The sequence below is a fragment of the Athene noctua genome, chromosome 2 (assembly GCF_965140245.1).
Source record: "Athene noctua chromosome 2, bAthNoc1.hap1.1, whole genome shotgun sequence".
NCBI lineage: Eukaryota > Metazoa > Chordata > Aves > Strigiformes > Strigidae > Athene > Athene noctua.
Window position 1 is genome coordinate 32,762,250 of NC_134038.1, and position 72,089 is coordinate 32,834,338.

At 42.1% G+C, this 72,089-nt stretch overlaps 1 protein-coding gene across 1 annotated transcript; it reads right to left on the reverse strand.

Moving 5' to 3' along the window:
- Positions 1 to 11,420: 11,420 nt before the first annotated feature.
- STMN2 (stathmin 2) lies at positions 11,421 to 53,694 on the reverse strand. Its single transcript, XM_074897669.1, has 5 exons — positions 53,472 to 53,694; positions 28,320 to 28,415; positions 27,513 to 27,685; positions 15,627 to 15,818; positions 11,421 to 12,843 (listed from the first exon to the last, which is right to left on the reverse strand). The coding sequence occupies exons 1-5, from the start codon at positions 53,488 to 53,490 to the stop codon at positions 12,784 to 12,786; spliced, it is 540 nt and encodes a 179-aa protein (XP_074753770.1). The 5' UTR covers positions 53,491 to 53,694; the 3' UTR covers positions 11,421 to 12,783.
- Between the last annotated feature and the right edge of the window lie 18,395 nt (positions 53,695 to 72,089).

The window sequence follows — 72,089 nt, forward strand, 5'->3', positions numbered from 1 at the left end:
TTAAAACAGACCGATCCTCAAGAGTTACACTTAAACTGGGGAGAAATACAATAATATGGGAATATATAGATTAGAAATCTGTACTTTTGAGGGATGACTCTGCTTTCATGATGATGTGAGTAGGGGATGGGTGAGTAGGGTTCAGAGACTTGGTGAGCTGCTGGTCTGGAGAAACAGAAGAACTTTGTTCATGAAATTTTCCTTCTTTGCCAACAAATTCAAAGTTTCTTGCCTGTCTCTTTTTTTGAAAGAACTGATGAGCTGCTTGAAGATGTAGCAGATAGCAGACACCACAATCAGGTGAAATCAAACACCTGTGGGGCTCACAGTCATGGGCTGTTATGGATAGCAGAAGTTTGCTTTGGCCTCAAAAATTGATTAGACATATTAATAAAAGAAACTATCCATCAGGGATGTTAACTGTATTAAGTAATTCTTGCTCAGGCAGCTTCAGGAGTGCCTACTGTTGGAGGCTGGAGAAGCATTGCCATGACCCTGTACTGTTCTTAGACTTTTCTCCGAGCATCTGCTATTGCCCACCAGCAGGTGCTGAATACTGGACCAAACAGGTACTTGGTCTCACCCAGTGCAGCTACTCTTGTAAGTGAGGTTTCAAAAGACAGAATTAATCAAACCTGCAAGACATCATTCTTGAAGTTTGGTACTTGTTTAAATCAGAAGGAAACAATAGGAGGAGTCTGGAAAAGCTTGCAAAAATTGGTTGGTGCGCTGGGGAGCCCTGCTCAGAGCTATAGGACAATCCCTCAAGTCCTGCCTGCAGTGTTCCCTTCCCTATATGCCTTTGGTGGAGGTCCCAATGAAGGGGTGAGGTGGTCGAGTAGCTTTGGGAGTCAGCCTCAGCATCACAGCAGACAATTGGAATTACCCGATGCCTCCTGGAGTAGAGAGGGAATCAAATCTGCTTCAATACTCATAAAAAGCCCCAAGTACTAACTGGGCTTTAGTAGAAAAATACAGGAGCATCCACCTTGACTGCAGGAAGAGTAGGGACCCATGACAAAGGAAGTCCTGAACAGAGAAATCTGCTGCACTGGGAGTGAAACAGCCAGAGTTTGGTGGAGGACAAAGTGCCAACTCTGCCTTCACTCCCGGGTCTGCAGAGGCCTGTACAGCTGCGCTGGCTCTGCCTGCCCTCCACATCGGCTGAGCCCAGCTACCAGTGAGCTGGAGCCCATGTAGCTGTCCTGCGGCGGCCAGGCGCTTGCACTGGCGGGTCCTGGGACTCCCATCATGGAGTTGCTTGGCTGGAGAGATCCTGTTTTCAAGCTGGCTCAGCTCAGCCAGCCTGAGCCCAGGCCAGAGAGCTCAGGGCTGTTTGGATGCATCCTTGCACCTGTGCTGCAAGAGCCAGCAGATGCCTGGGGCTATGCAAAGGACTTTGTATAGCCAAGACTGCTTGCTACATCTATAAGCATTGAAGGTGCCTCAGCATGGAGGCCAAACCGTGCAAACAGCTCATGTCTCAGTAAACAACCACAGTGTAAAAGCAGTGCAGCTACATTCAGGCTGCCTGGTAGGAACATGGGAGTCCCCAACCCTACCTGGGATTTGCTAGGCACAGGAGTGGCTTGTACTGGCCAGAAGTGTGCATGGCCACACAGTAAACTCTGCATGTTCCAGAGCTCTGGAAGATGATGTCCAAGTTATCAACTTCTTGGTAAAATGATTAGGTAGGGAAGAATGATAATAGGTGTCTTTTTAATTTTTAACTGTCTCCTCCTAGTCCTTCACAACTATGTAGCTTTGACAGAAGAAAAAAATCTGTCTTCAGCCTTGATGTGGAGAGTCTGGCCACCTTGGCTAACCATAAAAATGATGGGAAATAATGAGGAAGAATCTCTCTAATTTCAGTGTTGTAAATTCCATCTTGGCTTGCTGATAAGCTGTATCAAAGCTACAGAGGTAGCCTCATGGGAGAACAGAGATGCCTGCCTGCCTTCAAAAGTCATTACGAATCCTTTCATATGAAAATACTAACTTTTTTAAAACTAGCCCAAGTATTTTATTATTGCATTAAGCAGGAGGATAAAAATGCACTGAAAACTAAAAAAGTAGTATAATTTCTACAGGTGACCAGGACGTGCAGATAATGCTCAAGGTTGATCATAGAAGCATAGAATACCATGTTGTAAGGGACCTCAAGTATTATCTGGTTCAAACTTTCTTGGCAAAAGTACAGTCTAGGCAAAATGGCCCAGCACCCTGGCCAGCTGAATCTTGAAAGTGTCCAATGTTGGAGAATCCACCACTTCTCTGGGGAGATTATTCCAATGGCTGGTTGTTTTCATTGTGAAAATTTTTCCACTTGTGTCCAATCGAAATCTCCCCAGGAGTAATTTGTACCCATTACCCATTGTCTTTTCTATGTGACTTGTAAAAAGGGAGTCTCCACCTTTTTTGTAGCCACCCTTTAACGACTGGAACATGGTGACAAGGTCTCCCCTAAGCCTTCTCTTCTCAAGGCTGAACAAACCCAGTTCCCTCAGCCTTTCCTCATATGTCAGGCTTCCCAGTCCCTTGATCATCTCTGTGGCCCTCCTCTGGACCCTCTCCAGCCTGTCTACATCTTTTTTTGCATAGTGGGGACCAGAACTGAACACAGTATTCCAGGTGTGGCCTGACAAGCGATGAGCAGAGTGGGATAATGACTTTTTTATCTCTGCTGCTGATGCCCTTGTTGATGCAACACAGCATCCTGTTGGCTTTCTTTGCCACTGCAGCATGCTTTTCACTCATATTGAACTTGTTCACCAGGACCCCTGGTCCTTTTCCACAGAGCTGCTCCCCTCCTGGATTATGTTTTCCCAGGTGCAAGACCTTATACTTGTCCTTGTTGAACTTCACAAGGTTCTTGTTAGTCCACTTTTCCAGCTATCCAGGTCTTCCTGCAGGGTGACTTTTCTTTCCAAAGTGTCCACTTCCCCACGCAGTTTGGTATCATTGGCCAACTTCATAAGGGTACACTTGATCCCATCATCCAGATCACTTATGAAGATTAAATAGTGTTGGGCCCAATATCAATCCCTGGGAGACCCCACTTGTGACAGGGGTGACCTGCCTGATGACCTGCTGTGAGCTAGGGAACACAGGGTCAGCACCCACGTGTTGGTGTCAGTGCTGGAGAGCATCTTGCAATGGCTCCAGAGTGCAGCTCCCAGGATGACCTGTGACCCTGTTCACAGATCACCTTCCCACAGCACGCTTCCAGAGGTCCCAGGGATGTTTGGGATCTCAAAGCAGAAGCGGCACCATCGACTACTTTGCTCTTATCTTCCCCAATCTTGGGTGCTGCTACCACATTTTCTGCTGTCTCCCAGTGGCAACTGGCAGCATCCTCCTTCACTGCAGCACCTGGGGGATGTCTTCTTCTTCTGCTTGAGCTCTGCTGCAGGCTGTGGCTAGGTGTGCAAGGACCTGAGCTGACACACCAGGCTGGGCCAACTCAGGTTCCCTCCAGCATTGGTAGGCTCCCTCCTAGCACTGTCGTAGGAGAATAGCACTAGGAAAACTGAGCTGGCCCTTCATGGGGACATCTAAAGGTCTAACAGAAACTTAATTCAGGTGCAGGCTGTGTTTTGGAGTGAGGAGCTGTGTTGCTCCCAAACCTGTCCCTGGAGGCAGAAGACGTGTATTTATCCAGTGCTGTTCCTGAGCTAATATCTATGTCAGGGATAATCTGCAATCAGCGTAACCAGATCTTGGCTCATTGAGAGCTGTTCATATGCCACAGGGATCCACCAGTTTTTTCATAATTTGCAAACGTGTAAGTGTAAAACACAGTGCATGAAGGGATGGCCCAGCTGTTGAATCTGGTTGCTTCTGCTGTGAGCATCACCCTTTCCTAGTCTGCTCAAAATCCAGCTGAAAAGCAGGGAAGTTTTCCTGCTTCCATCCTGCACTCAGGAGGGCTGGTTCAGGTTCCCGGGAGGATAGGAACTGGCTCCTAAACTCCAGAATAACAGAAGAGTGATTTTTAAACTGTTTATTCATATGGTTACCTTACCCTTTAGCTTACATAATGCCTGTCCAGTGCTGTATTCTTATGGAAATCTAGCCAAAGTAATGAATTTTACCTAAAGAAAAAGTACTATTTTTTACGTTGCATACAAACCCGAATTCAGATTTTAGGGTAAATATAGAACATCGATCTCCACGATGCTCTAAAGTAGGATTTCAGCATAGAGCACAGCTTGACAGGTTTTTCCAAGTAAAATTTACCATCTGTAGTTGCCTGTTAAATAATCAGAGCTTGCCCTCTTCTGGTCATAAGAGGTTGTACGTGGGGATTTTTTTTGGAAATTATTATCTAAAAGACTCATTAGTAAATGGTATATTTTAAGAGTTCATGTTTTTAAAATGTATTTTATTATGCTGTACTTATTTTCCAAAGTTTCACAGAATCACAGAATCATCTAGGTTGGAAAAGACCTTGAAGATCATCCAGTTCAACCATTAACCTAACACTGACAGTTCCCAACTACACCATACCCCTCAGCGCTATGTCGACCCGACTCTTAAACACCTCCAGGGATGGGGACTCCACCACCTCCCTGGGCAGCCCATTCCAACGCCTGACAACCCATTCTGTAAAGAAATGCTTCCTAATATCCAGTCTAAGCCTTCCCTGGTGCAACTTGAGGCCATTACCTCTTGTCCTATCGCTTGTTACTTGGTTAAAGAGACTCATCCCCAGCTCTCTGCACCCTCCTTTCAGGGAGCTGTAGAGGGCGATGAGGTCTCCCCTCAGCCTCCTCTTCTCCAGACTAAACACCCCCAGTTCCCTCAGCCGCTCCTCGTACGACCTGTGCTCCAGACCCTGCACCAGCTTCGTTGCCCTTCTCTGGACACGCTCGAGTCATTCAATATCCTTTTTGTAGTGAGGGGCCCAAAACTGAACACAGGAATCGAGGGGCGGCCTCACCAGTGCCGAGTACAGGGGCAAGATCCCTTCCCTGTCCCTGCTGGCCACGCTATTGCTGACACAAGCCAGGATGCCATTGGCCTTCTTGGCCACCTGGGCACACTGCTGGCTCCTGTTCAGCCGGCTGTCAATCACCCCCCCAGGTCCCTCTCTGACTGGCAGCTCTCCAGCTACTCCCCCCCAAGCCTGTAGCGCTGCTGGGGGTTGTTGTGGCCCAAGGGCAGCCCCCGGCATTTGGCCTTATGGAAACTCCTCCAGTTGGCCTCAGCCCATGGCTCCAGCCTGTCCAGGTCTCTCTGCAGAGCCTCCCTACCCTCGAGCAGATCAACACTCCCACCCAACTTGGTGTCATCTGCAAACTGACTGAGGGTGCACTCGATCCCCTCGTCTAGATCATCAGTAAAGATGTTAAACAGGAGTGGCCCCAAAACTGAGCGCTGGGGGACAAAATTTGTGACCGGCTGCCAACTGGATTTAACTCCATTCACCACAACTCTTTGGGCCCGGCCATCCAAATGTTTTTTTACCCAGCGAAGCGTGTGCCCATCCAAGCCATGAGCAGCCAGTTTCACCAGGAGAATACTTTGGGAAACGGTGTCAAAGGCCTTACTAAAGTCAAGGTAAACAACATCCATAGCCTTTCCCTCATCCAATAACCAGGTCACTCTGTCATAGAAGGAGATCAGGTTTGTCAGGCAGGACCTGCCTTTCATAAACCCATGCTGACTGGGCCTGATCCCCTGGTTGTCCTGCACGTGTTGTATGACGTTACTCAGGATGAGCTGCTCTATCAGCTTCCCAGGCACTGAAGTCAAGCTGACAGGCCTGTAATTTTCCAGATCATCCTTCTGACCCTTCTTATAGATGGGCCATCTATATACATCTTATATACAATTTCCAATCTGTTGGGGCCTCCCCAGTCAGCCAGGACTGCTGGTAAATGATGGAAAGCGGCTTGGTGAGCACCCCAGCCAGCTCCTTCAGCATCCTCAGGTGTATCCCATCTGGTCCCATAGACTGTGTGTGTCTGTGTGATGCAGCAGGTCACTGACTGTCTCCTCTTGGACTGCGGGGGGATCATTCTCCCAGTCTCTGTCTTCTGGCTGAGGATCCTGGATTCCCTCAGTACAACTAGTCTTGTTATTAAGGACTGAGGCAAAGAAGGCATTAAGCACCTCATCCTTTTCCTCATCACTTGTTGCCATGTTTCCTCCTGCATCTAGCCGGGGATGGAGACTCTCCTTGGTATTTCTTTTGCTGTTGACATACTTACAGAAATATTTCTTTTTGTCCTTGACTGCTGAAGCCAGATTAATCTCCAGCTGGGCTTTAGCCCCACAGCATCTTTGTAACCACTGTGAATGGCTAGCCCCTTCTTCCAAAGGCCATAAACTCTCCTTTTCTCCCTGAGTTGCAGCCAAAGCTCCCTGTTCAGCCAGGGTGATCTCCTCTGTCACCGGCTTCTCTTACAGCACCTGAGGACTGCCTGCTCCTGAGCCATTAAGGAAGTTTCTTAAAGAGTGCCCAGCCTTCCTGGACCGCTATACCATTCAGGACCATCTTCCAAGGGATCTTGTCAAGCAGGTTCCTAAACAAGACAAAGTCAGCCCTTTGGAAGTACATGATGGCAGTTCTGCTTAGCCCTCTCCTGGCCTCTCTAAGAATAGAGAACTCTATTAATGATCGCTGTGCCCTAGTCGTCCTCTAACCACCACATCATCCACCAGTCCTTCTCTGTTCACAAAGAGGAGATCCAGCAGGGAACCTTCTCTGGTCGGTTCACTAACCTGCTGCATCAGGAAGTTGTCTCCCACACGTTCCAGGAATCTCTGGGACTGGTCCCGCTCTGCTGTGTTTTATTTCCAGCAGATGTCTGGGAAGTTAAAGTCTCCCCAAGGACAAGGGCAAGTGATCGTGAGATTTCTCCTACGTGCCTATAGAATATTTCATCCACCTCTGTCCTGGTTGAGTGTCCTATAGGAGACTCCTACTACAACATCTGCCCTGTTGGCCTTCACCCTGATTTTAGTGCAAAGACACTCCATCCTGTTTTTACTACACTTGTACTCAAAGTAATCATAACAGTCCCTAACATAGAGTGCCACTCTACCACCTCTCCTTCCTTGTCTATCCCTCCTAAAGTGCTTGTAGCCATCAACTGGCACACTCCGGTCATGGGAGACATCCCACCATGTTTCTGTTATAGCCACGACATCATAATTTTCCTGTTTCATCATGGCTTCAAGCTCCTTCTGTTTGTTACCCATGCTGTGTGCATTGGTATACATGCACTTCAGACAGGCTGATGTTTTTTCCCCTTCCCCCTTCAAATCTTTAAAGCTCTGTCTATGAGCCCAGCTAACTCCTGCCCCAAAATCCCTTTCCCCCTCTGGGACAGGTGCATTCCATCCGATGTCAAAAGGTCTGTCATTCTGTACACTAACCCGTGATTGAAAAATCTGAAGCCCTGACAGTAGCACCAATCTTGGAGACACAAGTTATCTGTTGAGTTCTCCTGTATTCTTCTCCATCCATCCCTGCAACTGAAGGGATGGAAGGTTTGTTTAAAAGACTGTTGCAACTAAAATAGCTAAAAGAAATTTAAGCTGAAGTTCGACTGTTTTCTTACATCACTTGCTTGGTCTGCATCTTGGATAATGCCTTTCATGTCCTCCATCTTCAGGAGCTGGCCAGGTTATTCCTTTTCTGGAACACATTTGACCAAAGACAACGTGTTACAGTAGGAAGACATTTTCCTGCAACCATTTACTGCTACCCAAAAGAAAAGCAAGCTGTCATCACATTGTAAACTTGAAGAAGGAGAATGTTTCTCTAAATAATCAATTATATGCATTCCTACTGTCTTTGTGGACATTTGAATAGAAAAAAAACCCTCAATTAATTTCTCCAGAGCAAGAGTTAAAGCTCAGATACTATCAGAGCATCAGCAAAACAGTGAAGTTAGGAATGGCTGAAGCACAGGCATTTTCTTGTACATTGGAGAACCCTCTAATCTGTGGGGAGTCCATAGCAGGCTCTTGTTTCTGCTGCTCACAGAGCTATAGTTTACACTTACATATATACTGCAGGCTGGATTATAGGCTGCTCTGTCTTGTGCCCTAGTTCCAAGTATTGGGGTGGAGAAAGAGTTCATTTTTTTCCAAGTATGACAGCTTCAGGAGTGACCATTCTCTCTCCTCTGCTGGAAGATGAAGCCTACTTTTCAAACATGAAACACAGCTCCCCATATTTCTGACGTTGTTTTCATCACCTCCTCAGTCTCTCCTCTGAGCAGGTTACTGTGTATTATCTGTTGCTTTTTAGACATGTTTGGAGTTTCAGTCATGCTGATATTCTCACAGTTCTGAGAGTTTCTGATGGTGGTGTTGCAGTAGTTGTGATTCTGGCTACTCCTTGTTCCACATGAAAATATCAGCTCTTTTTGGTTTTACAGCTACCTGTGGTCGTGCCACCCATTGTTACGGTGCAGTTAAATCTGAAGATGTGTGGGCTCAGTCTTCAGATTTCAGAGCCACCAGCTATGTTATGTAAAGACCTAGTGTAAGATGTGCAGCAGGCTAGATGAATATACTCCAGAGGAAATCCCTGGTGTATTTGGAGATGATCCCCATTATTAAGACTGACCACTGCATGGCACTATTGCACCAGCATCATTTGTGCCAGCTATGGCACTTATGCACCAGCATGACTTGCACCAGCCCTCAGGCATGGGAAATACTATCTAAAATTTTCCCATTACCTCCATCGTAATACCCCTTCTTCTGAGTGAATGGCTGTCTCTTTCCACTGCTGAAATATGCTCAGACCAAGGCATGTGCTGTGAGATGGCAGTAGTCTCCCTCTTCCTGTGCAATTCTCTCTTCTCTCCAACAAAAACCTGATGAGAGTTTGATTTGACATGGTGGGATCTGGGAGTATTTGGATGAGAGGGAAGATGTTCATGCTGCCTAAATGTAGATTTTAGACCATGTCCCTCTACTTCTGGGAGATGAGATAGAAGTACTTCTCTGTATGGTTTAAGGTTTTGGGAGTAAAACTCTTTCCTACACTGAACACAGAGCCTGTCCCTCTGACAGGACTGCTGAAAGGCAGACAGGTAGACAACTCTGTGTGTGCGTGCATAGGATGTTGCTGTTTGGGGATCCTGGAGTGAAGGAACAGACAGACATTGCCATTTGGCTGTAGAAGGGTTAGGATTTTGTTCTAGTCATTAAAAAAAACCCCCTCCATGTGACAAGAAATGTAATAACAAAGGGAAAAAAAAGGCGTTGTTTCAAAGTTCTGGATCAGTGATGGGTTTAAATCCTGGATCCAAGCCTCCTGACTTTGGAAAAGTTTGACTTGGTTTGAGCGTAAATTTTGTGGCTTCAGTGGGACCATGTGAACTATGACACTTTTGAATTGTTCCTGTTTGACTACTTGGGCAGTGTCTTTGTGTCAACCTTGACATAAATGATGTGTTAGCTAATAGAAAATGGAGCCCTACCCACCCTCAGAGGGACAGTCCTGGGACCTGTGGAGGCCACAGGTCAGAAGCGCCTTTCTTGGTGTGCTGCACAGCTCTGCCCTGCTGCTGAGCTGCTATAAATCTCAGTAAGAGGAGGGAGCATCTGCATAGCGCAACACCAATGCTTCAGGCTCTTTCCTGTCCTGCAGGAGGTTTTCAGGCAGCCTATGGAAAATGCTCTGCATTTCAGCATCAGCTGTTCACAGCTCACAGCATGTAGTTGGGCACCTACAGTTAATCAAAGAAGTGGCCTAATTTTTTTTATCTGACAGTCCTGAAAGTTCTGCTTGCTGTTGAACTAAAAAATAGATATTTCAAGTAGCCAGAATGGTAATACTTTAAAAATGGATGTTTTAAATATTTTATTACTTTTCAAGGAGATCCTTAATCTAGAACTCCACATGAGAGACCCATGGCACCAATATGCTTTTGCTAGCACAAGCAGGAAGGAGCTAGGAAGGCAGTACCAAAGCAAAATATGAGGAAATAATATAGGAAACAGGAACAATATAAGGAAATGGCCATGCTGCAGCTCTCCAGATACTTCTTTTTGCTATTACAGGTTAAATATGAAGTGTATTTGCAAACAGGTTTTCAAAATATAAGTTATACCTTAATAAAATGAACTCCAGACCCACAACTGTTAAAAGACCCAGGTGAACAGGAGCAGAACATGGCTACAGAGTTCACACTGTCTTGTTCTTCACTCATTTCCTTTGTGCAGTCTTGGTACTTGTTGAGAAGCATTTCCCAGTCAATGCCCAGATCTGTGCTAGGGTGAGCATGTGCTGGGGATCATCCCAACAGGCACTTTAGATTTAGACGCCCTTGTTTGTGGAAAAAAGTTTAGCCCCATGGAGGCAAGGCTGCCCTGCTTGATCTCAGCACCAGAGATTTGTCCTTGGCCTGTTTTCTGGGCAAGAGTAGCCAGCAGGACAAACAGGAAAAGCGCTCGAAGCATGACCAGAGCTTGTTGAGGCAGTGGACAGGGAAAACGGTAAATGACTTGCCATTGGGAAATGAAACAAAAATTCAGGAGTCCTCAAACCAATATCCTGGACCTTAAATTGAAATATAAGCTTGTCTGAATGACCTTTCCTACTGGGGCTTAAAGCAATATACAAACTTTGAAGGCTTGGCAATGCTGAAGCTCATGACACCCAGATTCAAAGGTTGCTATTTGTCTTCTCCATGAGGTTTACTTCCATTAATTTTGCCAGAAAGACAAGGACTTCGATGAAGGAAACTAAGCTGCCATAACAAGTTGGCGTACTCCTCTCATTCTGTGGTACAAAGTTCATTGCACACAGAGCTGAGCTTGCAGCCTTGCACCTAGATCAACTTCTGCTGTTTTTTGACTGCGGGCCAAGTCTTCCAGCCACTTGGCTCTGAAATAAAATAGGCTACAGGGGTCTGAAACTGGCTATTGCAGATCAGAAGCTTTTGAACCATCTCTCTGAAAGAGCAAGTAAATGATGCCACTTTCATGACTGTAAATCAGAAAACTAATCCTAGAGGTGATGCTTAATCACCTGTCCAGTTCTAAGTGGGATTCAATCCACTTTTATATCTCATCTCTGCTGCTCAGCAGCTTCCCTAGCAATTTTGTGTTTTTCAATAAATTCTGTGAATTACCCCGAAAATCAGTGTGTTAACAGGCAGAATCCTGCTGCAGCTATTCATGTATGTTCCCAGAGTTACATTATTCACTTTTCTTTCCCCAAATAGTTTTTTTTTTCCCCAATATTGAGTCAAGATTAAGGGGTGCATGTGCATGTGAGTGTAGCTAGTTCTCTTTTTTAATAAACTCAGTGCTAGAGGTCCCATTTATAGGCTCTGTTTATATGGTAATCTTTAAAAACAACCAGCCTAAGCACTGGAAAACACATAGCAGGGGTTAGTCCTGTATTAGCAGACTTGGTTTATTAATAGGTCTTATTTAAGTCTCATTTCCATGCTTTTATGACTACATTAGGTTTTCAGAGAAGTAATGGAGCGAGAGAAGAGACAAGCCCTTTTTCAGTTCACAGAACCCCAATTCTTTATTAATCACAGCTTGCTCACAATGACATACAGGAAAATAGCACTAATGAAGAGTAGAATATGCAGGCAGCAACCTCCAGGGGGGTAGGGACAACTTCAAAACTGTAGCTATTTTGGGGATGATGTGTTAGGTTTGGTGATACTGTACTTGGCACAAGCACCCTGTCTAGTCATTCCTCCTGCTTCAGCCCTCTTAGTCCTAGATGTCTGTCACTAGGTAGGGTTGGCTAACACTGGAGGGTAAAGGTCATGACAAATGGAAGTCAGCAGTGTCAAAAAAAAGGTAACAACTGGCTCATGGGTTCCAGATGAAATATTCAGTAGCCTCTTGTACTATTACACATGTAATGTGGTAGCATCAGATAAGTATCAATAGATCATGGTACCTACAGATAAAGCCACTTGATGCTATCTATTAGTTGCTTCATCAATAAATTTTCAAGTGGTGAATTAAGCTCACTTTACAATTAGCGTTTGTATGGCTGATTGGCATCATCCAGAATTTGTCACAGCTTGATGGTTACAATGTACCTCTTAAATTTGCCTCAAACTGATCCCACTTGTTTTCATTCTGTTGCATAGCTGTATTTGTTGCCTCTCACCTCAAAAAGCAGAAGCAACAAGTACTGCAGGTGGCTATTTAACCTCAATTATATAACACACTACAGAGTCCTGTAGTGTAAGTTGCATTTGAAGAAACTACATTTTAAGAGCCTTTTGTCTTGGACAGCTGAATGTGAAGTCACGATACCTGTGATCTAGTCACTGTTTCAACAAAGCTTATTGATGGTAAAGCAGTCTAGGTTATTAGGCAATGACTGGTCTCTAGCACCATAGAACTACTACTGACCTCGTGGTAGGTTGGAATGAAAGTCGCAGGGAATGGAAGTAGACGTGAGGTGCTTCAAATGAACAGACCCAGCAAATTCAACCGAGTGGAAATAGACAACATCAGAAGCCTGTTACAGGACATGTAAGATTATGAAATAACTTGCATAATGCAATACTTGTATTTTTTAACAAAAATGTAAGTATTTACAAAATAAGATCCAAGTTTTTTAAACATCAAGCAAATCATTCTGCAAAGAGACCGCATTGTTTTTGTTTTTATTTTTGTTTCTTTTTTGAAGTTTTTTATTGAGTTCTTGATTTTTATTTTTTTTTTAAACCATGTCATACATTTCCCATACTGATATCGCATGATCCATAATAATATAGGCAGGGGGAGTTTACTAATGGTGGGGATGGGTCACATCCACCATTGCTGTTTTCAGCCAGACAGTTCCACCTGGAGCTCCTTGTTTCTACGGACCTCTGCAGCATGCCTCTCCTGGAAAACATCAAAAAGGGAAAAATCAAACCTCTTTCTCATTCTGCTTGCTCAGGGAGGCTCCTGATAACAACCCCTTTAGGCTGTGCATTTGATGCTTGTGCAAAACTTGTTTCACAGCACAACCATTTTTAAGTGATGCAACTCAGGAGCCTCCACCAAACCAGCCTGAAGCTTGTTTGATGCTTACATTCTACTTACACTCTGGAGCTCAGTCTTGTATCTGATACAGTTTTATAATCCTCAGCACCTCAGAGAGTTTCATTTTAAAGGCCCACATAGAGAGGTGCTGCTTGCAGTATAAAATGTGCCATGTGCTCACATTTGTTCTTTGAATTCCTAGATGTTAAACTAAATATAGGGAAGGATGACTGGGCTTGAGTTAATTGCTTGCACACTGTATGCAAGAAGAAGTGTTAATTACTGTGTTATCTGTAACATTTTTGAACCATAAATAAAGGTCCAAGAATTTAGTTCCACCAAGATGGGTCAATCTGAACATCTCAAACATCCCCTCAGGTCGACCAATGAAACTAACTGTCCTCTCCATTCTTTCTGTGGCTGTGATGGAGAAGGGACATGTTTACCAAAAAACAGTGCTGTCCACTTTCAGCCATGCTGTCTTCACTTTTACAAAAGCAGTCATAATTCATTTAGACTTACTTGAGCCACTGTATATTCAGATACTTCTGTGGAAATGGGCCTGTGGTCAGGAATAACAGCTGTCAAATGGATTTAGGAATGTTGTACTTGGGGTATTTGTAAAACTATTATTTTTGGCACCTTCAGGGTTTTAGGGTTTTTGGTTTATGCCTTTTTCCTTTCAACAGTCCAACTATCAGATTTTTACCTCTTGTGTCTGTTCACTGAAAAAAACCCCAGACAATCAAATGACAAACATAAGGTCACTTCAGTTTAAGGTACTCCCTATGTATTTCCATACATTAGATGGTCTTCTATGGTAAAAAATTCACAGAAGCCAACAGTTATCTTTTTATTGTCTGAGTTGGACTATGGATCACAGGCCAAGAAAGTTTATTTCAACAACTGAAACTGTAAACCACAGTTCTTATAAGATCCATAATTCTGAATGCTAGATTTTATAAGGGATTTGTTCCTCAGGGCTACTATTAACTGCAGTATATAGAAGTTATCTTTGATTGCTGGAACTCCTGACACCAATACCTTGGGGAGTCTACAGTTCTGTGTAAGTTTTGAAGATTTGGACCCAGGTATTTCACTACTTCTTTTCCTGAAAATTCAGGGTTTGCTTTCATGTTGGGAAAACTATAGTCATGCAATTTTTAATTACTGGTATGTACAAATGTTCCCAAATGAGTTATGGTCATCTTTGTTCAGAAGCCTTCTTTGGATTTCATGCACATATGCCATCATATTGCTGTGGAAATGGGGTTAACAGACTGCTAACATTAACCTAGGACAGAGAGATGTTTCAGCTGTCCTTCCCATTTCCTTTTGGACGTCAAGGATGGCTAATTGGCTTGTCCCGTTGTTTTTATAAACTTTGGGATATGTGCTTGCAAAGTAATCTAATGCAAAAATGCCAAGTAAAAATCAAGTTCTTAAGCTCAAGAATTAACCCATTTGCATACTCACTTGTAACATTATCCTTCGGTTTCTGTTGTTTCTTTTCTACTCTCTGAGACACTTGTCTCCATCAAAGAAGCAAAGGTGTGTATGAAGAAGATCTCATTTAAAACCACTGAGAGTTATTTTCTTTCTGTTAGTCAATTTACTAACATATTCAAAAGTTTATCACTGAGAGAAACAAGTGATCACTCAGGAGAACTAATTATTTTTTTCTTAACAGTTTGGAATCTTTATTTGCATCTTTCCCTCTCTTGTGCGGAAGGGTTGTTTTGGAGAAGGGCACATTTTGTCCTGCATGGTGGAGTTTGTGATCTACCTGTTTCTTCTGATTGTACCAAAGATCTCCAAAGAAAATTTACTCTTCTAGTTGCAAGACTTATGGAAGACCAGACCTTTCTGATATATAGGAAAGATTTTTTCCCCATATTTTTTCATCTTTGAGAAACCAAGAACTACAGACATAGGACAACTGTTTATCAATAACTTTTCTTGAAAGATGAAATCTAAACACAAGTGACCTTTCACAGCACTTCTTAAAGCTAGAAAATCGATCTTTCTCTGGAGACAGTCCAGTGAAGGGCCATGAAGATTAAGGATCTAGAGCATCTCTCAGTCTCTCCTGTGAGGAAAGGCTGAGAGAATTGGGACTGTTCAGCCTGGAGAGAAGGCTCCAGGGGATCTCATCAGTGTGTGTAAATACCTGAATGGAGAGTGTACAGAGCCAGCCTCTTTGCAGTGGTGCCCAGTGTCAGGACCAGAGGCAATGGGCACAAACTGAAACACAGGAGGTTCCCTCTGAACATCAGGAAACACTTTTTCACTGTGAGGGTGACCAAGCACTGGAACAGGTTGTCCAGAGAGGTGGTGGAATCTCCATCCTTGGAGATATTCAAAAGCCATCTGGACATGGTCCTGGGCAACTGGCTCTAGACGGCCCTGTTTGAGCAAGGAGGGTTGGACCAGATGACCTCCAGAGATCCCTTCCTACCTCAACCATGACTGTGTGATTATAGATGTTCAGTCTTTCAAAAGTGACTGGTGGTTTGGATAAGCATCAGGGGCTCTGACTTAAAAATTGCTCAAGCTGAAATAAGAGCTACCCACAAGACCTCTTCAAAATTTGGATTAGATTTTCCTTTCTAGTCTAAGGTGAGGAGTGATGGTGTAGTTACCTTCTCTTGGAGACGTTCAATAAGAGCAGCTAAATTAGCTTCACGGTTTTCTTTGATCTGTTCCATTTTCAGTATCAGCTTTTCCTCTGCCATTTTGCTGAAGTTATTGTTCTCCTCCAAAGCTTTTTGAAGCACTTCTCGCTCATGTTCTCTCTTCTCTGCCAGATGTTTCAGCACCTGGGCCTCCTGGGACTGGAAACACAGACACGCGTGGCTGCAATGAAATACTCATGTGGAGCAAAGTAACCCCCATAGGGCAACAGTTCACTGAGTTTGGAAACTGCATAATGTCTGTTGCTTTGTTGTTACATGCACTGTTTGGAAAGATCACTTCTGTGTATAAACCAGATTAGCTTAAATAACAGGGGCTTAGAGGCACTGGCTAAATGTGGGGTACACGCCTGAGGCAGCAGCAGAGAAGCGTCCAAAGCACTTCTGTTAACAAGAAATGCTGTCATGTATTACTGACCTGGCTTGGGTTACTGCAGTGGTTGCTCAACATCTGACGGCTGCAGTCTTTTAGCTATGAGACTTTTATTTGCAGAAATAGGGGATTGGGGGCTGAAGGTATGTACAGTGTTAGAAGGGAGGTTGTGGACATGAGAGAGGTGTGTATTTCCACTCGGTTAGACTATTCTTTAATGTGCTTGAATAGTTAATAACAGACTTTGAAATTTACTGTTGTGAAAGACAGACAATCAATTCAGACAATGTTTTTTTTTCCCAATGATTTTTATATTTGACTTCATCTCACTGATTAGGAAGGGGAAAAGGGTTTTTATTCTATAGAAAACAAAAAAGCTAGTTTTAGTTAAAAATTAAAATTTTGCAAGGAAGATGAAAACTGCAGGTGTCCATTAAACGGATGCAGCTTATCCACAGTACTGTGTTATTCTTCTTTGTAAACTTATTGCTCAGAAGCATAAGGTTTGTTATTTGTTTTAAATCAAATTACTAACATGAAACCACTAATCCTAGGAGAGAAGCCAAAGAACTTGCAGCATTGGGCCCACCCTCCAGGCAAGTCTAATCGAAACAACAATCTGTTTCAGAGGGCTTGTTTGGAAATGATAAACAACATTGTGCCCTTTTGATAAAATAAATTAGAGGGAGCATGAGAAGCAAACAAAAACCAGGAAATGAAATATGGCTCTGGAAAGCTAAGTGCATATTTCAGTGCAGATCACAACGCACTGTTGTCATTGTTACCCATGAAAATGAATTAGTTTAAGGCCTAAATTAAGGACTTCAACCAATAATTACAATTAGAGGTAATGAAACCTATTAAATTCTATCATGTGGCTTTAAATAGAGTGAAAAAAGCTGCAATTCTTTTACATGAGTGAGATCCAACTAGGAGGAGAAAACAAACATTTTAACAAAGGTAAGATACACATAAAGCCAAATGCACTGAAGAGGCAAATTAAGCATGTTCTAGAAAAGGCTGCAAAAGCCAGGCAGAACACTTTGCAGCAAGACACTGGAGTAAAACATGTCTGGCTTTGAAAGGCTGTAATGGTTTGCCTGAGATCAGAGGAAAGAGCTACTTAATATATTTGCTTTCACCTCTGGTCTGGTTGCAGTTAAGGGTTCATTTCTCAAACTGTGATCCCTGGAGCACTTACTGATGGGAATGGTCTACTCAAATGCTTGGTACCTTACAAAGGTGCTTCCTGGCTCTTACCTCCATTATAGCATGTGTTGAATAGAGAGTAATAGAGCAAGCATTTTTCAGATCTTTGACTGACAGAAAATAACTGTCATGCAGGTCAAAAGATGCTGCAAATGGGAACAAAAAGTCCCCAGACAGTTGCAGCCAAAGGCAGAGGGAGTTTCACTAGTAGAGAATGGGAGGAGGATGAGCCAAACAGAAAAAGAGCTGGGCAAAGAAGGAATTTTGTAGACTAATTGAAAAATCATAAAAGCCCCATGTTTAACAAAAAACATCAATAATTTTAATAATCATATAATAAAAATAGGTTCTTTTGAAGCAAAATATTTGATTTCAGATACTTTGCATTTAACATTTGGTACAATGAAAAACTGAAATAATTGAACATCTTCATCTTGCTTTACCATTTTTGGACCAACTTCAGTGGCTCAGTTTGACCAGTGTTTGTGAAGTTTTTCCACATTTTTGGTTTAATTTAGTATTCAATGGCAAACTTTCACCTTTATGGAAAAGTTATGATGATGAAATTTTGGTTGCTGATATGAATTTTGTGAACCCTTTGCTTAAGTGATCTAAAAGTAACTTTGATATTCTAAGAATCTATTTTCCTTCCTGTTGGGAATTTGACTAGAAAAGGTACTATGATACTAAATGTAATGTCCTTACCCATGAAACATTTAAGAAGTGACTTGTTCATTTGAAAGGCTAACATTTCATCATGTTTAAATACATATATATAAGATGTTATAAAACCAAACCTTTTCAGATTTGGAAAACTGACATTTCCAAGGATATATCCAGGGTCTGTGGAAATGTTATAAAAAAAGGTAAGATTTGAACTGCGCCTATAAGCAGCATTTTTGAAAAGAGCATTGGATTTCAATGGAAGGTAGCAAAATGCCTTTGAGACTTTGGGGCACTTGCCCATTTTTTGCAGATTTGTTTTCTTCCATTCAGACCCTTTGCCATCTGGAACTACTCCTCATTATCATAAATCCAGGAGAATAGTGAAAAATTAAGAGTTCCACATCAAAGTACACACAGTTCTGGAGGCAACACTTGCAGACAACACACTCAAAAGTAATTTAGAATCATAGAATCATCTAGGTTGGAAAAGACCTTGAAGATCATCCAGTTCAACCATTAACCTAACACTGACAGTTCCCAACTACACCATACCCCTCAGCGCTATGTCGACCCGACTCTTAAACACCTCCAGGGATGGGGACTCCACCACCTCCCTGGGCAGCCCATTCCAACGCCTGACAACCCATTCTGTAAAGAAATGCTTCCTAATATCCAGTCTAAGCCTTCCCTGGTGCAACTTGAGGCCATTACCTCTTGTCCTATCGCTTATTACTTGGTTAAAGAGACTCATCCCCAGCTCTCTGCACCCTCCTTTCAGGGAGCTGTAGAGGGCGATGAGGTCTCCCCTCAGCCTCCTCTTCTCCAGACTAAACACCCCCAGTTCCCTCAGCCGCTCCCCGTACGACCTGTGCTCCAGAGCCTGCACCAGCTTCGTTGCCCTTCTCTGGACACGCTCGAGTCATTCAATGTCCTTTTTGTAGTGAGGGGCCCAAAACTGAACACAGGAATCGAGGTGCGGCCTCACCAGTGCCGAGTACAGGGGCAAGATCCCTTCCCTGTCCCTGCTGGCCACGCTATTGCTGACACAAGCCAGGATGCCATTGGCCTTCTTGGCCACCTGGGCACACTGCTGGCTCCTGTTCAGCCGGCTGTCAGTCACCCCCCCAGGTCCCTCTCTGACTGGCAGCTCTCCAGCCACTCCTCCCCAAGCCTGTAGCGCTGCTGGGGGTTGTTGTGGCCCAAGGGCAGCCCCCGGCATTTGCCCTTATTGAAACTCCTCCAGTTGGCCTCAGCCCATGGCTCCAGCCTGTCCAGGTCTCTCTGCAGAGCCTCCCTACCCTCGAGCAGATCAACACTCCCACCCAACTGGGTGTCATCTGCAAACTGACTGAGGGTGCACTCGATCCCCTCGTCTAGATCATCAGTAAAGATGTTAAACAGGAGTGGCCCCAAAACTGAGCGCTGGGGGACAAAATTTGTGACCGGCTGCCAACTGGATTTAACTCCATTCACCACAACTCTTTGGGCCCGGCCATCCAGCCAGTTTTTTACCCAGCGAAGCGTGTGCCCATCCAAGCCACGAGCAGCCCGTTTCACCAGGAGAATGCTTTGGGAAACGGTGTCAAAGGCCTTACTAAAGTCAGGGTAAACAATATTCACAGCCTTTCTCTCATCCAATAATCAGGTCACCCTGTCATAGAAGGAGATCAGGTTTGTCAAGCAGGACCTGCCTTTCATAAACCCATGCTGACTGGGCCTGATCCCCTGGCTGTCCCGCACGTGTTGTATGACGTTACTCAGGATGAGCTGCTCTATCAGCTTCCCAGGCACTGAAGTCAAGCTGACAGGCCTGTAATTTCCTGGATCATCCTTCTGATCCTTCTTATAGATGGGCGTCACATTGGCCAATTTCCAATCTGTCGGGACCTCCCCTATCAGCCAGGACTGCTGGTAAATGATGGAAAGCGGCTTGGTGAGCACCCCAGCCAGCTCCTTCAGCACCCTCGGGTGTATCCCATCTGGTCCCATAGACTGTGTGTGTCTGTGTGATGCAGCAGGTCACTGACTGGCTCCTCTTGGACTGCGGGGGGATCATTCTCCCAGTTTCTGTCTTCTGGCTGAGGAGGCTGGATTCCCTCAGTACAACTAGTCTTGTTATTAAAGACTGAGGCAAAGAAGGCATTAAGCACCTCAGCCTTTTCCTCATCACTTGTTACCATGTTTCCTCCTGCATCTAGCCGGGGATGGAGACTCTCCTTGGTATTTCTTTTGCTGTTGACATACTTATAGAAACATTTCTTGTTGTCCTTGATTGCTGAAGCCAGATTAATTTCCAGCTGGGCGTTAGACCTCCTGATTTCCACCCTGCATAGCCTCACAGCCTCTCTGTAATCAATGTGTAATCAATTTGTCCATTAATGCATAATAATGAAGAAAATCCTTATACTCTAATTTAGTATTTACTGGATGCAATTTGCATTTGCACCAGTAAGTATTGGAATGAAAGATAAACCAGGCCTAGGAACTGAGTGCACAATCCTCATGCAATTTTCCTCTATGATACGTCTTCAATGGCATTCCTTTTCCTCACTCAAAATGTTCAACATACCCAGACTGGTTCAAAACAAAGGATTCCTCCTCTCTGCCATAAAACATCCACAGGGTGGATTCTCATTTAGACTGATGTCCCTCTTCTAATGCTGCCGTACCCCAGCTGTGAGTCTGCCTGTTTCCCTGGTGTTCAGAACATTTTTTAAATCCCCTTATGATAATTTTGGAAGGCTGTTGCTATGTTTTTGTAGTGGATTGTCAAACAATTTTCTGTTTCCAACACATTTGGCAAAAGAACTTGGCCATCCTGTCTGTTCAAAGTCTACTACACATCCAGAAATGACAGAAATGGGTAAATGAATGACCCCAGATACCTAGTGTGGCTGGGATTAACAGACTCCCTTTGTTGTTTGTGTTGGGTTTTAACTGCCGTGTTTGGACTCCCATGGTCTTGATACAAGATTCCAACACACATAGGAAGTTTTTATTTCAAGTTTACTTTCAGCTTTGTATTGATTGAAGTGCTGGAAAGGGTATTTTCAAAACCTTGATAGTCCATGTTCTAACACACTTGTAAATAGCTTATGATAAGTGCTTCTTGTACATCTATCGTGAGAAAATGAGTAAAAAAAAAGCTGGACATTGAATGAAAGATAAAGAAGATTAATAAGGAGAGAAAAGTAGGAAATGGCAGAGAAAGAAAAAAGCAGTACTCAAGGAGAAGTATCCAGAAGCTGCCTTAAATATAGCAAGGCATTATCAGTGTGGCTACGGCTGCAGCATCTAATGCTAGATGTGGAGGAATAAAACTGTTGCAAAACATTCCTGGTACAGATACCTTCACTCCTAGAAATGTACTGCTGTGCTAAAAAGTCAGCTAATGCAGGCAAACTCCTACAATATTCATGTCATATTTCTAAAGGATCATGTGCATCCCCAGTTTTCAGAGATGAGTGCTTCAGTAGGAAATCCACATCTCATACATAGCTGGCCAGAGACAGATGCAGACAACTAAACACTCACTTCATAAGTAAAATTATTTATGGCAACTGGCTTTGGAGATACATATATTTTAAAATTATTACAGGAATAATATGCCTCAGTAACAGGTGCTTTATTTTCCCACATTAATCTATTGTTCTTTGACATATACATCCAAATATTGAAGTAATTTATGCAGAGATAAAATTAAATGATTACTTTTAGGCAAGAAATGGACTCAGACAACTGCTTTTAAACTAAGATTTTCAGCTTGAATGCATCCACCTTAGTTACTAGGATCTTTAGTTACTAGGATATATGAGACACATTACCAGTCACAAAAGCTCCACTTTTGTAACACATTCATTCACTGGCTGGATTTTAAAAATTCAATTGTTCAGCAGAAGCTGCATTAACCTTGATATTCTTCAGTGCATTTTCTATTTAAGAGATACTACTAATGGAGCAGAATGCAAAAAACAGGCTCCTACTGCAATGTAAATGCAAAGGTGAAGCCTAGGTATTAATCAGAAAGAAAAGGTGACTTGAAGTATTGATGGTTTCAGGGAAAGTAATTGAGGTTGGGATTTTTCCATGTAAAAGCAAGGGAATGGACTCAATTTAGAACTCATTCATCGCACTGGCTCCTTCAGATTTCTGCATGGTTACATCCTGTTCCTCAGTGGGAATATTATTATTTGTATTACATTAGCATCTGTTCTAGCTGTTGTGAGGACTCGCTGTCCCAGGCAGTGTTCAAATACATAGGGTGAGGCACCTCCTCTCCCAGAGCAATGACAGTCTAAAGAAGAGGGCTCCTGTTTCTGCTCCATGGGATCCCAGAGCAGAGAAATGGAATGGCCATATGGCAGAAGAGACATCTGAGCTGTAACCATAGGTGAAGTCCTGCTTCATGTAGGTGAAGTCCTGCTTCCACTCAAACTAGATGGTGCAAAATTTTGCTTGAATTTAGATGAGGATCTCTTTTTTTTGCCTGGTCTGCCAAGAGATCTGTGGGTCTGGGTTACTAAGAACGTGAAGCAGAGTAAAAGAACATAAAGAGCCCATCCATAATGTGATTCAAAAAAATTCACTTTCTCTTCCTCAACTGACACAAAATTGCTGCTCTCAAGATTGTGACCCATGGAGGTGAACAAGGCATGTTGGAGGCTTGCGAGATGTGCCACCTGAGCCCTCCTCTACCCGCTCATGAGGCATTTTGTGATCTTTTGACAGGCTGAGGCCCTGCATTTTAAAATTAATGAAGATCAATGTCAGTTTGTCTTATGATTGATTGTTCATTAGCAGCAAAACCCATGTCAGACTGCAGGGAGAAGCTTTGCCAGCACTGTTATGTCTGCTGTCTCTGCTTGTGCCTCCATGTGCTCCCAGACAGACCATATTGCCTAACACCAAACCCTCTCCTACCTGGTAGAAAGTATCTTCCTGCAGGCACACATTCCACAGGCTTACGCTTTTTGCATGAGGAACTGTGAAGTGGCTTGCAGTTTTGGCTACCTTTTGCGAACATTAGGGGTGAAGCACCATCTGTAGAAACACTACAGTGTAAATCAAAATGTGGCAGAAACATCCAGTACCGGTACTGATTCCACAAGTATTACTGGGACCCTTACATCGAAAAACACTTCATGCTGTATTCCCTTTCCACACAAGCACAGCTGAGAGCCAGCAGTATAAAAAGGGAGATCAGTGGATGGGCAAGACAGGAGGCAGATGTCTCAGGGCGTGCCTGTCTTCCCTCCCAGCCTGCTGGCTTACAAATTTGGTGGGAAACCAAGGAGGGAAGCAGGAATGAGTTGGAAGAAAGCAACCTCCGCTTTTGCCAGAGAAGGTGCTGGTCCCTTCTACCCCTCTCCTCTTGCCTGTAGTAGCAGTTTTGCATGTCCCATGCAATGTCTAGGAGGGAGCATTTGTCCCCCAGCTCCACCGTCTTCCCTGCCTTGGTGAAGCCTTTTTCCCTAGCAGCCTGCTGTACCATAAGGTAGAGCACACGTGGCTTCTTCAATGCCAAAGGAGAGATGGTTCAAGAGTGTTAAGAAGTGCCTCTGGGCAGGCTGTGGGGCTGGCTCAAAGGGGCAGCGAGTTGGGTGCTGAAGCCCGAGGCAAAGTGTGGCCACAATGCTGACGGGGCTGCCCCAGGCTGACTGCTTGCTGTGGGGAGCACAGGGAGCTTTGCACAGGCTAGGCTGCACAGGGGCTTATCTTAGAGCATTTCATAGTAATGGTATTAAAAACTCATGTAACTGTAAGTCTATATCCAACAGTATGAAAGTTAAAAAATAAGACTGTTCTCCTGCATTCTTTGTAGTGCTAAGCACTAAGGACGAGCCTGATTCAATTTCATCCCAATACAAAGCCATTTAATTACACACTATTTCTCTCCCATAATCCAAAGTCTAGTAGAAATGCATATCCTTTTAGTGGTTCATTTTTATGCTAGTAAGTTGAACATAGTAAAAATATATAATTCAACATATGGCTCTTGAAGTCTGTAAATCAAGGGTAGTAACAGCTGAACATTCAAGGCCAATGGGTAAAAAATGATAAATGTTAAAGATTCTGTAAGAAGTAAACTTCTGTTGCATACAGTGTCACTGTGCTCTAGTTTCTCAAATGGGAAGGATGAAAAGGTCTGATTATCCACTAAGGTGGGAAAATATAGCACACATATGCCAAAAAAATAATGGGATAATAATGACATGCTGTGAGGAGGATTCTATAAGCGGAAAGGACAAATCTGTAACTAGCCCAAATGGGGTTTGCTGTGTGGTGCAAAAGGAAAAAATGCCTCAGGTGAAACTCTCAGTTTGGTCTGAGAGTATGAGATCATCACTATCAAGTGAGGTAGAGAAAAGGAGGAGAAAATGAAAGAGTCCTGTAAACGCTTATAAGGGAATAAACAAGAATGATAAACAGGAAACAGCATAAGCAGGAGACTGTTGAAGTGCATGTATTGCTGTAGATGTTCTTATGAGTTTGAAAATTTGTTAATGAACACTGCCTAATTAACAGAGCAGAAGCTAATTCCTAAACAGTGTGAAATCAATTAGTATTTTTTCCGAAAAGGCAATTCTCATCCATTAGTAATACTTGATTTTAATTAGAACTGTGCTGGAAGGACACAATCTAGAACGGTCATGCCTGACAGCTGTTATACATAGATAGAAAAGTATGATAGCAGCTGCCATGCTGAATGTCAGAAAAAGCCTGACTGGTTTGTCTAGCAGCAGAAAGTGGAAGATGCTTAGGGAAAGTGTAGATAAAGTTGGGCAAATCTGCCTAGTCCTTTCCTTGAGATGTCTCTCTCTCTCTCTCTCCCCCCACCCCACTCCCTCTCTTCCTAGCTTTCAGCAGTCACCAGGTTAGATATTTTCTGAGCCAGAGGTTGTATTCATATAAGCATTTCCTATAAGGCAGTGCTCTATCAATTTGCTATTATATTTTTGAAATAAATATTTTAATAATCTCTAAATAGTCTGTGATAACAAATATAGCTTTATTAAACAATACACGAAGAGGCGATTCCCTCTCTCTGTTTTGAAATTGCTGTCTGATGATTTCATTGAGTGTTTCTTCCCCTTTGGATTGTGTGAAACATAATATAATTGTTCCTATTCATCTTCTCATTACCATTCATGACTTTGTAGACTTCTATCTTATCTTTCATCGGTTGTCTCCTTCCAAGCTGAAAAGTGGACTATTTAATTTATTTTCTTATGGCAGATTTTCTATTCCTCTGACTGCTTTTTTATCCTTCTCTGCACTATACTCTTTTTCCAAGGCCAAACATGAAGGCAGTAGTTGAGATGTGAGAGCACCAGGGATTTTAACAGTGATGCAATAAAGTTTTTTTCCCTGTTCTCTGTTCCTTTCCCAGCAATTTCTGCTGCAATGCTAATGTGGAAGATCTTGTCTATTAAAATAACTCAGTTATATGTTAATTCAAAATGAATATAGTACCAAGGGGGAAGAAATGGCAGGTGTCTGTACTGCTACCACTGATTATCAGTTTATTGCATAATGAGTTTTTCTTTAGGAAGAAATGAACAGTAATGAAATCAATGAAATGAAATCTCTGGGACATTCAATTTATATTTCCCATGAAGTATATGCATAATATCAGTCTTCTTAATTGCTGCCATTTCATTCTGTGTCCATACTTGAGTATATGTTCTTGGTACAGAGGCACCTCACAGACTGAGTCTTTGGGGCATATCATCATGTGCTTGTGTGAAAGCTCATACTTCTGGGCAGGTGCTAATGCAAATGCATATTCCTTTCACATACAGTCATGTCCTTTTACTGAAATTAATACTCTAACATAAATATTTCTCTGAAAGAAGCACTAGAGCTACTGTGTGTGCATTAGAAGCATGGAGTCTTGTGTTAGCAGTAATGGCAAATGTGGCAACACTTCAGTGTTCATCTAATTCCTCTAAATGAGTTGTTCAAATTAGTGAGGTCCAGAATAGTCAGGTTTCACTGCAAATCATAACTGTGGGCCAGATTTTAAGGACCTGTCAGTCATCCAGATCTACTGATTTCAATGAACTCACATCTCACCATACAGCAGTGTAATCACTCCATTGGGTTTTTTTGGAAGTGTCCCTGATCTGGTCTGACAGGAGTGAAAGGAGAATGAAGCTGCTTTTTTGGAGGAGCTGCAACTTGTGCTATATGTGGCATATCTGCTGTTCCTGGACTTCACTATGCCTTTTTGTCCCTATCTGGAAAAGATTCTGCAAATGTCAGTTTTAGTAACAAATCATATTGTTTAAGAGATAAATGAAAAGCTTGGAGATGTCTAAGCTTGTTTCATTTTCAGATACCCTCTACCAGGGACTCCATGGGCAGGTGGAAGGGGTTTCTAACTCCAATTTAAGTGATGCAAGCAGATTTGCCACAAAATAACATTGATCACCTGGTTGCAGGGCACAGAAAGTCCTTCTATGGCTCCTGAGGTTTCTCAGGCTTCTGTGGCTCTTTTTATACCATAGCAAAAGGAAACATGGATTAACCAGGACAATATACTGCCACATCTTGAGTTTTCTGTGGCCATAGCAGCCAGCCATGACCTTCCTGAAATGGCGCAACACATCATAAACACTGGGCCCATAGAGAAAACTGCTCATTTTCAGACTCATATTTCAGGCTGGCTGTGGTGAGTGTCTCATTGGCTTTGCCTGTGATTCTCTAACTTATCTGATCTGGAATTTAGCCTTTTATCTTCTGAAAAGAAAAAGCAATCTGAGCTACCTCTGACTTACAGCAAATAAAGACCTCTTAAACCTCTAAAAGACCTCTAAAGTCAAAATGAAAGCCAAATAAACAGTTAATGTGGACTTCTGGCTGCATGCACCCTGCATTTGTGCTAACCATTGTGAAGGTGTAACAACCCTTCTAAACCCTGTGTGACAAACTTACTGATTATGAAACAGGGGTTTGCTGTTATGGGCAAGGTCATAAAGAAGGGAAGACTTATTCTGTAGATAACCCTACAAGGCCAACTTGCAGCACTATTGAGACTGTCTGCTATAAATGCCTCTCTTAGTAGCTGCGCTACACTAGCATCTTTATTCAAGGGCGTGGTGAGTGATCCAGAACAGTCTATTCAGGGCTAATATGTTTCCATACTGCATAAGTAAGACATTTCAGCTGCCTCAGGCAGGCCTTGTGAGTAATTTCCATGGGCACTACAAAGACTGAAGATATGGTAGCCCATACAGTAGCTGTTTGAATTGCACAACCATTTCTTAAACTTGGACACCAGAAGAATTGCACTGGTCTTCTGCAACTATTACAGATGCTCTGAATGAAACACACACACTCACACAGTAAGCATGCGTATTTGAACCCACTTGGTCCTCCTGTCTGAAGCTATCTGTATTTTGTGACACATACTTCCCAAGCATCAAAACCAGTGAGGTTTGTTTGCAGCAGTTTGTTCAGTAATTTTTGTCCATGCAGGCCACTATGAGTGGCAATGGAAAACATACAAATGGATAGGAAACTCAGCTGTTATTCTGTACAATAAAGTCAGGTCTAATTGCTAGCATTTTTTTAAGGAAAGATACCTTTCTCCTCTCCTCTGCAGCCTCCAGCTTTTTCTGGATCTCCTCAAGAGAGAGTTCTTTCTTCTTTGGAGAAGCTAAAGTTCGTGGTGCTTCTGAGACCGGAGATGGAGGCTTTAGGATCAGTTCAAAAGCCTGGCCTGAGGCACGTTTGTTGATTTGTTTCACTTCCATGTCTGCACAATAAAGTGAAAAATGGTAAGACCTTCAACACCTCAGTGATATCAAGGAGAGAAGCAGCACAGACATTAGTGTAGGATCAGAAGTACAGACAAAAGATTTAGCATCTTAGCCTTGGGCATTTCAAATGCAATGGCAGATTATAGGCTGAAAACTGTTCTCAGGAGAAGTACATTCCATTTTATCTATAATAGCTTAATTATACCTTAATCTCATAAAGATAAAAATTTACAGCAGTTTTGGAAGTTTATTTGGGTTCTGTGTCACTTCAGATCCCCTGCAAGCAGTGCTCAAGCCGATTAATTTTTTAAGTATGCTTTCATCTTTTCTTGGTTTCCTTGGGAATCATGTCAGCTGTAAAGAGCCATAATTCTCAAATGGGTAGTAGGAAAAGTACAGCTCAGTATGAGAGGGCTAGATTTAAGAGTTAGTTGCTATTAGAAATCATATCCAGCATCATGGGCAACACACAATCAGTAGAAAGTAATAAACAAACCCAGCAAATAGATTGTTAAATCAGCAAGATACCCACTGAGTAACGCTATATGGACGGGGATGTTGAACTGAGTCATTTCCCAGCACTAGCACATTATCTGGCCTGCCAGATGAGTTCCAGTGAAAGTCACTCACCATCGTATTTATAGATGTTCATGTTGCGAGGTTCTGGGTAAAAACAGGAGCAGATCAGAGACAGCATGGACAGCTCCTTCATCTTTTCCTTGTAAGCTGAAATGAGAGATCTTGTTAACATGTTTCACTTTCTCAGCTTCTCCTTAGTGAATCTCTAGCTGAGGTGACTGGCTGGGGACCAGCAAATCTGCTCTATCACCCACCTGGCAGATTTCTCTAGAATATTTGCTTTCAAGTATTTCTTCTGAACATTAAGCCTTTATCAAATCAGACATGTGATGCTCAGTACTGCAGAGACTGCTTCTGATGTCCTACATGACTTCAGCCTTAGCTGTAACGCAGATAGTTCTCTCTGGTTTATAGAAAGTGAATCTGGCTACCAGGAAATGTATTTAGCATTGGAAGAATGCCATGACTCCACTCTCTCCTGGCAGGTGGAGAGCCATGAAGCTCTTACAAATTCTCTGACGTATCCAAATGCAATTGAGAACAGCTCTGAAATGCTGCCCATGTGTTGCCATAGGCAGTTGCTAAAGACATTATCTGTTACAAATGAAAATGTCATCCAGATAATTAAAAATAAAACAAAAAATGAGGATACATGTATCAAATCCTTTGCCTAATGTCCTTAATATGCATAACTACTGGAAACAAAGCTTTTCCTTCCTCGCTTACTGGCCAAAATATGGTGCTTCCATACTCAAGATCTAGTGTATATCAGCTGATGCAATAAATACCCTTTTAATTTACCTTTATGATGCTACCTTTACTGACTTTGTAATGCCTACAGGCCCCAGCCATGGACTGAGGAGGAGCTGGTCTAGAAATGGTAATACCAATACCTAGCATTATACAATGTTCTGCATTCACCCTTTTTAATTGCTATCATCCCAGCTTGTAAGTAGGAAAATAGTCTTGTGTCTGGCAAGTCAATGACTGAGCCCAGCCTAGAGGCAGCTCTCCTGGGGCAATACCCTAGCCACTGCCCACACTGCATACAGTATCTATATTGAGGGGAGGGTTTCTTCAAAATTCATCTTGGCACACACAGATCTCTGCTACTATCAAAATCATATCTACAGAGGTAGACACTCATTTGCTGCCAGCATGTGGAAAGCATGTCTTAAAATACAACTGTGGCTGAAAGTATTGTACGTAACAGAGTAGACCAAACTAATCCTTACATTACTAAAGGAAAATAGGACAGCCCTTTGATCTTCAAATTGTGGATACATATGAAATTGTCATTCAGTTTTTCCCATGGATGCTCTTGTGCTTTTTGAATTTGATTTTCCTACTCAGAAAGCCCTCTGAGGTTGATGAGGGCTTGAGAGCCTTTGGGTGCTGCTCAGTATGGTGGTATTTGAATGATCCATCAGTTCAGGAATTGATTCATAGCTGCCAGTGGATGATTAATTAACTTAATTAAGCTTTGCATAGGGGCCTCTAATCATGGACACTAAATAACCCACCTAAAGGACATACAACTTTTCAGAAACCATTGGTGAAAGCCAGCATCTTGGGTCAAGGGCATACTGAAGATTTTGCCTTCTGTGAACTGAGAAAACTGTCAAACAAGTTTGGATTTGACCAGTTATTTGGTTTGAAACATAACTACCAACTAGCAAGGAACAACTCAAAAATCCTCTGAAGAGATTCAGAGTCCAACTGATGTCTGTTAATAGTCAAAACACAATGATATGTTCATTCAGGCCTCCATCCAACAAAGCATTTAACTGCATGCATAATTCTAAGCACACAGGTGCGGTTGTCCAGCCTGTCCTTTGAGAAGGGCTTGCCCAGGCGGCTGCCCACACTACCAAAATTGCATCCTTTTTAGCAGGGAGGTTGTGGAGTGGGTACACATGAGACCTCATGTGCTGCCTGGAAGGCTGCTAAACATACAGAAAATGGACGCTGGGTTGCGTGTTAAAGACATGGCCACTGGTGACACAAGCTGAAAGCTAAACCTTCTTGTAAAAGGTCGCTGAATCACTGCTATAACATACACCTTGAAACATCTTTGTAGAAAGAGGCATGCAAAGTAGTGTCCTAGGAACCCTGCCTCTTTGGGGCCTTCTTACTATTTTACATTTTGCTTGACATTGAATATGTCTTGTTTTCTAACAGCATTTAACACAATTAGAAGAAGATGTTTGCTCTCCCAGCTTGCCATCTCAAAGCATGGCTGGAGAAAGATAAGAACGTGCTCAGCTCTCTTTCCTTTCAGTACAATAGCTGCACTGAAAGTACGCTGGCGAAATCATTGTCCTATTTCATTCTGGACGCTGACAGAATCAGGATGAATTTCCATGCTTTACAAGCATCACATTTTCTTTTCTCCTGGTATTGATTTAGTCTCCATTTGCCCTAGAAAGTCCTTCAAGCATAGTTGAAACTTGGTTTGAATACTCACAGAAAGTTCTGGAGGCTGCCACAACCCTGGGAACCAAACAACATGCTGTGTTGACAAGTACTGTTTTACCTGTTGGAGACTTAAGGGCTGAGGGCCTCAAAGGAACTGAAAGGCTACACACCTCCCCAGGCGTCCAGCATCAGCATTGTGATAACTTGTCCCCCTTGACCAGACACAAAGCCAGTTTATTTGGCAGCATGGAGTAGCAGGAGCTCTGCTTTGCTCAGCTATCCATTCCTTAAACTGCCATACATTAGGAAAAAAAAATAAATCAGTAATGTCTGCCCAGTTAGTGGTCTGATTAGAGTGGCTGGCCCATGTCACACAGCTTGAGCAGGGAGATAACCATGCTTTTCCAAACCCCAAGGAGTTAGTGGTTTAGTCATGGAAGCCCATTCTCTCTCAAAAAAAAATGGTTTTTTTTCTATTAAAAAAGCAGCACACTTAGGCCAGAAAGCCAACAGCACAGCATTTACGCAATCTGCACAGGACCTCTTGTGTTAACTGAAATAGTCATGAAAATTATCTGTCTTACCGTGGAGCTTTTAAAAACCCTTGAATACAAGCAGTGATTGCAACAAAGTTTATTTTCCAAATGTGTTTCAACTGACTTGCTAATTATATAGCTCCTTGTGCAGTCATGTAGGGTACATATCATTCCATTAACTGTGCAAGTTAAATGAAGGAAAGTAAATGATGGTAATCGTAATACTACAAAAGCTCTGAGATGGAAATTGCTAGGAAAGAACAGTTAACAAAAGATGGCAACAATCTTCTTAGTTATATACAGCAAGATTTAAATGTTTATATGCGTTAAAAGCTTCAAAGGTGGGCAAGAGCAGAACTCTGATTTTTGCTAAAACCAGAAAGGATTTCAGTATTAGCAATTCTTGCAGTTTTGCTGTGAATAATCTAGTATTCACAGGTCTTCTTAAATTCTAAAGCTGTGTGATTATTTCAGAATCTCATCTATTTTTTAAAAAATAAATTCCTCATATTCAGTGTTGCGGAGAAAGCCTTGGAAATATTATCTAATGCCCCTAAAAGCTTTGACAGCTTCAGAGATGTAAAAACTCATAGCTTTGAAATTCAAGAATGCATTATTTTTTTCTGAATGAGTCCCAAATGCACCTTACCATATTGCTTTAAGCCAATGTCATCATTTTCTCAAACTTCAGGCATTATTTTTAACAGCTATGTTTAGAAACTGTGAAACCACTCTGTGTGTTGGGTGAGCATTTCCATGCTCTTTCTTTGTGGGCTCTTTATTTGCTGGTCCAGGTAAGATCTCCTGGAGGCTTTCAATGGTTCCAGTGCTATGTCTGCATGAGCAAGCAGAGAAGCACAGCAGGACTGAGTGCCCAGAGGGGAACAATTCTAAGGACTTCATGCCCATGCTGTATGTATTTTTGGGGGTCTTTTCTTTAGACTAGTTCAAACACATGAACAATCATTAGTGCCTGGACCATAGTAGATATACTACTAATGCACATCTTCCAGTTTCATTACCTATCAAGTAAACCAGTTTGTGCATTCTTGAAACTGCTCTGCAATGTGAACCAAAACATGGTCAACTGGAGTGTTTTGATGATTCGCTTTGAAAGTACTCTCCTTATCTCATATAATATGCTTATTCAGATACGTCCCATATTCCTCCACTAACGACAGAAAATTAGTCTACTGCCAGTCCTGAAGCTCGCTTGCCCACTGAGTGAAGCTAATAAGGAAGAGTGCTGTGGCTGCCATTAGAAGTCAGCAACCACTTATTTGTTGCTGGAAGAAATAGGAAGATTAGGCAAAACAGTGGTAAAACCACCCTGTCTGTTCATAGCTATAAGGAATTTTTAACACTTTACAGTGTAAAATGAAAATCTGTCCTGACTGACAGGCCATGGGCAATTTGGGTCACATTTTGTTCCTTGGCAAAGCATAGTTAGGACAGATTGCTGTGTCACAGCAGAGACCATTATTCATAAGCAAGACTATTTTTAACATATGAAAGCAGAGAGATAAGTATAAATGTTACTTATAATTAACATCTGATGAAGGCAAATCTGTTGATTCCTTTTGCTTTACTGAATCCAGTCCACATATAATAAAGTGTTACTAATTTTTGACACTTCAAGTCCCACTAGCCAACTAGTTCTTTAATTTCTGCACACCTGGAAAGAAACAGAAACTGGCACATTGCCCATGGTCAAAAAATGCAACCCATAACACGGCTCAGCTCCGTGTTCCCTTACCAGGCACTTGTGAGACAATCAGCTTTCTGAGACTGAACTGAAATCCTGCTTTTTTTTTTTTCTGCTTCGGAAGAGACTGCAGGAGTAAGGAAGATTGGGTGAATCATGAAACACAAGGTAGAAAAGGCCTACCACATCCATCCTTCACATCGATGTCTCACAGATGTCATTGACAAAGCAGTTTGTTACAAATTTCACTTTGATAATGCTCCCTTTGAGGTGCTAGAGTTTTTGGTTTGTCAAGACGATGCTTTAAGTCATGAAGAGCCATGTCATTTTGTAAACAAGACTCTCTTGGACAGTTTTCTAATAATCCATTTTAGTAATGTGCTGCATCCTTTTCTGTCAAATGAAATGGTGTTATATGATCATGACTGCAATTGTTTTCCCAGAGCTGGTGGGGTATTTGAAGAAAGCTGTATGATGAGTGCTGGCAAAGTGGTGAACATGGGACTAGGAGAAGCAAAACTCAAGATGGGGCATGAGTGATAGGAATTCTACAGATCATTTAATTTTTGGCACTCATCTGAGATGTATGAGGCTGAGATTCACTGTAATTAATGCTGGCCATCTAATATTTAAGACAAGCTGGTTTGCAGCAGTCATGAATGCTTTCATTTTAGTCAATGGAGAGAGAAGCACCACCAGAGACCGATTGGTCCCACTCCAGGAGAGATGTCTAAGATAAATGAATTAGGTTGTCTTAAAGCCAATGAATGTCTCTCCATTGTCAGAAAACCTAAGGATGTTTGTTTGTAGGCTTATGGCATCACCAGTGATGGAGGGAATGAAAGCAAAAGCCCCTGCTGTGAATACATCTTATTCATCCCTTATGCTCAGTCATTAGTGACATGTCATTTTGGTCGTTCAGATAGGTCTTGTTTTGTTATTGTCTGAATGCAAACCATTGCTCAAGGGAGTATTTGGTGTGAGTCCATCTTACAACCTTATGTATATGTGTGCTTTTCCAGTTTCCCCAAGAAAAAGAAGGTTGCTTTAAATTGTACTAACAGCTCATGGGGTCTTTAATGCCTTACAGTGCTCACCTTTTTCACTGGTGGGAAAGGTGGCACAAGATCCTCACTCACCTGGGGCCATTCTTTGGTGGCTAAGTCTTTAAAATTGCACTCTTCATATACTGCAATGCAGTTCAATACAGAGATGAGCATAGGGTTTTGGTCATCTCCCCTGCCCCTGAATTTTTTGATATTTCTGTATCTAGGCCATAGAGTAAGAAGGTACTACAAAATGGAAACAAGAAACAGAAACTGAGGAAAAGAAATTGTGAATTACTGCGTTTCCTCTGTTAACAGTGACTAGCCTTTCCTACCATATGTCCAGAAAATGAGAAAGAAAGAACCTGGACAGATCTATTCTGGTTTTGTGGCGAGATTTTTAAGAAGTAGTTTTAGGCATTCATTTCTGCAACCCTCATGACTGTTCTGAGGCCACTGAAGCTAACTAGGTTTTGACAGAAGTATTAGCAATTTTATTCTCTCCAACAAGAGATCCTTTTAACAAACAGCTTTAAAATGGTTTGGGATAGAATCAGGCATTAAGTGTCATTCAAAAAAGAGATGATGGCAGTGAAATCAGGAAGCACTGTAGCATCAGATCTTCAAAACATAAAAAAGATGTGACAGATGTGACCCTTTAGATTTGTTAAGACTGTCAATTTTTATAAATGAACCCTGTCTTCAAGTGCAAGCCCTTGTATCCCACTTCTACAGCATAGTTCAGGTGACAGCACAGGATCTGGCTGGAAAACCCATCCCAAGGAATACACAAGCAGCTGTTTGCTTATGCAAAGACTGCCCAGTAATGATTTTCTTGCGTCTATGGTGTGTAGGTGCAAAAATGCAGTTTGGAGGGTGGCACAAATCTGACTGAAAATTGCCCCTGGATTTACAGCTTAATCACTGATGATGACTATGAATTTTTGGACTAAAATGTCCAGATGCCAAACACTGTGATTTTTACTTAATGTGTGTGGCTGGATTCAAATGTCTTTGTTCACCTTATTTTCTGATGTCAGAATGCTGATGTTAAGATGTAAAGTCATTATTTTGTATTATTTCAATTTATGTAATTTTCACTGGTGAAGAAATGAGAAAACCCATTTGCTAAATCCTGGCTGTTACAGTCACCTGTGATATGAGTTAATGGGACTATTTTCTTGGGCAAATACAACCACATTGACAAAATGAGATTTTAATGGAATGGTTTTTTTGAATTTGGGAAAAAAAAAGTCTTGTCATGATTACTCAAACAGTGATTCAGATGCTTTGCCATAGTCACTATTAGAGAGTCTTGGGCCATACTGTACTATCCATTTACAGAAATTTCAGTGTGGAAGTATAGACATGTGCTTGTCCAGAGCCTGTTGGTGCACTCAGGACCCTGATAGCCTCACTGCGCTGCATGCTCGTGGAAACATGCGGAAGAACAGACAAGAAAGCTATGGGTAAGCTTCTCCTCCTTCTCCAGCTCTGCAGAAACTGGTCTGTAGTAGTGGCAGAGCCAGATGCTGCACTCCCTTCTGAGCCACCCCTTTGGAGAGCCAGTGCACCCCATCAGCATGAGGAAGCCCTCGGCAGTTCCATAGCAACCATCCTCTGGGACTGAGGGGAAGTCAACAGAGCCCAGTGCTAATACAGAGGTCTGTGGCCCTCCTAAAATCCATTTGAACTTCAGGGAACTTCAGCCAGGGTGAAAAAAAACCCTTTTTTTACAAGGGGAAAAGAGGTTCTCCTTTAAGGTGTGCTTTGCCTTTGTAATTTTTTCAAGGCACAACCCCCCCATATTTCCCTCCTTACCTCCACACCCCACCTCCCTTCCTCCAATTTTCTTCCCATAGAGCTTTTTATGTAAGAAAGGATGTGAGCTACCAAAACAGACTTTGAAAACAATGGAGAGGATGAACAGTAAGGAATGAACTCGAAGGTTACAGGACTCCTAAGACAGCTTTATTGCCTGCTGGTTAGCTGAAAACAGCTGTTTAGTCTTCTTGCAGTGAGAAGTTCAACCCCTGTTCTTCAGATTCTCTGGCAGGATGCTAATGTTTAAGAGGTTGAATGGAGGTCTACCTTCATAAGAGGCCTCCACAGTGACAGACAGTTCCTGATACACTATTATCACCTAAGTGTGAAAGTCATGTAAGCATCAATAGTTTGCAAATCTTGAAGGCAGCCCCATCCCGTAACCATTCTGATACCTGCTGTCCCTGTATTCTGTGGAAGCACAAAAGACTGTGGAAATTCAGCTATGAGTTGATGCGAACAAAAGAGACTTTCCTGAATGTGAACTGTGTGGAAAAAGGGAATAGTCTGTAGCAGCTGCACGAGGAGGAAATGACCCTCCTTACCTGGCTTACCTTAACTGCTTGAGAACTGTTGTTCGTCTTGTTATATACATGCACATAGGACAAACAGTCTTTTTTACCTGATATTGTAGCAACCTTGGCTCTGTCATGTCTTACAGAAAAATTCTCAGTTTTACTTTTAGTTTAGGACTATTGATAGAGTAGTAGTAAAAATTCTGCACGTATCATTCTGGGTCTGGTCCTATCATTAATTTTCTTGTTCTCAAGAAAAACCCCTATGCCCTGAGCTATCACTCAGAGTCTTATATGAATGATTTAAGAATCAAAACCTTAAGCCCTGGATTTTTGAATGGGCAGATTTGCTTTCCGTGATTTAATGCTCACTGTGTGTAACATATTTCCTTCGCATCGTATGCCTGAAGGGTTGTGACATAACCTTTTGCCAGCGCACAAAGCCATTAAACTCTCTTACTTCTTAGACAGATTACACATAAAGTGGCTTAAAAAGCCAGATATTTCACTCCAAAATTTCCACTAACATGACTTTGAAGATCCCCCCTAGTAAGCAGCACTGAACCAGAATCTCAGTCTCCATGCAGGCTAAAAGCAGCATTTTCAAGAATGCTAATGTTCTTGTGTGAAGGCCAGAGAAGCAGAAGGCTTCTCAGAGACTCTTCTCAACACACCTACCGCAGCCCTGCTGTACACAGATTATCTTGTTTTAGCCTTTCTGAGATTGGGGCTACCATCTGTACTAGCCTGCCAGAACAGCAGCCTAGTAGAGTTTGCTTCAGGACTTTCCTGCAGCAGGACAACCCCCAGATTTACAATCCTTCCCTCAGAAGTGGCTGTGTAGTGCTTAGGAGCCCTCTCCCCAAGCCATGCTGTTTCCTGGGTGCAAAACTGTGGTGCCTGGCTTCATCCTGAGGCTACGCTGGCAGCTGGAGCACTGGGGAAGGATTTGCAAAGGACCTGGTACTTCTTCAGTGCCTTTGTAAGCGTGATGTGGACTGAATTACAGCTTGGAAGTTGCAGAGCCTGCAGACAGCCTGCTATCCCTGGGCAGCCCTGGCATGCAGGTATCAGTCACCACAACGGGGCATGCCTACAGCTTGCTGCTAATCCACGCACTGGGTGGGAAGTGCCATTTTGAGTCTTTGTGTTGAGCACACTGGTTTCCCCTGGAGCACTCGGCAGCCAGGGACTAGGCTATCAGAGATTGATGCTGTCTCCCAGTACACTCTTAAGGTTGTTTTGTTATTGTATTGCAGGTGGATGTGGAGGCTCAGCTGAGATCTGCACTAATTTCTGTACAAATATATTTGATGTGAACACTCTATGTCAAGGAGCTTATGGTGTAAGTGAGAAAGACAGGCAAGGGGTGCTCGGGGAGAAATGACCCAGGGGTGAAAAGAACTGCTACAGGTCACAGACCCGCTCTGTAGAAAAGCTTTATGGAGAACAGGAACACAAGTCTCCTGATTTTGGGATGACTGACACCTCTGCTGGCAGACCCCATCTCTTCGAGAGTGCTGCAGGCAATATGGGTGCTGGCTGGTGAAATAGCCCCTAGAGTGAGGATGCAAATCAAGTATGATGAAACAGAATGGCAAAGGTTTAGTTATGTAGTCTACTATGATCAAACAGCATCTTCCCAAGGTGTGAATCGTGCTTCAGGTTCTGCTTTAGCACAGTAAAACTGGATTACTACAGCAGGGTGTGACAGAGCTGGCTGCCAGTACTTCTTTTATTTTTCTGAATCTCATCCTCAGCCACGTGTGTTTGGAATGGTGGCATTTATTCAGTTTTTCCTAATGATGTCTTCAGAGGCTTCCACTGGCTTAATTCTGCATCACCCTGATCCCTTTATGTAAGCTCAACAAACTCTTTCTGGTCTTGCATCACCCAGCCATGCATCACCCACTGACGTTATATGTAATTTTATTCCATTGTGGCTGTGTATTATCATGCCTAGAGAGTAATGACATAATTCTGGCATATTGTCAGTCTTTGTAATTGAAAAAAACCCAACCTGTTTCTTTACATCTGGACACAGTAGATCTTTCTGGTTTTGTACTGATACTATTTCAATTATGTTATGAAATCCCTACCCCCATCTTTGGTCTGAGATTACAGTCAAATTGGTCTAAGAGCCATACCGAGCTTCTCAGGAGAGCAAATTTTTAGCAGAATTACCCATGTTCTGAAAGCAAGCCATTGAAACAGCACCAAGCAAAGGAATGGCCCAAAATGCTTCAGCAAAGCAGGCAATTAAGAAAGAAGGGGTAAAGAATCCAACTTTTTCTGTTTTCATCATTCAGGGAGTCTCAGCTGTTGTCGAGTGCCTCAGTCAATGGAACAGCGATGCACTGTTACAGTGCCAGTTTCTGTTAACAGATAGGCTGGTTCTTGCCATTTGACAGGGACCAGATAAACATGTGACTTTAATAGGACTGTAAGTCAGATACAAAGTGTGACTTTTTTTTTATAACTCATATAGGGGTTGTAACCACAACCATCATTAATACACAACCTGTGCCATTCCAAAGTGCAGACATCTTTGATGTCTTCCAGTACTTTAAAAATTGTGCTTTGAACTGATGAAGGCCAAAATATTAGCTAGTCGTAACTTAAAGCTTGGGAAACAATAAGAAAATTCAATTGCAAGGTACAATTTTTTTTTTTTTCTTGCCTGGGGCAAAGAAAATACTGAGGGCAATCAGCTAAGTAGCAATTTGTGTATATATTGTATGGGATAAATGCAATTATAATTTGTAGTACGATTGGACTCTTGATCTTTACATTCCAGTAATCAAATGCTTTCCTTGCTTCCTGAGTCATATTTCAGAGTGCAGAACCTACTGCAAGTATTTTCACACTATCATTACCAGGAGAATCCATTTTAGAGACAATATGCTGCTGTGAGGGCTGTGGAGGGTACCCCTCAAACTAATAATTTCATAGAGGGTAGAAACCCCATTTTATAGTGTCTGAATAGCAAACACATAGAAGCATTCATTATTTAGTTTTTATATATATATATATGTATACATAAAAATGTGTATGTATAAAGCTTTTTTTTACACAAGTTTATTGGTTGATTTTGAGCAATCTGCATGTATTTAATGTACTTAACCCAAAGCCAAATATGTGTAACTGTGTCTTTATGCTACACGTTCACTCTTACTGACTGTCATGACTACGGACTGAATGTCAAAATGCAAAAGAAAATGAGAGGATACAGTTTGAAAAATCTAATTTTCTTCTGGGTTTTGAATGGAATTTTAATTTTGTGGTATATTTTAAAATAAGAATGTCTCATCAGTTTGAATAAAGGCATTAGTTTGCTTTCTGTACACAACTGCAAATGACATAAGTAAGAGGATTACTTAAAAATGAATTTGCAATAATACAGACAATGGCATACACATTATAATTGTATTAATTAACAATAATATTTTAAATGTAAATTACTTTAGGTTTCTCTGTAAAACTGCTTGATATTAGATTTTGCCTGTCAACGTAACTCGTATTTGTGGAGGATTTTACTTTAAACCCAAGGAGGTGTGATAATGGAAACTGTGTTACAGATGCCCTGATACTCTGGTGCTTTATAATATATGGCTTAATTTCCCTTTTTCATAACAAAGGCTATAGAAATTAAAATGCTCTTCTAAAAATTTAAGAGTCTACTCAACTGCGTATATGTGGGAGCAAGGGGCTGTATTTATTTAATTACAGGATATTCCAAAGGACTGAATTTCTGGGTTTAGAGACATTTAGACCGTAACTTAAGAAAGTTTCCCTAATGTAAAAAGCCTATCAAGGGTGTGTCTATCCTCACAGAAATCCTTTGGTTCAAAAATAGTATCTTTAAGCTTTGAAGGACTTTGAAAGCACTGCACAGCATAAGCAAAAATGACAGCAAATTCCTGATTGAACATGTTGATACAAAGTAGATTCTGTAAAACTCACCTTTTCATTTGGCATTATCTCCTAACAAGTGGGCAGCAAAATGATTAGGAAAAATATCTTTTGGCAGGTTCCCAAATCTAGAAACCAGGGATATGTCTAGACATTTCATTGTTCAACATGTTCACTGTGAAAATCTATTTTCACAACATTTAAAGACATAAGATATTTTTCTGCTAGTATTCTACACAATCCTAAAGAGAGTACAAATGCCCAAGTGAGATTTCAGATGATGTTTCAGGGAGTGGCTACATAAACCCGTAATTGTCAATGCTGAAAGATAAAGTCTAAGCACCAAAATAAGAATGGATACTGGGGCACTGACTTTTTAAAAAATAAATTTACAGAAATAAATTTGGCATATGTAGGTTGGCTCTGTAAGTCTCACAAGGAATAGGTTTTTTGCTGTTTCTTCCACCTTTTCTTTAAAGGTCAGACTAGGAAAATGCAGAGAGGAAGCAGGCCAGAAGCATCATTATGTGTGAATCAACAGAAGAGGAGGTCGTGTTCACCAGTGGTTGAAGGTATTTGGTGCTGTGGAGCTGCACCTGAGGTATTGCATCCAGTTTTGGGCCCCCTAGTTTAAGAGGGACATGGAAGAATGGGTGAAGGAGGGCTACCAGGAAGGTGAGGGACCTGAGGCATGTGGCCTGTGAAGGGTGGTGGAGGGAGACAGGTTTGTTTAGTTGGGCAAAGAGGTGGCTAAGGGACGATATACTAGCTGCTTACAACTATTTGAAGGAAAGATCAATGCAATGACAGACCCAGACTCTGCCAGGTAACACAAGAAGGAACAACAGCCACAGGATGGTCTCACAGCTTGTGAGATCATCCATTCAGAAGCTGGCTAGATGAAGTTGTGATGGTCCATCTTCAAACAGGGCAGGCTAGATAACATTACAACCCCAGCTCCACTTCTCTTTGTTATTCACATCTTTTTGTGCTTGCTACCACAACAAAAACTCATCTCATCTCACTGGACCTCTGCACTACTGCTACCATTCAGGATTTGTGCTTTAGCTGCAGACTCTTGGTGAGTTCATCTCCAGCACATTACAGAACCAGATTGCTCGGGCTCCTTTCCTGGCTCTTCCCCCAACCACTCACTCACTGCCCTCCATCCCACCTCCCTTCTTGCTGAAGAACCTCATGGTTTCCTTTTGTCACATTCCAAGAGATCTTGTTGTGGTAGCACCAGGAAGAGACCCCAGCTGTTCAGCTGCTGGACTTCAGATGAGACAATCACCATCAGCCGCTTCCCCAGTCATCCCACCTCTTTTCTGAAATGCGGTCTTCCAAGTACCCTTTCAGATCTGGTAAAAATGCTCCAGCATTTAAGCTTGCTTGCAAAGCAAGCAATAAGCCATTCAGAATAGACATAGGCAATAAAAAAGATACATAAAAGCAAATAAAAAGAATTATTGTCATTATTCTTTTAAATTTTGACTTTGCCTCACTGAGAAGATTTTGTACAGCTCGCAGTCTAAATGATCATTTCATTCTTGGAACCGTTGCAAATAAAATAGCAGTCTGGTCATCAGTGAGTATTAACTTACGTAGCAAAACAAATCTGGTGTCTCTGCAAGTTTTGTTATTGAGCAAAACCATAAATCATATAGGAAATACAGCATGTGGGTATAAATGTGGCAATTTTAATCAGAAATTGGCACAACTGAAAATATTTATATAGGTCAAACTGAAGACCTAATCTAGACCATAAAATAAATCTGAGAGATTTATTTAATTGGACATTCTGCTTTTTTAGTAAAACTGATCTAGGCAGTGACAACAATCAGTGAAGTGACTTGTGTGAAGTGATGGATGGAGACTTCAATAACCTTGACTTCTGTTAAAGTAACAAGCATTTTCCAATTTGTCACATCCTTTCTTAGCCTGAGAAAAAATGTATGCAAAGCATGTATGCTAAAATAAAGCTTCAGCCTGAGCACCCATTGAGCTGTGGCCATTTATCAGTGGACCTCTAGAAGCCCATCTAGAAGATATGGCACATGTCCTGTATCATTCTACTGTCATAAACTTCTCCTGACTCCCAGTAAAATTAATTAACAATAGTTTGAAGTTTTGTCAGTCCTGATCTTGAGCTGATGAATACTGCTTTTCTAGCAATCAGATAATTTGTGGATGAAATCCCCAAAAGTTCTCTTTGTCTTTTCGGGCATTTAAGTTTTATCCAATTAATGCTTTCTGGGGGGCTTTCTAAAATGGAATTTTTGAGCTATTCATCACGTATTTGTTATTCTTTGGCTTTCAGATTTTTTCTGTATGATCTTTAACTACACTAACTATGCAGCTATTATTACTAATTACCTGATTTATACTTTTACTATTGTATCCTGTCTTGTCTTTATGCATATATTCAAACAGTTGATTGCCTCCATTAAGAAAATTATGATACCGCTCAACAGCATATTGCTAAAATTTATCATAGTTAGGCATAGATTATAAATATTATTAAGTATTTTAATCAGAATGTGTGTAAAATGAATAAGGAAAAAAGAAAAAAAAAATATCAACCTCTTCTTTGAAACCATGCTGATGGTGCAAAGAAATCAGTGTATTATTCAGAATTTATTAAATTGGCTGAGAGAACATTTGCTGGTCGGATATTTTTGTTACAATTCATGCTACAATAAAACTAGAACAAGAACCACCAGTCAGAGGAAGCAACCTGTGTTTTAAGTAGCTTTGCTCAAACCTGCATAGTAGAAATACATTGACTTTTGAAGATGTAAAATTAATTGATAAATGTCTATGCTATGACAATTTATATGGACTTTCATTGCTCCCGGTTAAGTCTTTTACGATCCACCTGTTTTTCATCTTTCTCTTCCCATACCCTCTTTTTTACTGTTATTCAATTTAGTGATTTTTTTTCCTGTTCTGAAACATTACTGAAAATTTCTAGAACTCATTTGCTCTGTCAGTCTATTTATCTCTCCATAACTAGCTATCTGTCTGTCTCTCTGAATCTATTTTTTTGCAGTACCAGCCTCCACTCACACTGAAGAGGAACTCGATGAATTCAGAGACACCACTCTGCTACTAATTTAACCCTATGAGGAGCTGGTCCCTGCAGAGATGCTCCATTGTTTTCTGTGGGGCTCTGGTGTGAGGGCACTTGGCTCATTTAGAATAAAAAAGGATCTTCACTTGCAATAGCTAGATTTTCAGGGCACTGTGCACCAGCATATCATAGCATCAACAGTCTGTCATTAAAGGCAAATCAGAACTTCTCTTGTGTTGTTCAGCCCATCCTTTATTAACAGACTTATCAAACTTCCAAGACTGGCTTGGCCGTCATTTTTTTCAGTATGTTCTAAAAGTAGCAGGACCTGGAGATATCAAAATTTCAAGTTATAACAGCCTGGTTTTTTTCTCTTTTGTTGTATAATCAAATTCTTTTTCCCATATAAAAGTCTCCTTTCCTGTATAATCAAATTCTCCTTTATTAGTGTAGCTGACTTTTATATGAATTTTCAAAATAAAGATGCTTCCTTCTTAAATTGATGCTTCGGGAGGTTTAAAGGGAGAAGGAAGGGGTTCATCAGATGTAAATCAATACGGGTCTACTACCCTAGACTTACACTTGGTTTAGAATCTAATTCTAGTTAAGACTGGTGTTCCTGGCCTTTGCACATTTTAGCCACTTAAATGTGCAACCCATACACCACAGCAAGCAACTGCCATCTCCCATCCAGTGTCACTTTTTTTCTTCCACTGCATTAGAAAATATGGGAGTCTTCCTTCCACTGAACATCACTTTGTTAAATTACAAATTACAATGAATAGGCCTACAGTTTTCTTGGCTAGAGGGCTGCCTCTTGCTGAATTTTGGAGCAGCTTTTAGCAAAAATAATCTCAGTATTTCTGTGAAGATAACTAGGGAAAAATACATGCGCATGGTAAACTAAACAAGCGCTTATTTTATCTGTTTCAAAGGCTCTATGCTAGAAAATAATTCCCCATTTGAAAAATCTGCCTAGGCCTGACTGTGGAGTAAGTTATTGAAATATCTGATTTCAGGTTTCACCATGGCTTGGAGAGACATGTCTGAGATTTACAGCCAATTTCTTGGAAGACATTTTGTGCTGGACATGACTGATTCCACACGGGCCTCAAGCACAGCTCCTCCTGGTTGCTGTGAACCAGAGGAGTGCTGGAAATTGGAAAAGGAAGAGGAAATGACTATCCTGTGGTCTTAATTCTTCCCATTCTGGCCCTGCAGAAGTGTGCAGGATTATCAGAAGAAGTGGGATGCATGAAGGGACAAGAGTTGAATCTGTCTGGTGGAAGAAATTGTTGAAAACAGGTGAACTAAAAAAACAATGGGGAAAAAAAAAAAAAGTCAAGTCAGTCAGGGGATGGGATTATTGAAACTGGACCAAGAATGAGGGTGACGCTATGACTGACTGAATAAAGAGATTAAGTTAAGAAGATGAGGGAAAGTGTACGAAGGAAATGGATGGGGACTGGAAATCAGTAGGTGGTGGAGATGGAGCAGATGGGAAACTCTGATTAGGATGGCAGATTGTTCAGAAGGAAGTTCAGAGTCATCTGAAATAGAAATCTGCCTGACTGCTATCTGAGACTTTTGTCTAATACATAAATGGCATTAGAAGACTACAAAAATATTAGAGTAGCAGTTCAGGGACAGACTAAAGTCCATCTGATGTAATATTCTGTTTCCAGGACACTTTTTCTTAATTTTTATTTTAATCTAGGAAATTATATGCATATATCCATATAATTACATAGAAATGTACTAAATGCAATTTTGTAATCTTTATATTGTCGACTACTCCTGTTTGCTTCTCTAGATGCCTTGAATTTTCTGCCAGGGTTCAGGATTTATTTTTATTATTGCAATTTTTTACTCTTGACAGTTTTGTTCACATCTTCTGTGTAGAAACCAGGATGCCAGCAGAGCTGAGACCTCTAGAATAGCATTGCCAAGGTATGCAAACTGATAATTACAATTTTGCAGTGCTTAAAAGTACCTTGGTCATATTTAAACCTGTTATTCAGGTCTCTCACGACTAGAAGGTGAAATTCTTTACACTGTTAGTCTAACACAGTATGATTCTCTAAGTAAAAACGTTTATCTTCTTAATGTTTCACTGAAAAAAATGTGAATGCACTTCAAAAGGGAGTAACTTGAATCCACAATGCAGATTAAAATAAATGTCTTACTACTACTTTCCTTAAGAAGTCATTATTGATATTTACTTAGAAAATAATGGTTTAGAGTTTGAACATTGTTTCCCCAGCAAGAAGCTATTTGCCTTGAGAACAAGTGCTTTCATGTAAAGCATACCTTAACTTAAAGTAAATTCTCAGTTTTAGACTTCTATGCCTATCAGTAGTATAAAACACATACATTGTTATTTTTTCTTTACCTAAGAAATTCCCTAAGGATTATAAAAAGTACCTGAGTATCACAGAATGCTAATACAGCTTTAGAAGGAAAGTTGCTCTGTTTCCTAATCTGATCAGTATGGATTTTTAAAATTTCTGTAACATCAGGGCATTATTGCACAGTTCCATGCAGTATGGAACATAACCTCACATCAAAACTCTGAGATAAGTATGCAAGATTATCCCCATCTTAATAAAGAGAAAGACAGGTCATAAAATGATTAAGGGACAAATCCAATAAAGGAGCTAGGTGCCTAAAATGGTATTTAAGAAAAATTCAGGCTTCTAAATCCAAAACGCAGATTCTGCAAATTCCTGCATGGCTGCAGAGAGGTCATGAAAATCTGTAAATACCACAACTTGTGCTCTTCAAATTGGTGGTGCATTGTAGGGTGCTACTTCGTTGTACAAGCAAGGGTGCCTCAGACTCGAAATATTTAATCCCTTCACACTGGATATTGGGTGTTCTTCCAAACCAGACCTCATCCCCTGAAGAAATCTGTGTAGCCTATTTCCTGAGAACATGTGGCACACATAGATAGGATAGGGTCCTTCATAAATGCAGGGACACCCACTAGTTTCTTTTAAAGTGCAGCTGAGGGAAAACGTTGCTGGCTGTCTTGCTCCTGCCCTTTGGGACAACTGTCTACAGCGAGCACCTTTGACTAGGAAATGCCAGAACTGGGTTCAATCTCTTCCAGAAATGAGGGGATTCAAGCTGAAGGGTCCTAACTGCCACCCAAAAAAGCTCAAGCTTTATTTTCTGCTCCCACAGTTTTGTTTTGTTGTATCATACAGAGCCCAGCAATAGTCCTACAAGCCAGGGCTTCCCAGTTACCAGGTGGAGGTCATCCTCGCTCCTGTGTGCTCTCTTGTCCTCTCTCCAGTGTGATGCTCTTCCCAGGGGAGGGTGGGAAGGGGCCACAGCTTCGTGGCTCTTGTGTTCTCTGGGGCAGGAGGACACCAGGGGAAAGTGACACCAAATCCCAGCAGCACAGTTGGAGGCCAACCACTAGCTTGCTGAGAGGCAGGAGTGCACCCAATGCCACCTCTTTTTCCTCCCACAATTAAGGAGGCCGAAGCAGGGCTTCTCTGCAGCTGTGAGTGAAGTGCCCAAGGGACAGCTGATTCCATTGGGAATCACCATTCACATGGGACTCACCATTCCCCCCGCACTTCCCTCCGGGTCACTTGAGTGATGAGTACGTTCACTCGGGGCAGACCTCAGCAATGTGCTGCTCGACCATAGTCACGGGCAATGACCTCTCCCCATGTGTTGTGGAGGTACAGTCACACCTGTATCCCACCACGGGTGCCTTGGAGCTTTACTAACTCTATCCTCAGTCACCTCCCTAAACTAAACCACCTGCTTGGGGCAAAACTAATAAAAAAATCTATTTTGTGATTCTGTGCGTCCACACAATAATTGCTACAACAGTGATAAGTTTTGTGTATTAGAATGAGTACATAAATGATAATTTGTTTATGAACTTCTTGGATTAGACAGATATACCTTCAAAAATACATTTCTAAATGTATTCAGCAAAGCGTAATATTTTGTGTAGATGCTGTGCATCAGTTTAACTGCACATCCTGGCAGAAAGAGCTTAAATTCACTTCATTTCTTAAATTATGTATTAGCAGACAGGAAAAAGAAAAACATAATAAGTGGAAGAGAAAATGAAGTAATTACAGAGCAGCTCTGTGTGCTGGTATTGCTTAGACACACAACATCTTGAATATTTTGTTCCCAGGAGCCAGCATGTCTGCATCAGTCCATTTTTTTTGACTGAGGATGCAGATCTGCGCAGATTGAGGTCTCCAAAGCAATTTTTTCTGGTTTTGGAAAGTCCTGAGCAACTAGAGCAATAGATACTGCCTGCACTGTAGTCATGGGTGCCCAGCACCTTGCAGGACTGAAGTACATGTCCCACACAGAATTGCTGGCTGATGTTCACAGGGAGACTCACACTTCCAAGTGGGATCAACTATTTTTAAACTGAATGAAAACCAGCAACATCTCAGACTGTATCCAGAGAATTCATAGCGTGAGGATTGTGTGTAGCCTAGAAAGAATTGTGAATAGCAGCCATTCCTCCAAATCAGCTACAAAATTCTGTGTCCCCATGGGCTAAGGATCAGCTGATTGTGCTGAGGGCGGTGGCTGAAGTCCATTGGCTCCTGTGAGGCAAGACTGATTTGCAAAGTGGGTGCATCTATCATCCATTTCATGCATACTGTTGAAGAAGACATGTTCTCTACAAGCCACACAATGACAGCAACAGTTTTTGTTTATAAAGGTGACTTGAATGGAGAACTAACCTTGGATTTTTGAAGGCAGTTACTGCAGAGGTAAGCACTGCTGGTTTGTGACGTGACGTTTGTTCCTCCTTAAAGCATTGGGCAGAACTACTGAGAATGCCAGGCTTTGAAGCACGCTAACATGAGTTGAAAGGTAAATGTACTCCACATATTACAGGCCTGAGGTGGAACACACTCTGCAAGAAGACTTGTTGGAGGACTTCACTTCCAGCTGTGTTGTTGCCCACTGGTCACAGGGCTGGGAGCTACAGTCAGGCCCTTACATCCAAGTGGTGACTTTTTTGCCGTATAATCTTTAGCAAAGCTTTTAGTCAGTTAATTTTCCAACCATATCAATTATTTGGAGCGACACCATTTTAGGATGCCTACTTTAAGATACCTAGGACTTTATGTTTTTCAGGAGTGCTCAACATCTCTTGTTCCTTTTGACTATGGACTAATAAGGTAGTTAAATTAGACCTCCATGAAAATGCTGCACAGGTCAAGTATTGCCCAGACCAACCTATCATGGGTACCCTCTGATCTCAGTGCTTCAGACTACATAATAGTGCCTACTTCTCACAGAAGGCTCTTAGGAGAATTAATTAGTTAATTTTGTACAGTCTTTGAAGGCTAAAATGCTATTTAAATATATTGCAGGATATGAGTGCCCCATCTCTCTTCTGTAATGAGGTTTTTTAATTAATGCTATTAATTTGAAAATGGAGAATTCTTTTCTAAAGAAATTAATCTAAATGTCACCTGAGAAAAATGTAACCATGAGGTTAGATTGCACACTTATTTATAGTAAAAAATAGGTGTGCAAAATATAATCTAGAGAAATGTACTATTGTAGAACAAATACCAAAGAATTTTTTTAAAAATTCCAGGCTTAATTAATTAAAGGATTTAAAAATTGACAAAATCAATATGAATGCAGGAATACATTATTAAATAGGAAAGTCTAAGTCTAAATAAAATTTGCATTGGGATAAAAAGGTGATGGAGGTGGAGGTGAGAGAACATTTTGGAAGTGTTCAAGCTGCTGAATTTTATTTTTATTTCCTCAGCATGTTATGGGATCTCTTCCATGAAATGATGGAATAGATGACGCTTGATCCTCCTGCCTGTACACTTCAACAGGGTTAAGTAAAGAACTGCTAGGAGGCAATATAAATTCTTAGCCATATGGACTGTTTTTAAAATTAATACTGCCTCAATTCTCAATAGCAGGAAGAATAATCTGCTCTTTAAATCAGGGAAAGAATATGAATAGGTGTTAACCTTCAGTTCTCTAGTGATTTGTACTTGCCAGCAACTTTATATTAGCTTAGTAGTCAAAATTCTCAGAAAAAAATAAACCAATTGAAATGTTTCTTCTGCTAAATCTTGACAAAATCTGGAATAATGGTGTCTCAAGTCAAATCATATTTCTGCTAACATTATGAGACAATAAACTCTTTTCTGAATCTTGTCTACATTCATTTTCATCCTAATTTCCTATTTGTCTATTCAGATATGTAATTTACTGACAGTTGAAAATAATTCAGTCCTGATTTGTGTTCATTTATTTATAAAAGGGAAAAAACGTATTTATTTATAAAAGGGGAAGGTTAAAACCTTCTGCTAAACCTGCGAAATACAGAAAGGAGCATGTTCAGTCCAAATTCAACCTGGCACTTAGCCATATGTGGTTTAACTTGAAGCTTGTTGCTGCCATTGATGTCCAGGATTACTCATGTGCCATTGTCAAAGATCAAGCAATTTTTCAAGTGTATTGGCAGATCAGAGGCAGAATGCTTATGCCTCTGCAGTAAAAAAGCTTAGTTATTAAAATAATTGAACCAGTTAAACTCAACAACCTTACACTTATGACTTCATATGTATGTTTACATACCAGATAAACCAATAATGCAGTCCTCAGTTAATATACAAACTCAGCAGTGACATTGCATCCATCAAGCTAAGTATCGAAGCCTGAGCTTGTAACTAAAATGTAAATGACAAAGTAGAAGAACAGCTCTGAAGTACTTTTACAACAGTTTAATCAGTCTCACTGAGATATGCAAAGGAGGCAGTGTGGGGCTGCCTGAATTCCTGTATCCTCATAATCCCACCCATTAATCACCTCACAGAGTTCCCGACTATCTCAAAATGAGTCTGAACTGAAACAATTCTTTAACACACTATTAACACATATCCCATGTATTTCTATTAAACAACTTCCTATAAAGTAAACAAGAACCTTAATCGGAACTGAGACTTTCTGTATGATATTTGTCTGAAAAATGTTTTCGTAATAAATATCCTTTAAAATCAAACACTGCAAGGAAACAAAGAAAGAATGGTTTCAGACACCATTTTTAGTTCCAGTGTCACCACTGGCTGCTTCACCCTCACACTGCCATGTACATACCCGAAGAAACTTTATCCAGCTAGGTACATGGCCTATCAGGTCTGTAGTGATCCCACCTTCAAAAGCTGCTGATTTATGTAACACCCATCCTGTATGGTAGGGAGCATAAGGTATGAAGGAGTCCACCCATACAATATGGATTTCACTTAGAAGATGGTTTCAAGGGCAGGATGCAATTTAAAAGCTCCCAGAATTCCTGTACAGCCATGCTGTATGAAATAAAAAGGCACACTTAAATATAAATACATAATCAATCAAACAACTAAATAAAATAAAGGGGGTGTGTGTGTTGTGTCTGATGTGCGTCATTCATATACAACGAAAAGAACTTCATAGGCATTCAGGATGTACTGAGCTGCAGAAGTTCTTGCAGCTGTTGAAATTCCTATGTAAGTCAAAGGATCTTTCCTTGAAAACCTTTTATTTAACAGAGCCTAAGAGAAAATGAGAATTAATTTTGCTTTCTGTGTCAGAATATAAACACAGGCTTATCAAGGTATTTAGCATCTGCGTAACCTGAGTTCTGTGAAGAGTTCTGGCCAAAGCCAGTAGGACTATTCACATGCTCAGACTCAGACACCTGCTTAAGTGCCTTGCTGGACCAGGGCCAGAAACGTAATAGTGGGCCAGCTTAAGCTGATTAGAAATGTTCTGTTGGCTCCAGTGGCAGCAGGATCTAGCCTTTATTGCCACTTTGGAAAATACGGTGCTCAACAGGGGAAAAAAAATCAGGCACTCTGTAGTTCTCTCAGTGGTCTATTGGGTAAAGCTTGAGTACAGAACAAATGCAGCTTATTTAGCACTAACTGGAAATGTGCGTGACTGAGAATGCATCTATTTTTCCACAACAAAATGAAATTTGTTCCCTTGAAGAAACTCTCGAAATAAAGTGGCTTATTCTAATAGGCTGTCTAGATCCAAATTTTCTCTACAAATAATTACGACAAGGAAGAATAAGGTTTAAAGAAATGAAGAGAATCCTTAACCTTTGTGAGTTTAAAGAGGGAAGATGCTTTTAATAACATATTTTTCATTTTTAAATTGAATGCTGTTGTAGTCAGTATTTTTAGAAATGTTAACTACATTGTTACACTGCTTTTTGTTGCTTGTGTATGTAGCTTGTTAACCAGGTATCAATAGGCAAACTGGGGTGACACTGTCAATCCGTCTCTGGGCAAACCTAATGATTCCAGGCATCCCCCTTGCTGCAGAAACCTTTCTATTTGTGTGCTGCGAGATCATTAACCAAAGGCTGAAGGGCCCTTTCTTCCCTAGTGACAGAATTCCTAACAGGGCCTTCTGCAGTGATAAGTCTCCGACTGACTACAAATTATCAATACTGATTACCAGATTGCTGCAGTGGGGAGGGGACGGCGTGCTTGGCACTGCAGGGCTGGCCAGACTCCCACAGCCTTCGTCTCCCTTCTCTATTTGGCTCTACAGCTGTCTCTTGTCTTGTTCCCAGGGGTGCCACAGTCAGGTTAAAATGCTTTCAATTCACATCAGTTATTCCTCGGGAGCAGAACATCAGCATTCAAATAAATAAATGTATAATGCGTCGGTTACAGGCAGTGCCAGGAGGATTCAGTGTAACTTTGTGCGACGTGATTAAGAGTGATAACAGAGTCTGCACAGAACGGGAATTTCAATAGGATTTGTTTCGTGGGGAAGGATTATAATTGCGTTGGAGCTCTCCATCCTTATTTTGTGGGATTTGTGAGTGCATGATTTTAATAGTGAATGATTGTGAAAACTTGAATTTGAATGCGTCAAACGTAGGTCCTGCCTCATCTCCCCACCCAAAAAAAAAAAAAAAAAAAAAATCAAGGAACTATAGGGACTGGATGCTTTAGCAGCCTGGCCCCACGGTTGCTCCCCCACCCTCCACTGCGATTTTCCGCTCCCGCACCCGCTCCAGCAGCCTTCCTCGAACAAAGGGGCCGGGGCCGGGGCCGGGCCGCCGCCGCTGGCTCCTGCCGCTGAGCCGGGACAAGCGCCCCGTGCCCACCGGGGACCGAGGGCCAAGGGCTGCCCGGGACCCGCCGGCTCCCCGGGGCCGCGGCTGTGGCGGGGACCGCGCAGCTCCCGCGGCCGCGCCCCGGGGCCGAACGGCGGGGGGGGGGGGGGGGCGGGGCGCCGCGGCGGCAGGGCGCAGGGCGCGGTCCCGGCCGGGGGAGGCGGGGGGAGGATGCTGTGCTTGCAGCTGAGAAACGCGAGAGAACCACAGCCCTGGAAGCTGCCCCCTGGGAGAGGAAAACAGGGTGGGAACTGCTAGAAAACACCAGCTATCCATGATGCAGTGACCTACTTCAGCGCCTGTGTGTCCCGTGTGTCCCCCCCCCCCGACTGCAGGTGCGGGCAGCGCGGGGGCAGCAGGGACCCGGCGGCTCCTTCCCCTCGCCCCCCCGCAGCCCCTTACGCCGGGCTGGGCGCGGCCGGCCCGCAGTGCGCGTAGCGGCAGGTGCCCGCCCCGCTGCAGCACCCCCCCCCCGCGCCCCCCGCCCGGCCCTGTGTGTGTCCCCTCCCGCCCCGGGGCCACCGCCCGCAGCCCCCCGCCGCCGTGCTGGGTGCGCTCGGCGGTGCTTTTCCTCCTTCCCTCTTTTCTTCGGCTCCCCACGCGGTTCGCGGAGGGGAGAGCTGGCGACGGGGGCGCGGGGTGGGGCATATTTATAGCGGGGGTAACTTTGCGGTTCGTTTTATCTTTTTTCTTTTTTTTTTTTTTTTTTTTTTAAATAAAATCCATAATACCCATATTCATCTTTAAAATAATGAAAGCCGTTTCAAAATTAGGCTGAGCTCGTGTGCCCACTTCACCCATCAGTAAATAATCTGATCTCAGGTTAGGACGTTAAAAGAGCCCCGGGATCCCACACCTCCTCTCTTCTTGCTTTCTTTTTTTCTGATCAAAGAAATTAAAAATATGTTTAGCGTCGTCTTGATTTTTTCCTAAACTCCGGGGACCTGAGAAGAGCACTCAGTGCTGGTAGCGGTCCTAGGAAATAGTGACCATCGTACTGGATGAAGAAAAAGAGATGCAGTTTCTTACCCATTGCTGTTTTAGCCATGGTGGGATGTGCAGGCTCTCAGAGGTGCTGAAGGCAAAGGGGTCCAGCTACAGCAGTGGAGAGAGGGAGAGAAGACTGAATAAGGCACTGAGTCAGCAGAGTGGGGCTGTGCAAGAGAAGGAGCAAGAGGCAGGAGCCCATGAATAATTATCACTCCTCTACCCAAGCAGATTGGCTCTAGAGGTCCCCTGACATGACTCCTGCAGAGCCAGAATCTCCGGGCATTAAATATTGATCCACCAATGGTGCTGGAGTACAAAGTGCCAGAATGCAGTTTGAAATGGAAATCAGTCCTTGAATGCCTCTCCCCCCTCGGTCTGGCTTTAGTAGTACATTCCATGTCAAATGTTTTATGTCTTACATGAAAAAAGCCTATTGGTGTTGAAGGCTCTGCTGTTGCTACCTGTAAAACATGCACAAATTCACTTTAACACATTTTATTCCAAAGATACAACAGAAAAAAAAAAAAAAAAAAGGACCAATGGCAGGGATTTTCTAAACCATTTCAGTAAAACAGCTGCTCAGGTTATTTTTATGTCTACATCTCATTTCCTACAAATGTATACAGATAACTATATACAATTGTTTTATACTGAATGTTTCTGCATTTCAGTATTTGTTTTAGTGTCCCCAGACCTAACCCTGGACAACTTGAACTCTGCTAAGACTTTAGGAATATCAGCTGGACCTGCTCTCCCTCTCAAAGGGCTCTGGAAGGCCAAAACCAGGATAAATGTGAAAAGAAGTCAATAAGCCCTTCCCTGATGCACTTTAACAAAAGGCACGAGGAAGCTGCAAGCTTGAGTCACTTGATAAAGGGTGCAGAATGGGACCTCCTATGATTATTACATGAAAGGTGGTGGATACATTATAAGGTTTCTCTACATTTATTTTAAGGATTCTCTGTCCCCAGCAAGAGGAAAGCCAGTGGCATGACTGACAGCCACTAAGCAAATGAGGATGGCTAATTGAAATTCTTGCTATAAACATGGCAGTGATGGGATCTACTTGTACACCTCCGAGGGTGTGAAGCAGTTGCTGGCCTAGAGGAGACCGTATCCAAGATGGTGGTACAAAGAAGATGACACTCCATCTTTATATTACCTTCTCATCCTTACAGTGTCCATCTGGAGCTCATTTGCCTCTCCCAGGGGAAAACTGGCCTTATTGTCAAAAGCTTGCAGTGATAACAGACTCCTACACTGCTGCAGCCAGACAGGGCATAGGGCAAATTTTCAGCTTAACATTTGGAGGACACTCCAAACCCCTCGTGGAGTTGTTTCATGGTGTGTATGGGTGGGTGAAAAAAGTAGGAGAGTGGGCAGAGGTCTCCAGGGTGGACCCATGTCCTCCCAGAGCAGGCAGGGCATTGGCACCCTTCTCCTTGCTTCAGTGGTGCCTTTTGCAGCTGCACAGTGCGTGCAGTGTGCTGTCACTGTCGTGCTTTTCCTCTCTGTATGCTTCCCTAGAACGGGTAATGGAGGATTATGCTTGTCAAGCTTCCTTGAGGTCAGTAAACAGCATCTTTGAGTAAAGCAGGGCCCAGGGTGTGAGTCTGAGGCCAGTTTTCTCTTCTGAGTCACTCTTGACAATTTCCAAATTGCAGGAACTAGTTTTTTTTTTTTTGTGTTTTTTTTTTGTTGTTTTTTTGTTTTTTTTTTTTTTTTTCCTTTAAATAATAATAGTAAAGTCTGGAGGTGAATTTGAGGAGAGAAATAACCCCAAACTGTACTGCGTGCAGAGAGACGTGTGTGATTCACCCCGCGTGTGCGCTGGCACAGCACGGCAGATGCTGCGATGGCTCCCTGCTGAGGCAGCTCTTTGGCGGGAGGGGGGTGAGGCGGGTTTGCTGGGATGCAGGGGGTTATCTGGCTTCCTGGAAGGCCCTGCCCTCACGGAGAGCGGGCAGGCGGCCGTCCTGGGGGCTCTGCCGCCTTTTGGGGTGAAACACTTCTGGGCCTTCAGCTGGGTGGCTGCATGAGGGGTAGGGTGAGCAGGCGACGGAGATCTAATTGTGCCGGTATGTCTGTAGTGAGAGTAGCTTATCCCTGAACGGAAACGGTGAGAAACGACCGAGTGCTGTACATACAAGAGCAGAGGGCGAGGGGCGCCTCACAGGGCTGGGTAGCCTCGCCCTAACCGAAAGACAGCCCCCCGGCTCCCAGTACCCCGGCGAGGCTGGCCCTAGCCCGGCCTCAGGCGGGTGCATGCCGGGGTGAGGGGGCTGGCTCGGCGGGTCAGCGGGCGGAGAGCCTCGCCCAGCCTGGCTCGGCTCGGCTCGGCTCAGCCCGGCCCAGCCTGGCTCGGCTCAGCCCGGCCCAGCCTAGCTCGGCTCGGCTCGGCCCGGCCCAGCCTGGCTCGGCTCGGCTCGGCTCAGCCCGGCCCAGCCTGGCTCGGCTCAGCCCGGCCCAGCCTAGCTCGGCTCGGCTCGGCTCAGCCCTGCCCGGGGGGGCGGGGCGGGGCGGGGCGGGCGGGGGTGCCGGGCGCTGTCCGTGGTGCTGGAGGCGGCGGCGCTGCCGGGGCAGCGGCGCCCCGGTCGGGGCGGGGGCAGGGAGGGCAGGGGCAGCGGCAAGGGCAGGGGCAGAAGCAGGGGCAGGGCCAGGGCCAGGGGCAGGAGCAGGGGCAGGGGCAGGGGAGGAAGGACGAGGGGGCAGGCAGGGGTTAGGCGGGGCAGCGCAACGCGGGGCGGCTGCCCTCCGCACCCCCCCGCGGGCCCGGCGCCAGCGCGGCAGCCGCAGCGCGGAGCGGAGCGGGTGAGGGGCCGCGGTGCCGGCTCCGCCTGGGCCGACCGCTCCCCGCTGCCTTCCCGGCCCGGGGCGGCACCGCGGCAGCGGCGGGGCTGGGCTGGGCTGGGCTCTGCGGGGGGCAGGTGCCCGGGGGCGGAAGGGGCACCAGGACGGCGCTGCCAGAACACATCTTCGCTTGGGTCGGGTCCCCATCCCCCGCCGCGGCACCCGGCACGCCCAGCAGGCTGCAGACCCGCCCTGGCATCTGTCTTTTTTTAATTTCATTTTGGTTTTCCTCTCCTCCGAGCTAAGCCCAGCAGCCAAGGGCGGCAGGCAGAGCCGGAGGGTTCGCACAGCTCCGACCGGAGGCAGCTCGCTCGCTTCGGGCCTCGCTGCGGCCCCGCCGCAGTGCCGGCACAGTTTCCCCGCTGCCCGGCGGTGCGGGAGCGGCTCCTCGGGCCGGGCCCCCGGTGCCCCAGGCCGGGGCCGGGGCCGGGCCCCTCCGCAGCCTCTGCCCAGGGAGCCGGCGCGGCGCGGCCGCGGGTTGTCGGGCCAGGGGTGGGGGGGGGGTCAGCTCGGCTCCCACCCAAAAAAGGGGGTGCCAGGCTCCTGGGGCAGGGCTGCCGAGAAAGCGGCGCAAGGAATGGCATGGCAATCACTGTCATGTCAAACTCGGCGTATGCAGGAGCAGTTAATAGACACCCCATAGATCATTTCTGATCCACTGACACCTCTTAGATGTTGTGTTTCGCGTAAATTTTAGTGGAGCATGAATTGAGCTCCAGCATGCCCTCGCAAGGCTAGGACTTGTCTTCTTTTGCAGGTTGGCCTTCTCTTGATTGACATGAAAATGCCTTTGCAGCCCGGCCTACCTCCAGGTCTGTGGGTGTAGGGGCTGTAAGGATGTGCTGCTGAGCAAAGCACTCCTTAACTGCTTCTAAATAGCAGTGGGATGTAACGGGGGGCTTTCATCCCACTGTTGTTGAACACTCCTTCTGTAGCCTTGGGCAGATCATTGGAAAGCTTTTGTTCTTTTTTCCCATTTGTTCTTTTCTCCATTTATTAGAAAGGATCCTACTTTTTACCCCCTTGCAGGCATGGGGGAAGGGGAGGGGATACTGTAAAGATAAATGTTTATGCAGCACTTTGAAGACTATTGTTGCTAGGTAAATTAGCTACATTGGCACTGAAATAACGCAAATGGCAGAGATGGGAGAAGGTCATGAATCTCTTACGCTCTGCCTGTGCTTTGTGTCTGCTGCGTAGGCTGGGAGACTGTTCAGCCTTGTTTAGCTTTCTTAAATAACTTGAGAAATTCAGCTTATTGACTTTTGGGAGACTTGTTTACACTTAGCCTTTGTCATTAGGAAATGTAATGGACCTTATTTAGAGCACCTGATTTTTTTTTTTTTTTTTTTCCCTTTGGTCACTGCTACTTCTTTAGGCTTCCTGGAGCAATTTCTCTCTGTGTCTATGCAATATAAAAACCAATCAGAAATTAATTCATGATTAGCTTGTTTTCACCCCTATTGCTTCCAACCCCTCACCAAAACCTATGGTAAAAGATATTATTCAGACTGTAGAATGAAGTCCTCAAAAGTCAGAGAAGAATGGTGCCTGTGCAACCTCAATTACCCTTCCTATGCATACATATCATGAAACAAATTTTAATTATATACTCACATGCTATTTTTTCCACCAGACTGCCTACATACATAACAAGATGGATGGTACTCCCTTGGTGAGCACTATTTGATATTTTGTTTTCATCCTGTTCTCCTAAAACAGAACCTTGTCACAGTCCTCTGTGGCCTTGAAAGCATGGATACAATATTTTTTTTTTTTTTCGGGAATGTTTGCCAGAATATTTTCCTAACAGGGGAGGAAAAATCTTTTGTCTAGCCTTGTTCTTTACAGCAGGTTAAGTATAGATTAGAAGATGTTAGCATAGTTTGTGTATCTGTAAGCAACTAAATTCTGTGTATTTTAATGTGAAATTTAGTGAGACTATGAACACATGCATATGTGATTTTGTAATTTTTGTGAAGTTTTGGCTTTTTTTCTAACTTTTCTGAAATTTTCTGCAGAACGCTATAAATATACCAAGCAGATGAAAAGATTAGCTGTGTACTGAAAGCATAGGGAGAAAGAAAGAGCACTGATACATATGCGTAACTGTGTTTTATATATGAAGCATGGTCCCATTTTCTTCTTGAATTATATTTTTCTTAGCCTTTAATTTTCGGAAGTAACATTCGAGTTATAAAGCAGTAACGTGCTGTTACATTTCTATTAGCATTTCTCTGCTTCTGAAATTGTGTTTTTTTGCTGGGAATAGCCTATCTAAAAATCATCTTGTTAAAGCTTGATAGTGGTTTGATAAGCCAGCTACAAACAATGTCACCATTAGTGATTTCAGTTGCTGCTCATTCCACATACACGTTGGAATAGTGCAGCTTTAGTGCTTGCCTGGTTTCATGCAGGCTTTTATACTTGCGTGGCTGCACATAGTGTTCCTTTCAGCAGCATTCAGGATCACCGTGGGGAAACTGAATAATGGTATTTGTGGATGCTTTTTTTTCCTAGAAATCTGTAAGCAATGGCTTAATGCTAACACAGGGATTGTACATAATGAGATCTCCTTCAACACCCTTGTCCATGAGATGTGAGCTAGAGCTGTGCAAGGCTGCATAATGGGAGTGACTTTGTTGCATCTGGACTCTGTCCTATGCTGCAAATACATAAGCCACCATAGGCCTTGTGGGGAAGGATGGGGCAAATTGAGATGGAAGCCCGTGTGATTCTGAATGAGGACAGCATCTCATGAGACCATGAGAACTGTTGTGTGGGATCAGACCAAAGGCCCATCTAACCAATAGCCTGTAAATTGTATATCCTCCCCTTCCAAGGCCCCACCAGATAACAGGATTTTCTAGTCAGTGGTGTTCTTGCCTTGGGTGAACCTGTCATCAACAGCTCTTAGAGGAGGCAACCTGAATGTTTGTGATCTGTGGGCCTATTTTGGTTTTCTCATTCTGACCTATCTCTGGGTAGGACACCACTGGGCAGCCTCCCCACATCCTTGCCCACATTCAGAGTGCTCTCAGGAGTCCTGTTAGAGATGCTCAGCTTGACATCCCCCAGTGAATCCCTGTTTTCTACACTTATAATCCTTTGACTGTCCCCTGCCTTCTTGTCTCTACTTCCATATTACCTTGCATTTATTTTCCCTAATTTCTTTCCTCTTTTGTTCACTGTTCAGAGGGGTTTGGTGTTGTGGTTTGTTTTTTTTTTTTTTTTTTTTTTTTTTTTTTTTTTTTTTTGTGTGTGGTTTGTTTTGTTTTGTTTTGTTTTGTTTTGTTTTGTTTGTTTGTTTGTTTGTGGTTTTTTTAGGGAAGAGCTGACACCCGTCTCTGAAATGGGAAACCATATAGGAAAAGCAGCCATAAACATAGGTTTAGGAATAAGGCAGCAGAGAGCAAGCATGTGTGATAAGGCTCCTGTTATTCTCCCAGTATATGCAGTTTGAGGTCTTCCTGTGATTTCTATACATTCAGAAACCTTCTAGTAGTCCAGCCTCTCCATGTTACCACTGGCTGTAGATGAACGCTGGAGGCTGAGGGAAGGTTGAGTGTAGAAGCATGTGCTGTAGCCTCCCAGGGATCATTCCAGCCGCTGACTGCTCTCAGGAAATGCTTGAGCCTGATACAGTTTTCCTACTCAGTGACGCTTTGACAGATCTTTCTTCTACATTGTCGACAAAGTCCCATGGCAGTTGGTTCCAGAGAGCGGCTCCTTGCTGTGTAAAGAGGCAATGTCTTTTGTTTATTTTAAGCATGTGTCCTACAAAGACCTATTAAGTTTATCTGGATGTGGGCAACTAAGTATGCTTTCAGTCCTAGAATCACAGGGTAATTCACTCTTTAAAGTAAAAAGTAATGGAGGGAATAATACCAGATCCAATTCTCCTTCTAAAATGGAAGGCGACAAGTAGATGATTCAGAGGAGTTAGATTAGGCTGATGGGGGACAATGCCATCTGCTGCACCTCAGAGGTTCACAATGAAATTTTCCTAGAGAAACAAAAGTGCCAATATTCAGCAGATCTAAATCACAAGTCATTCCAAAACCCGCAGGCCTAGTTTGAAAGTGTCCTCAAAGTCCTATTGAAATAAGGTATATACTGGCACATCTCTGGTTTGTTTTCCTGACTGTACTTTTCTGAATAGCAAAATGTTTCTGGTGTAACAAGAAATCAAAATTATGCAGCAAAGTTCCTGATTCACTTTGCTCTGTCTCCCTTACTGTTTGCAGTGAGAAAGTACATGATTATTTTAACTTTGTTTTGCTGGTTTTACTCTTCTTTGGCTTGACTAGATTTCTTGTGACTGTTGCCTGGTTATCAGCTGTTTCATCATGGCTTTTGTCTCACACCCCTTGAAGAAGACCAACAGACCATTTGATGCTCCAAGTATATTCTAGACCATTTTTGCCTATGTTGTCAGACATATCCATAAGTATGTGTGTTTTAGGACAGTAAGCGTTATTGCTGGCTCTCTATCAAGGATCCAGTTCTTGATATCAGGCTCATTATCTATTCTTTTTGCAGCTAAAATTTATTTTGACTTACTTGGTGATTTATCACAGTAAAGACAACAGATGATGATAAAGTAAAAATATGCTGAGGATAGATAAAACAGACTTTGAAGATATTAGTTTCATTTGGGTGAAATTCACACTTACAAGGAAACGGTAGCAGAAAACCACTTTGAGAGTGAAGTGTAGGAGAACTTTTTTATTTCTAGTCTTGATTTTAATGCATTAAAAAGTTTACAGGAAATTTCATTTAACAACTGTTTTTGCTCACAGCTTTGCCAGACTTCTTTATCTTAATCTGACATTTTCAGTGTTGCATGCCCATTGATTATTGTTTGTGTTTGGAAAAAGTCAGCTGAGATGTCTTAGCTGGTTTTGAGGATAAATTTTATGCAATATGACAATGTTTTGCTCATTCTGGTGATCTTTTCTTGGAAATGCAGTAGCATGCCCTATTCTGCAATAGATAATTGAAATCTGGCAAGCAACTGTTTTGGTGGCAGAGAGATGGACTGCCTTTTCACTGTAAAAATCTGCTTAAACTTGGCAACATTTTAATGCTTTAGAAAAAACTGTACTTTATATTGCTTTTGGAGACACTTGCTAAAATCTTAACACTTAAATCTCTTAAGTTTCTTTCCTCACTGAGCATGCTTTATTTTTTTATTTTTTTAACAATGGCTGTCTCATCTTTTGGGACTGAGACCTGGTCAAGGAAATAGGAAATGGGATGGACTAAATGCTAATTCTGAAGAACACAAAGACAGAATAACAACTGGAGTAACGAGGAAAGCTGGTACTGTCAGGACAAAGAAACTGCAGTGAAGAAGCCTTTGGGACCACTGGTAATTAGGGTCGCAGCAGCAGACTAGGGAAAGAGTAGGGTTGGAGACAGGGCCTGGCATTTGTTTGCTGAAGAGATGAAGGACAAGGATTTGTGGCATAATGTGGGGAGGTGGTTGCTTGGCAACCTTAATTCGATCCCCTTATGATACATGTGTGATCACATTTTGTTTTTATTCAGGATTTCTGGCTCAAGCATTGTGCATGATGGACCTGCTCTAGGGATGTACTAGGTCTGTGCAGGAGAGATGAGTGATGCCCACGTGACTCCTGCCTCATTTATTGCTTGAGCAGGGAAGTCATTAATGAATGAAGCAAGGCAGGGTAAAGGATGGTCATGTGACTGAAATAATGCACTGTTGCACTGGACTTTTCCTATCTAATGCTAATATAGCCCCTTAAACCAGTTCTGTGATCTCTGTATGTGGAACCTCTAATAATCTAATAGCTTCTAATTATCTAACTTTTAATGATTATCTTTAGAATCCTAAATCCAATTTGCTCAGCAGTCACACCTGTGGCTGATGCTGCAACCTCTGTGTTTGAAATATTGTTAAATACTTTTAAATTATACCTATGATGCCTCAGACAGGACATCTAAAATCAGTGAATACCTCTGCCTTTAATTTTTCTGTGCCTCCACACCCTATGATTTAGACAGCAGTACTACCTTTTCTTGGCCACTGTGGATTTTTGTGAAGCTGAATTAATTTGCATTTGTGCAGCACTCAAATATTGAAGTGATGAGCAGTATTGAGAAGCCCTGGAGGAAATTAATAATTCTGCCATCATAACACAATTGAATAATGGTTAATAAACAAAGCATGGGCCACACAGTGAGTTATGAGGTGAAAGCAAAATATTGATTAGCTCTTTGGTGAATGAAGCAGTGGTCCTATGCAAAAATAGTGATTAAAGACTGTGTCAAAATACACAGATACCAGATCTTTTTATCACTCTTGTACAGGAGAGGGTTGTATGTTTGGAGAGTATGGAGTTTCAGGTTTGTGATGAGTATAATGGCTATACTATTTTAAGTGTGTAGGGTTCATGAGTGCACTTCGTGCTGAGATTAGAAGGTGATGGAGTTTTTGGAGATTCTCATCTTTTGTGGGAATTTTCTCCACAGTATGCCCCACTGCCTCTGAGTAGTATGGTTGAGTACACTCAGGGTAAATAGTGCTGAGGCGGAGATCTAATTGGTGCCATGGAAGATATTGGCAATGCATTAATGGCTTGAGCTTGGCTGGAAATTAGATAAACATGTTTAATACTATTGATTGCAAGGAAAAGGGTATTATAGTACGAGTTCATGCAGGTAGGGAGCTATTGGCTTACTAACAACAAAAATTGCTCAGAGACAATAAAGAATTGTTTCCTTTTGTATTGACCTTTACTTTTGATTACTGATACACAAAAAATGTTTTTTGTTAGTGTCTGCTTGGAGGTCCTGTCGGACCTTTTTTGATCACATAAAATGTATCCTCATGCTTGTTTGTCCAGCTCTGAACTTATTATACAAAAGCCCATGTACGACCTGAGTTTCAGCTCTGTGACATGGGTGTTGGTTCTACTGACTGGCATACATCTCTTCTGTCCCTTTTTGCTTTTTCTTGTTTTTAGTTTTATATGTGACTCTGCAAGGCCTATATGGTGCAGTCCCATGTCAGCAAGCACCTCCTCATTTTTTTCCCTGTAACATCATTGAAACGGGTCTTAATATTTGCTATATGGAGAAGGTGGTAGAAAAACCAGTGCTACCAGCAGCCTATATTTTTATGCTTTTTGCTTTGCATAGCTGTTTCTTTTTTGCTGTCTGGAGTTTGAATGTAATCGCTATGTCCAGAAGGAATGAATCTTTTCCAGTAAATCTTCAGACAAAGAAGTAAGAGGGAGTCTTATTAAACCACAGAACTTGAAAAGACTGAGCTATTATTCATATGAGCTAATTCAACAGCCAATTAAAGCAGTAACTCACTTTTATCTTTTCTAGGACTGAAAAATTTCTGTCTGACTTCTGATTCCCTATTCAGTCAGATCCTATTAGAATCAGGTCCTATAAGGGCTCTAACTTTAGCCAGAAAATGAAAAAAAAAAAGAGCAAAAGCTGCCTTCCTTTGTCAATGACTCCATGGTATGTAGCCATTGTAATAATCAAACATGGAAAATCACATTAGATTAAAACTTCCTGTTCAGCAGCTGCATGGGACTGGCTAGGAGTGCATTTTCATACTGGTTTTTAAACTTAAACTCAAATTGTTCAAAAGTTCTTTGAAGCGTGGGATTTTGGAGTGGACTTACATTCCTTCAGAGAAGCTGGTATGTTGAGAAGTCTGGATGTGTCATAGTGTTGGTAACCTACACATTACAGCTTCACTCAGCACATGAAAGCTGTTTTTATATGAAGGCTGGAAAGGAGAGATGGTTGAGGGAAGTTCCTGGGGAAAAAATGAGGTTGTAAGATGAAGAGCACTTCCTTTCTAGTGAAGATTCAAGTAGGAATCTACGCTGGCAGATGAATATGTACTTCTGTTGCTAGTCACACTTGTATTCTGTGGATGACTATAGGATATAATCTTCCAAAGGCTGGTAGCTTTTAGAATTAAGTCAATTTTAGAATTAGAAATATTTCATTACCCAAAATTTCAGAATTTAGAGTACTATCTTTTTATGATGGTTTGCAGCAGAAAATCCAGCTGCTAACCCAAAAGTATTTGCTGTCCTTGGTAGTCTAACACTCTCTAAAGTATAAGTAACATTTTGGTGCTGACTGAAGCTCACAAAACCAAGAAAACTAAGGCTGTAAACTCATCTCCTTTTGAGGCTGTTGCATTAAAAATTGCAGTGTATATGTGACATGAGATCATGCAATATGCGGAAGGTACTACAAATGTATTGATATGACTTTCAGGAAGACAACTTTAAACTCTTGGATTTATAGATTGAAGAGGTAGCTAAGGGTCAAATTCCATTCTTTCAAAATGTGGATCTTCTGAAATTGTGTGTTAGATGTCTGGTTAGCAGTGAAATTCTGACAACAGGACTCATTGAGCCAGAAAACTTTGTTGATCTCCTGTAGCTAAAATCTTTGCACCACTGACCTTTCTACCTTTGCAGATGGACAGAACAGAACAGTAAATCGTAAAGTCTCTTTCTTTTATGTATCGATTACTTTTACATTCAGTTAACAAACGTAACATTACAGTTACTTCTACATTCTAAAAACCATTTGGCAAAATTACTCACATTTTCCTAAAACTTTTCTAGAAAGGTATCTAGTCTTCACCCGAGGCACTGGGAGATGAAAAATCCACTAGTCCTTGTGAAAAATGATCTCTAGTTCTTAATTTGAATTTCTCTGCCTTTTGAGTCCGTCTTCTGGTTTTCTTTGTGTCTTCTGTTTTAGTCTTTTGGTTTAGTTTCCAGTCTTTTCTCAGTCCTTTTCCTGAAAAACCCAGATGATCTGCCCCCTGAAGTTTCTTGCTTTAAGGCATTATCTTAGGCCTGAGCTTTATGACTCTTCTTATTCCATTTTTGTCCTTCTTAACATCTTTTTTTTAAAAAAAAGGTAGTAGACAGGAACATATTATTCTAAAAAGATCTCTTCAACAGGCAAAAAATGCCTTTCTGCTTTTGCTCATTTCTTTTCTTTTGACGTGTTCAAAAATTTTATTAACTTTTCTTACCATAATGTAGCTGCTTAAGAGTTCATGCCATTTCTCCACTGGGGCCTACAGACTCTGCTCTCCCTGTTATTGTTCTCTGTTAGATTGTCTATTGCTTGTTCTATAACTTTGCATTGGAACATATTAAAATGCAAATTTATATTATTTGCAAAATATAGCAAATTTATTTCTCCAGATCTGTGACATAGGTTCCATTGCGTTGCACTGACCATCTACATTTTAGAATCACAGAACAGTTTGGGTTGGAAGGGACCTTAAAGATCATCATGTTCCACCCCCCCTTCCATGGGCAGGGACACCTTCCACCAGCCCAGGTTGCTCAAAGCCCCGTCCAACCTGGCCTGGAACACTGCCAGGGAGGGGGCAGCCACAGCTTCTCTGGGAAACCTGTGCCAGTGTCTCACCACCCTCACAGGGAAGAACTTCTTCCTTACATCTAATCTAAATCTACCCTCTTTCAGTTTAAAGCCACTATCCCTCTTCCTAGCACTACATGCCCTTGCAAAAAGTCACTCTCTGGCTTTCCTGTAGGCCCTGTTTAGGTAGTGGAAGGCTGTTATAAGGTGTCCCCGGATCCTTCTCTTCTCCAGGCTGAACAACCCCAACTCTCTTGGTCTGTCTTGTCAGGAGAGGTGTTCCAGCCCTCTGATCCCCTTCGTGGCTGCAGTAATGATTTAAAGTTAACTGATAAAAGAAACAAACCAAGTATTCTTTCACATCTGATTTTTAATAGTGTTGTTTCTTCAAGTATCAGATCCTGCAATTTACATGTCTCATAAGTAGCTTTATATTCATATGTAGGTAAGGATAAGATACCTGTAGTTAATCAGAAACACTCATGACTTCACTAGGAGAAGCAGTAGTCTTTTCAGTACACCAGTCTGTGAGCATGAAACTGTTTGAGTGTGGAAATGTTTGCAGACTGGGGCATAGTGTCATCCTGCTCAGTACTGTGTTTAATTCTGTGAACAGTTTCATTAATGAGACCTATTGAAGGTGCAGTAAATGCTTCAATCAATAGAGTGTCATCAGTTCATAAATTTTTAAGTTGGGAAAGGGCTATTACTTTATCTGAGTCATTCTGTAAATAATTATTTATGAAGTCACAAATTTTATTAGTATTTTCTTATCTACTAGCATCAGTTTAATAGTGCCATTTAAGATTACTGACAAATGATGCTTCACATCTGATTTAAAGTAGATCGGGTTTTTTTGGAAACCTGTCTAGCAAGTCCCTCTTTGGATAAAGATGCTGTGCCTACTGTTATTTCTTCAGTCTCTTGTTAATCAACCTTTAGGCAAATGTGGTCACATTTATTTAGGGCATTTCCAAAAATCAAAGCATCAAGTTAGTTCAAGTTGAAGTGTATCCTACAGAAAACTGTTACATGAATACAGTGAATTTATATCCCTTATGAGCTTTTTCATGATATTGCTCAAGTTCTAATTCCTAAGACTATGCAAACACAATTTTTAAAAGGGATTCATAGGTATTAATATGGATCAATGAAGTATTCCTGTATTTCTAAAACAGTTCTGATTCCAGTCACTGGGGTTTACTTTCAATCCTTCCTCTGTTAATAGTTTTTACAAATGGAAGAAATTCAATTGCCTGAAAGGACGATAAGAATCCTGAGCAGCAAAAGGAATGCAGCATCCATCACTTCTGAGAAACCATGTATCTATTACTAAAAAGGAATAATTTGGAAAGTAAATAAGGCATTTTTTGAAAAGCTCAAATTTTCAATTCAGTAATGCATTTAAATTGGAATTATTAAGTAGCAATTATGGCAGCAGTGATTCTAAAGTGAGAATTGTCAGCTAAAAGTTTGCAAAATTCAATAGGTTTGAAATTATATAGTACAGCCCACGCCCTTTTTTAATCTCAGTAGTTAGAGATCTCACCACTGTAGCAGTAAGTTAAAATTTTTTCCTATGTCTACGGTGGTTCTAGAGGCTAAGAATTTGCTTTGAATATCCCCTAGAGAAGAAAGGAATGTAGCATAAAATTAATTTTTTTAACATTTAGGTGGCATGGTTGTGGTGAAGGATGGAATTGCTATGACAGTAATACAGCAAGCATTTTTTCTTTTTCCCTGGTGTGTCAGGGTTAACAACATTTTGTTCCAATTTTATAGTTATGGAAACTGAGGTCATGTGGTAATATGACTTTTGAAATGCCACATCTTGACAGTCAGCATGTTTCACTAGGAAATTTGGAATCTGGGTGCTCAACTAAACCTTCGTATATCAAAAATCCTCTTATGTAGTAACTGTCAGACTTCTCATATGATTTTATTGCATCCAAAGGAATCCAGTTTCCATGCTCCAGTCAACAGGAGGATGTCCACTGATAAACTGATTCCTGATAGGAGTGTGGAGTTGTCTTACTTCTCTGCACAGAAATGGAATATTTTAAAAACTGTTCAAAGTTTTGAGAGAGCAAGAGAAAAAACTACCAAAATGATTCATGAGCTGTGAGAAATACCTCACCCCATGAGAAATAAAGAAATTGGCATGTTAGTGAATTAAAAACAAGACTCAGAGGTGACCTCATTAAAATGTGTGAGCATATTCACAATAAGAAAATTCTTAGTACTAGAGGAGCAATGGCTGGAAGCTGTCAGCAGCCAAATTCAAATTAGAAATTCTATGCCCATTTTTAACAGAAAAGAGTGATTAATCATTGAAATACATGATGAAGGGAAGAGATGGATTCCCCATCTCCCATTTTCAAATTAAGATGGGATGTCATTCTGGAAGATGTATTTAAGTCAAACACAAAGTTATTGAGCTCAGTACAAAGGTAATGGCCTGTGATAAGTAGATCAGATTAGTTGATCACAAATGGCACTTCTGGATTTAAACACTCTGACTCCATGAGATCATGTCTCTGCCAAGAGCTGGGTGAGCAGCTGGTGCTTTTTGTGTTGATTGTAAATTGTACCACTTCTAAAATGCAGGTTTCCCAGGCCCTACGCTATTATTATTCAGGTGTGTGAACTTCTTTGTGATAATCCTGGAAAAATTAACTAGACCGATTCAACGACCAGAGAAGCTACTGAGGACTGTTGACTTTATCTTGGATCAGGTGATTCTTCCATACCAACTCAACTCAAACATCCATGCAGACCTTTAACTTGTTTCTGATACCAGCCAGGATGTTAACAGTGTAAGAAAAGAACATGTACAGAGGGATGTAGCACAGTTCTTTTCAGGCCCACAAGAAGGTGAGACTGAGGAAAGACCAGGTTGCTCAAGGGCTTCCCAGCTTCTGGCAATCACTGGTCAAGAGGCTTCTTAGGCAGCACCTGGAATGACTGTGTTTAATGTCCTTTTCTCCAGATTTGTCTAGGGCTGTTTATGTGTTATGTGTAATACGTTATGTGTCCTTAGATCTGATGATAACGAGTTCCACAACTGTACACTGTACAAAAAGCCTTGCTTCACTTTACCTTAAACCTGCTCTTTACCCATGGTTTATCCTGTGAGGAATAATGAATAATAATTTTCCTTCTTCCACAGTCCACATTTGACTGAAGATCTAGTGTAGTCTCCTCTTTTACCCTGGTAATAAAATGGAAATATATCTTTTTGCTTTTCCCACTTTAATACATGAGATTAAAATGTGATGTTGATGACATTAAAAATAATGGAGCAAACACACGTTGTTCCTAAAGGTCTTAGCTATAATGAGTTTTGGCTTCACTCAGTAAAAAAATCTTCTATGAAGCAGAGCCTATTCAAGACTGAATAAGCCGTGGAAAATCAATTTTCCATGGCTGCTTTGGCCTGTGCAAAACCTTAGTGGTTTTTATAGTGAACCAAGCCTTTTGTTTTATGATTTGTTCTGCTTATAAATTGTGAGGATTGAACTACTAATTTACAAAGGACAAACAAATCTTGTGTGACAGTTTAATCACCTAATTAATATCTTAAGTCAGAAGTTTTATTGTATTTTGTTGCATTTGTGGGATTTTGCACATTAACACCTAAGCAGGAACACATAGTAAAATGTATAATGAATTTATCAAATGTCAAAACCCATGACACATCTTAAAACTATAATTTTTACAATGAAATGATATTTGAACAATTGTTACGTTGTAAAACTGCAGCCCTGCAGAGGCTAATGGAAAACTAAATTTCAGTATAGTTCATGAGGACTGCTCCCAATGTGTTAATTAGGAAAATTACCACTAGCTTTGTCGGGATGAGATTGGGTCCAATTTCTTGGAATAACAATCTGATTCTGTTATGCACGGTCATGTGCCATACATCCTCTGCACATTAGGGTGCCAACTTTCAAGCCAAAGTCTCGTACACTGTGAATAAGCTTGGGTTCAGTCCTGCGGGCTGCAGATACTAGTACAAAGAGTTGAGGCTTGAGCAGAGAGCATGTATTACTTGTTTAGCATGAGTGAAACCACATTTCTGTGCTTTGCAGAAGAATTGGAAACACACAGAGCCCCAGCAGGTGTCTGTGACTGAGCAGCAACTGGCATCAGGGGCCAGGGAGGAGGAGAGACCTGGCTACACTGCACTAGTGGCCTCCTTGGCCAAGGCTTGCAGAGCTGATCTCTGAAGAATTTTGGCTTAGGATTTCGGCAACAGCATCCCAAAAAGCTAGTTGCTGAACATCCTGCAGTGGATGCTAGGCTTAGCTTTCACAGGTCTCCTGTGTTTGTTTCCCTCATCTTACTGAACTGGAAACAATTAATAGTCATGCTCAGCAGCTCCACTGGTTTATCAGTAGAGTTTTTGTAGTCTGTTGACTCCCCGAATAACATAACTATCAAGTCATATAGAACAGTTCTGACCAGCTGCAGTCATCAGACACATTTCCATGGATTTACTCAGGATTTATACCAAGGATTACACTTTTACAGGGATATTTTACTTTTAGGTGATACCGGTGAACTACTTACAGTGGTTTCTGACACTGAAAGCTTGCCTAACATTGGCTTTTATTACTAATTTCAGGCAGCTCTCCTGAAAGCTTCGCTCAAGTTTAGGAAACTCTGGGGTTCATGCCTGAAGGTCTTTGCTTCAAAGCAAACCCAAATGAAATTCAGTGCCTCTCCTTGGGTATCGCTTTGAAATCTGGAGTTAATTTGATACCTCCTGCGGATACTTTGGAAATTCTGTAGTGAGGAAGCAACGGGAGTGACACACATTCGAGTAATAGCAATGAGAGCCATGCAGGATCCTTGTAGCCTTGGGTGAGGGGTATTATACCTTTTGGAAGAGTTAGGATCAATCTGTATTTTCCAAAATTTGGCATTCAGGTGCCAGTCCCACTCCCATTACTGCAATGGTGCATTGATTAATTTTGTAGTGTGCTTCAGAGCAGCATTTCTCCATGCGTGAGAGAGAGAAGTAGAGAGAAAAATAATACTGTTTAAGGCTGAAAATGTCTGCTTTTACATTTCTATATCCCTAGACATGTATTGCATCATTCTTTTTATAGGATAAAAACAGATTACCTCTTTATATACACATGTAACCTTAACAGTGAAGTGAAATACAAGTATTTGTTTCAGTTAGTGTTTTGTCTTAGATGATTTTGAATTTAAGATGGAAGACCATGATGTGTATTTATATAATAATTTTCCCGGTTTTCTTCCTGAGATTGTCAGTAGCTGCGTTCATCCCATTCACACAGCAATGATTGCTGTAATGCTGTCAGAGATTGCAGAAGTAATTGTGGGCCTGTTACCATGGTGTGCCCTGCTTCAGCTGCTGGAGTCAGAGTGAACTATTATGTAAATGTCCTTGAGGAAACATCAAGCAGTGAAAACATCAACAGCTGTAAGGACAGGACCCACTTATTAAAAGAATAAGGTCGACTAATCCATTGAGATCCCTGAGGAGGAAGAAAAATGACTTCAGGATAGTTTTACATGAAGGACCAAAGTTTGATAATAGGACCTTCATTTTAGCAGATTCAGGTGTAAAAAAAAGTAGAGACTAGAAGTTAAAAGAAGGTGATTTCAGCCTCTAAGTATGGTTTAAATTTTTAACCATGGATGTTACTAATAATCTCAATTATTTCTCAAAGGTTCTGATGGTTTTACCATCACTGGCATTTTTACAAGTCAGTGTTTTCTGAAAGATTTTTTTTTAATCCAAACAGAAATTAGTTCAAGAAACATCTATAGTTATAGAAAAGACTGTGTTGCTTTATCCCAGTGCACTCAGATTTTTTGGCAATTGCTGGATCACTCATAGTTTTTCACTACAAAAGGCACAATGACATTATTTGCATTGACTTGTATATGGACACTCTAAACACTGTAATGATATGGGCATGGATACTTCACTTTTAGTTAAAACCAGTCACATAGAGAAGGACATTTCTATGTGCTGCTTAGATCCACAATAATTATTGTTTACTGTAGCACTTTCTTGTGCCAGGGCTGTCTCTGCCTTTTTGTCTATTTGGTTGTCCACTAGTGGCACCTGGCTCTGAGGTCACTGCAGGCCCAGGTTGGGTAGCAGGGAAGGAGGGCAAGGCAATCTCCGTGTGTGGTGGAGGACATGCTGGTGGGACGAGGATGCACACAACCCTGCAGCCTTCAGCTCCCCACAGCTGGTCTCTACCCAGTGCATCTGGGACTGTGATTTGGATAACCCAGTGATGGGACAGAAGTCAGGACATGAAAACCTGAAGTCCTCTTACTTTCTCTCTTCCTCCTTGCCTATGTCTGTGCCTAGTAGGATTCTGTACTATTGCTTAAATTTGGCAG

Bases quoted from the DNA above. Each gene is read 5' to 3' on its own strand.
- STMN2 (XM_074897669.1), bottom strand. The intron at 27,686-28,319 runs GTGAGTGACTTT...TTTATTGTGCAG, and splicing joins GAACATCTATAAATACGATG to ACATGGAAGTGAAACAAATC. The intron at 12,844-15,626 runs GTAACTACACCA...GATGTTTTCCAG, and splicing joins TTGAACGTCTCCAAGAGAAG to GAGAGGCATGCTGCAGAGGT.